This window comes from Vigna unguiculata, chromosome 1 (assembly GCF_037176805.1).
Source record: "Vigna unguiculata cultivar grain cowpea cultivar isolate G323 ecotype 2 chromosome 1, ASM3717680v1, whole genome shotgun sequence".
In the NCBI taxonomy this organism is placed as follows: domain Eukaryota; kingdom Viridiplantae; phylum Streptophyta; class Magnoliopsida; order Fabales; family Fabaceae; genus Vigna; species Vigna unguiculata.
Window position 1 is genome coordinate 5140348 of NC_140792.1, and position 65778 is coordinate 5206125.

The 65778-nt window shown below is 33.7% G+C and overlaps 2 protein-coding genes across 11 annotated transcripts; one reads left to right on the forward strand and one right to left on the reverse strand.

The window, feature by feature from the left end:
- The first annotated feature begins 26084 nt into the window (after nucleotides 1-26084).
- Nucleotides 26085-30603, forward strand: LOC114180307 (Tetratricopeptide repeat (TPR)-like superfamily protein). Of its 10 annotated transcripts, none has more exons than XM_085671875.1 (4): nucleotides 26085-28123; nucleotides 29299-29979; nucleotides 30059-30152; nucleotides 30326-30603. In XM_085671875.1, the coding sequence occupies exon 1, from the start codon at nucleotides 26171-26173 to the stop codon at nucleotides 28052-28054; it is 1884 nt and encodes a 627-aa protein (XP_085528001.1). In that variant the 5' UTR covers nucleotides 26085-26170; the 3' UTR covers nucleotides 28055-28123; nucleotides 29299-29979; nucleotides 30059-30152; nucleotides 30326-30603. The 10 variants fall into 10 exon arrangements, with proteins under 10 accessions (XP_085528001.1, XP_085528004.1, XP_085528006.1 ...); XM_085671878.1 differs by having other exon boundaries at nucleotides 29299-29786; nucleotides 29881-29979; nucleotides 30059-30603; XM_085671880.1 differs by having other exon boundaries at nucleotides 29299-29786; nucleotides 29946-29979; nucleotides 30059-30603.
- Nucleotides 30604-46074: 15471 nt separating this feature from the next.
- On the reverse strand, nucleotides 46075-47616 carry LOC114164305 (uncharacterized). Its single transcript, XM_028048921.2, has one exon. The coding sequence runs from the start codon at nucleotides 47511-47513 to the stop codon at nucleotides 46410-46412; it is 1104 nt and encodes a 367-aa protein (XP_027904722.1). The 5' UTR covers nucleotides 47514-47616; the 3' UTR covers nucleotides 46075-46409.
- Nucleotides 47617-65778: the final 18162 nt, after the last annotated feature.

Here is a 65778-nt window from a genome sequence, read left to right on the forward strand (position 1 = left end):
AAATAATTTTATCATCCTGCTATATTTTAAAAGAGACATAGGTAAAAAATATTCGATATTGTAAGTTTATTTATAGAAAGGGTTAAATATTTTTGTCCCTATACAATTTTGAAATTTTGAAAATGATCTCTTATGAAAATCTTGAACCATTTTGGTTTTATGTTTTTAAAATTGATGATTTCAGTCCTTATTTTTGGACGTCGTCATGTGGTAAATAGTGTTTCAATTAAAACAATGATCTTATGTATTAAAAACATTGCTAACACGTATTTACTTTCATTTAATTTAAAATGGAAGTTGAAAAACTCATGAAGGTCTTCATAAATGTTTTAAAAGGGAAGAATTTGGAAGAAGGCCTTGTTTTCTAATTTCAAGTGAATACAAATTTGGGGAAGAGTGGTGCATAAAAGAGCGAAGTGGTGAGTAGTTGTTCGTCAAAATAAGGTAAGCACATACGGGGATTAGGGTTTTCTACTATTTTAGGGTTTAACAATGAGGAGGAATTCTAGATCGAAGTGTAATGCGTAGTTATTGTTTGTATCTATACAACTGGAATCTTCGCATTTTGGACCAAAACTTTGTGGATGTGGCGAAAGATGACTGCTTCTTAAAGCAACCACCACGAAGAACAATGGAAGATTTTTCAAGAGATGTCGAAATTGGGCAAGTTGTTTGTGTTATTTAGATTTGTTGTTGTTATTTTGCTAAATTAATTATTTTTCTTTGTAGAGTAAAGTAATTGTAGCTACTTCTAATGGGCTGATAGGTGGAACCTCAAGTGAGAGGATAGTCAAAAATTGATGAAGATGTTAGTGGAAGTGATAGAATGGTACAGTTGGTGCAGAAGAATGTCAAGATGAAGAAGAAGTTAATGACATAGAGAAAAATATGACAAATTAAGTTGTTTTTTTGTTCTGTCTTGGGCTTGTACCGTGATACTTTATGTTTTAATTCTCCTAAAGACGAATTGTAAAGAGTAAGGTTGTAGAGCAATTATTCATTTCATTATAATTTAAAGTTCAGAAATTAGTAGTCTTTTGGTTGTGAAGTTTATATGTTATAAGTCCCTGTGTTATAAACTTTACATGTTATTAGTCCGTATGTTGTGAACATGACATGGTTTTAGTCCTTGTCTTTTAAATTTGACATGTTATAAATACTTCTATTATATTGACTGAATTTGATCTGTCATCATTAATTTCAGTTGTCCATTCTTCTGGCGCGACTTCATCTTCGCGTCTCAAATAAATCATTTATCATATCATAACAATTATATCATAATTAATGCAATGTGTGACATACTTGAACTTTCTCTTGTAGACAATGATTCTCTCTTTATCTTGTTCTTATTCACACAGAATCAAACAAAAAAAATATCTTCATGTTTCTATTAAAATTTTATTGTTTTGTTCATTTTTGTCCCAGCCCAAAATAATAATTATTCCCTAACTAAACTTTTTTGTGCTAATATTTACTAAAAAGCTGAAATATCATATCCCCTTACCAGATTTCTTCATGTACTTGCTGTATAAATGTCAGACAATAACGGTGCTCAACTCCGTGCAACAGTTCATCAAATACTTGCATCAGTCCCTATCAACTGTAAAATAACTATTTCTGATTCAATTTAAAACAATTATTGTAAAACAAAAAATTATTCCACCGATTTAAAACTTGTGATATATTTCTGCGTGAGTTATCGTCCATCCCTAAATAATCATCATCATCATCTTTATGTCGTTCATCCTCACTCATATCCAATTGTACACCATCCTCCCTTGAATCAACAATAGTGTAATCACCAGAATGAGCCCCCTCTTTTGCATTTCCCCGTTAAGAACAACATGACCATCCCCCTATTCCTGATTTCCCCCCTTAAGAACAACATTATCATCTCCCTCTTCTTGATTTCCCCCTTCTAGAACAACATCACCACCCCTTTTCTCCAATTCCCCATGAAGAACATCATCATCAACCGCCCTTCTTCATTTGCCCCATCAACATTAAGATCACCATTCTCCCTTTCTTTATTTCCCCCTTCGGGCTGCACATTCGTATCACCAACTCCCCTTTCTTCATTTCCCCCTCAACAATAACATCAACACTCCCCCTTCTTCATTTCCCTAATTAAATCCTTCAATAAGTTCAATAACATGAGCAGAACTAACCAAATGATCAACATATATCTCAACCTCTTCTTTCTTGTTTTGTGCATATTCTACCAATTACAAAGCATGCCTATCTTCACTTAATGCATTTAAATCTCTATCCATTCTCCCTTTTTTAGGCTTCCACCATAAATTCACATGTCCATCATACTTAAAATCCTTCTTCATTATACCCAATGCTTTGAAGTAAGACCACATCACTCCTCACACAACATGCTTTTCTCCACCTTTATAACACAAGAGCCTCCCTCTAAATCTTTCAAACTTGTCATGTGATGGAAGATGATTGAGAAACCCATCTCTACAACAACGAACACAAAACCCTAAACCCATAAAAAACACAATAAAGCCAAACAAAACTAACATAGAGAATGAAAACAAAAAACTAATGTTCCCTCCAATAAACCTCATCAAAACCCTAAATCAAAACAAACCAACAAAAGAAAACCATCACCTCTATTTCCTTGCAATATTATATTCTAACCACGACCAAGACAACACTTAGTTGTTGCTCACCACGTAAAGAATGCCAGTGCAGACTTTCATTTTCACGTTTCATTTTCATCTTTCGCCTTCATCTTTCGTTTTCCAATCTCAAACACCACTTTCTATTAAAATGCACGTTCAAATAGTTAACTAACTATAACTTGTTAAGTTTAGAACAAATATTATTTTTATTTTTAATATTAAATCAATAATAAATAAACTAAATTAAAATGTGTCAGCAACGTCTGTAATACGTGTCATTAGATTAATAGCCTAACTGGAACGTCGTTGGCCACATGGCCACACTGTTAACGAAATTCAAAAATAGGGATTGAAACCATCAGTTAAGCATGAGGACAAAAAACAGTATAGGGACCAAAAACATATTTAGTTCCATTCTTGAAATAGTCTCTACATATTGTTTCTCTCCCATTTGAGACCAAATTTATTATTTATATAAATGTTAGACCGATATCTTTTACTAAAATTAACTTTTTAACATATTACATTTTTCTTGATTTTTAACCAATGTTATATTAATCACAACTTTTACCACTAAATTTTAATATTAAAAAAGTACCTAATTTTGTAAAAATATTTATACTTAATTAGTTTTAATCTTATAAGAAGATATGAATTAACAAAACATGGATTAATAATTAAAATATGTTTTTTTAATACATGTTTTTTATATAAGATGTAAACTAATTAAGTATAAATATTTTTACAAAATTAAGTACTAACATTTATATTAAAATTTAGTAGTAATAGTCATGATTAACAAACCATAGATTAATATTGGTTTAATTATGCCTTTGGTCCCCATTTTGGAGTCAAAATCTCAAAATGGTACCCAAATTTTTAAAAGTCTCAAAATGGTCCTTTTTTGTTGAAACGTCTTACGTTTGCCCTTTCCATTAAGTCAAGATTGACGCCATTAGAGGGAGTGCCACGTGTCAGTTCCTCGATTTTTTAAATTTTTTTATTAATTTTTTGTATTTTTAATTTTTTTTTTGAATTTTTTCAAGAAAATCAAAAAATTGTCACGTGTCAAGTTGTCATCGTGCCACGTGGCAGTGACAGTGTGATGTGGCAGTGACAGTGACACGTGTCAGTATTACGCCACGTGTCATTTTCTTAGTCTCAATTTGGTTCCTTTATTTTAATTTGTCTCAATTTAGTCCAAATTTTTGTAAACATTAGCAATTTTGTCCCTCTCCAAATTGAAATCAAATTTAATTTCTATATAAATATACACAAATATTTCCATCAAAATTGATATTTCAAGTAAATATTTTTAACCAAATTAAGTTCATTTAATTAATATTTTACATTGAACTTTATTTAAAATGGTTTAAAAGTTGTTAATAGAAAATAATGTTAATAGAAAAAAATTCATAAATTAACTAGTTCATGTTACAATAAAACACATATAAATTTAAAATTTGAAAACAATTTTAAGTAAAGTTGAATGTGAAACATAATTTTAAATAAACTTAGCTATGTTAAAAATATATAATAAAAATATCAATTTGAATAAAAATATCAAATTTAATCAAAATATTTGTATAACATTTATATAAAATTAATTTTTGTTTCAATTTGAAGAGGGACAAAATTGCTCATTTTTACAAAAATTGGGACTAAATTGAGACAAATTAAAATAAAGGGACCAAATTGAGACTAAGAAAATGACACCTAGCATAATACTGACACGTGTCACTGTCACTGCCACGTGGCACGATGACAACTTGACACGTGGCAATTTTTTGATTTTTTTTAAAAATTCAAAAAAAAAATCAAAATTCAAAAAAAAATTCAAAAAAAAAAATTAATAAAAAATTCAAAAAATCGAGGAACTGACACGTGACACTCCCTCTAACAGTGTTAACCTTGACTTCATGGAAAGGGCAAACGTGAGACGTTTCAACAAAAAAATAGACTATTTTGAGACTTTTCAAAATTTGGGTACCATTTTGAGATTTTGACTCCAAAATGGGGATTAAAGGCATAATTAAACTGATTAATATTATACAATAATGTAATATGTTAAAAAGTCATGTTTAACAAAAAAATATATCAGTATATAATTTACACAAATAATAAATTTGGTCTCAAAATGGAGAGAGATAATATTATTCTCTCTTGAATAAATTTACAAAAAAAAATTAAAATTTAAAAAATTATGTATTGACGCATGACCTATAACATTGTTAAGAATTTTTTTTAAAGGACCTAATTGAAACATTTTTTCAAAATTTGAGACACAATTAAAAAAATTTTAAAAACGGAGGTCAAATTAATACACTTCTACCAAAACCAGAATCATTCGACTAATTAAAAAACAATTGATTGTATAAAATTTTATGTATGGATGTTTAGGCTAGATTTCCATCAAAACCCCCCCGAAGAGGATTAAACAAGTAAAGTAGTTCTAATCCAATGACCAAACCAAACTGAATAGCTTCTAAAACAGATTAAACCAATCAAGAGAAACAACGACTTCAATTAAAGAGGGATAGTTTTAATTGATTTGTTTAGTCTCTATCCAAATGGAATTAGGGTGAGTTTATTTATAAAAAAATTAATTATAATTCAAAAAATTCAAAAAATATTATTTTATTAAAATATATACATATATTATAACTTATATAGCAAATCATTAAGTATAAAAATTGAAGATAATTTTACTTATATGACTTAATTTTTTGAAATATAGCTTGTATTATTGTTATTATTTTTAAACCTCATGATATAAGGTAAAGTCAAGAAAGACAAATCCATTTTACCAGTTTTACAAAAGGATATTTAAACCAGAAAACATAGAAAGTCGAATGAAAACTAAAGTGTGAACATGGTTCCCAAGCTTCAAACCAAAAATAGAGAAAAACATAAAGTATGAGGTTGATTGTCGAAATAAAACTGCTATTAATTAAAAGCAACACTAGAACCTCCTAAAATTAGGGCTTTTAGTTATATCAACAACTCATATAATATAAAATAAAATCTCTTAATTTTATTTTTGTGATAAATAATGTGTATAAACTAAAAATTAAAATAAAATAGAATAAATGATTGTGTTAAAAAGTGAAGAATAATTATTATTTAGAAGTATGTGGTGGACAAGTTGTGGTGCAATTTGCAGTTGCAACTATCCTGTCTGATAGCAGATAAAAGTTACAACTCACCTCGTAAAGGATGAAACAATTTGATATCATTATCCGAAGACTATGGTTGGTGGTTTATGATGTATAATACACACTACCCAATGCAATACACATTATTTAGTCGCCAAATCAATAATTTCATTTTTCTTTAAATACGTGACATAATTTTTATTAATTCAACGAACAATTTTAAAATTATCATAACATACATTGCTTTTCATTATTCACTTTTATAAAATTATCTTCTTATCATCCCATTTTCCTTTTTCAGAAAAAAAAAAGTTTTGATATTGTGACATTGAAACAAATGCGCATTTGGCTATGACTAAATGCACATTTGGCTATGATTAAAGTAAAATTTATTTCTGTACTTATTAAATTTTTGTCACGTCTCAACTTTCAAGAATAAATATACTTTTACTCACACACAAATAAAATTCATGTAGAATTTTAAATATCAACCAAGATGTGCCTATTAGTGTTATAAGGACACAGGTTAAAAAATAGTTAATTTATATTCAATTTTATAAAAATTTATAGTTAATTATAATTTGAAATAAATTTTCACATAATAATTATTAATACAATTTTATTTTATTTAGAGCAATTTTATTTTATTTATATTTTATTTTATTTAGAAGACAAAAACTGTCTATAAATATTATACAATTCTTTTAGTATTTTATTTAATACACATCGTATAATTAAAATTTGAATTAAGGTTTTATTAAGTTTTATTTTTTTGATTTCTAGATAATTTTTCGCAACTTGTTAATTTAACAAAATCTTCTATATTAAAAAGATAGACAATTTTAATATATAAATTTATTAATTATAAATATATAAATCTAGTAATATAAAAAAATTAATTATCTAAATTTTTAAGTGAAATACAGAAAATATTAGTATAGATCTTAAAAATTTTAAGTATTTATTTTGTACAAGAGAAATATTGTTTAAAATTTTTAAAGAATATTTTCATTTTTATAAAATCGGTTATATGAATTTATATTACATTAATTAATAGAGTTAATTACTTTAGTTTTTAATGTAAAATTGATGAAATGAATGATTAAGTATACTTCAACCCGTGTTAGCATTCTCCATTAACTAAATACTTTTAAAGAAAGTTACAATAAACAAAACATAACGATTATAAAATATTTAATGTCAAAAGATATACATATTTTTTATATTCAAAATCAAATATTTATATAAATATTAAATAAAAATATTAAATAAGTTGAATAAATATTAAGTAATTATAAAGAAGAAAAATATTATTAAATATGTAAAGACTAACATTTTTTTATTACCTAATAAATTAAAAATTATTAAAAATTTAAAACAGAAATAAGTATGAAGACATAAAAAAAAGAATATTAAGACAAAAAAAATATTAAAATAACTATGAGAATAAGTAAATATATACATATTTATGCCTAATTCGGATTCAAATTGAAAATTTGACTATTTTTCATATTGAATTAATATGAGAATTCGTGTCAAAATCAAGATAAATGTGAACATGTTGGTAAATTATTATTGATTGTCAATCATATAAATGCCTTCTATATTTAAGATATATCAATAATATATTTTCTGAAAATTAATCATAGACATTTCACTGGATTAACTATATATGTATTGTTCTTAGATACGAAAAACATAAGGGAAATTTATTTATATTTGTATTTTGTATATATTTAAAAGTAAATTGGAATATTGACTTTATTCTTAATTTTGGGTTATTAAATTTAAATTTCATGTATAAGAATTTAATATAATAATAAATATATATTATAATACATATATTATTTTTAAAAAGTAATATTAATTTAATGTTTTTAAATATAATTATTATTTTATAGAACGAACTCACTACGAATGGATTCAATCTAAACCTATTTGAATCACTAATAAAATAGGTAAAATAGGTCGAACAAAAAACAGTTTGAGTCCATTTCACAAGTAAGTAATTTTTCTTTTTTATTTCAAAACCCTTTTTCTTATGAAGTTTTTGTATCATCATCTTTGTAACTATAACTTACTATTTGGCTATAATCATCATATGTTATCCTTTTTAATTAAATTAATGTTTATTTAATTATATACAAAACCTAACAAATTACTCAGTGAGTAATAATAATCCTTACATTGATATGCATAACTGTAACTAGTTTATTTAATTTTGGTATATTAATTTATACAATGCCTGATTATATATATTGTTAAATCATGTCGAAATTTTCTACTAACATTTTTTTGCAATATTAATATGGTAAAAGGAGTTTAATATTTAAAGTAGCTGAACTTTAAAATTTATATGAATCTTATGTACCTATAATATTGCGTTTTTAACAAAACTTGTTTTCGAAAAAAAAAATAACATTTTTGCAATTAGTTAAAAGAATTAATAAAAAAGGCAATGGGAGACGAATCATATTCAAGTTTTTTTTTATTAATTTTTATGATAGAAAATATATATATTTTTTTAAAAGTGCTTGAAATCAGAACTAATGTTGCACATAAAGAGTTAGCCAGTTTTAATTGATTTTTCATGAAATTTTTCTTTGAATAAATTTTCCTTTGCTAAAACTATAAATTGAGGTATACCATTTTCCTAAAGAAAATTAATTTATGGGAAGAAAAAGAGGGTCATTAAAAGTGGTTTTGTGACTTTAGGTAAATTTATGAAATGAAGGACACCCACTTGGGGCAAGGTATTCTATATTGTCCTTCCATTGCAATCAAAGGTCACCCACCAACCAAATTAAAAACAATAAAGGGTACCCCACGAAAAGGGTGGCCAGATATTGCAACAAAGAATAAGACGTGGAGTGTACTGCAAAATACTAAAAATACCGAAATACGACGTATGCAAGAATATGGAAATCGCATTTTCTTTTTATTATAGAGAGTTTCATTTCATGAAAGATTGAATTAAATGTTTCTTCAATAAAATATTATCATTATAAACTTATATTAGAATGAGTTAAAGAACTCTTTGTTCAGATAAAAATTACACCAAAAGTTCATTAAATCAAATTTAAAATATTTATTGAAAACAATAAATATTTTTATAAGTTTAAATAATCTTTTCATTAATTTTCGATTAATGATACATCAATATTTTAATTTGGATTACGTCACATATTTATATTCGTTACTTTAGTTTATAATACTTTATTGATATTTATCAATAAAATATTTAATATAAAATATTTAATTTATAAAACAAGAATTATAACGAAAATAATTTACAAATTTTTATATTAATAATTTAATATATATGATTTTAATTTAGATTATATATATATATATATATATATATATATATATATATATATATATATATATATATATATATATATATATATATATATATATAATTTTTAAAAATGATCGTACATTTTGCCATATGCGTCGGAAACTGTATCCATTTCCATCAATATATTATTCTTGTGTTTTCATAACAGGAAAAAACCTAGCATATCAGAGAAAATGGTACCTCTTTTTTTCCATTGGCTAAGAAAAAAATAAATAAAAGAAGGGTAACGTAGAAAAAAACCTAATTATTATTTCATTTATAATTAAGAAAATTACATGATAGTAGTAGAGACATCAACAAAGTTATATAAATATAAATAACTTAAACTCTTAGAAGGCAACAATATAAAATGAATAAAAATTTAATAAAGTTAAAAGAGATTAACATGCATAAATGGATCCATTTCAATACTACTTCATTAATTTGGATCTTCCACAAATGTGTCTTCTTCCAACGTCTCAAACTATTTAATAATTTATTGTTAATCTCATTAAAAAAAATATCATAGTACTTTTTATTACTTCGCATGTTAATCATTAGTGTGAAATTATATTTAACAACAACATACTAAATTAGTTAAAAGAAGAGGCAATGATATTTTGACTACTAAATTTTGACAATTTTCTCTTACGATATGAGATGTCATCTTTTAAGTGGTTTTAAAATATTGAGAATGAAAAAAAATGAAAGAATGGAAAACCAATTAAAAGATACCACCTAAGGTTGTAAGAGAAAGTTGTCAAAATTTAGTAGTCAAAAAATCATTTTCCAAAAGAAAAAGATGTTAAAGTGAACACAATGAAAATTTTATAAACAGTGAAACATATATTATATATAAAAATTTAAAAATTACATCAATTATCTAATATAACTAATGTAAATGAATGATTTTTTAAATAATTAATTTTAGTGTACATGTTACATTAGTTGATATTAATAATCGATGTAATACATTTTTTTTTAATCAAAACATTAAGTTAGAAGAGATGAGTGATGCTCGCTTTGATATCCTTGTTCAAGCTTTAGTCCCAGAGTATCTAGGTCGTGTTAGGGCAACAAGATTTAAAGTCAGTCACAAAAAAATATTTCTCGCCCAAAAAACGTTATACAGAGCAAAAACATGATACATTGACTACTCAAATGAAAGACATGGATGAAAGAATGACACAAATGGAGAATGAGATTAATTCACTTAGGAAAAAGGACACATCTAATAATATAGAAGAACCTGGTATTGGTGTCAATAGTAGCCAAGAGAGTTGCACAATTTCATCAAATAGTTTTTCTAAGGTAACTAATTTTTCTACATTAACGTAGTTTGTTTATTTTAAATTTGCAATAGCTTTCTACATTTGCTCACTTTAAACATTTTATCTTATAATTATATTTTATAATGTAGGGGGTCTAAAGTTATAAATTGTTTGTATCATCACCATTACTTTGCGTGGTTGCCCATAGAAAATTGCATAATTTTAAGGTGATACACTACATGGTAGATCTTTACCTAATTGACATGTAAAAGTTAGTGTAGATATTGTTGTGGAGCCAAACATATCCATGTACCTAATGCTGATGATGACATAATGATAATATGACAAGCAATAAGTACATTTGTGGCATGGCCAATCAATCTCTTATAGGTTGTTGATGCGGTATGTTTATACAACTTTATTAATTCATAATTATTTATGAAAATATTTTATCTATTGCCTAACTTGTTTAATTGATGATGTTTTAAGATTCCACTATATCTAAAAAAAAGATCAATAATACAAATGAATCAGTCACACCTAAAATGTCAAGGGAAAATGGTCGTTCAACATACTACTCGTAAAGTGATTCATCCCAATCTTCCTCAATGGTGCAACTACCTCTCTTTATACATGAAATTAAAGCCTATAGGGTCATTTTTCCCAATAGAAATAGATAAATACATATTTGGACTAGATGAACATAAAAAAATCATGGGTTAACTATGTTTTTAGTCCTTAAACTATTAAGCGATTTTGGTTTTGGTCCCTCTTTTAAAGTTTGCTCTATTTAGATCCTCATCTTTTTGAAATCTATGGAATTAGTCCTCAAAAGTTGACGTTGTTAACTTTTTTTAGACGTGTCAAACAGAATACCACATCAACTGCTCATTTATGACACGTAACAAATTATTTAACTTAAAAAATTAAATTAAATTTCTACTTCATCATCTTTCTTCTTCTTTGTTGGTGAACTTCTTCATTCTCCACCTTTATCATCTTCTTCTTTATTAACGAACATCTTCATTATCTAAACAAAGAGCCACAACAACAATCAAAACTCCTTTTCCATTTCCACCTTTAACATCTATTCTCCATTATCAATCTCTTCTCGATCCAACCATTCAATTAGCTTCCACTCAACTTTAACTTCATCTTCCAAGTATAAAAATCCATAAAATCACAGATTATGGGATTTCAAACATCACATTCATAGAAAACATAAAATCACTTTAATTACTTTGTTTTTAACGTTTTGAACTCTTTTGAAGGGTTGATGAAAAATTACAGGGGAAAAGGATAAAAACCCCAATCATTCCATTATTTCCACTCAACTTTAAATTTTTCAACTATCAAAAATCCCAACCTAAAAATTATTTGGAACAAAAAATTACAGAGAACCCAGAGCAATTAACAGAAAATTATAGAGAATCCAAAGAAATTAATCTTCATACATCGTACATAAAGGAACCCCATCATCAAAATTATCTTTTTTTTCCGCTATGCTTAATTTTCTTCACTCGTAGACACAATCAGAGAACCTGTTACCACCTTCATTCTCTTCTGCAAGTCTGATTAAAAAAAAAACATCTTCCAACAGTCACCATTATTAACACACTCAACACTCACAAAACCCAACCAAAACCCTAATCGCATGTGTTGGTGAAGAAAGTGAAAAGCGGCAACGCAGGTGACGTTTATGGTCGATGTCACACTCCGGAAACCTCTCTTAATCGCGTTGATGTTAGAAATGTTACGGCTGGGTGGTGCTTGGCGCAGGGTGAAAAAGGATGGGGAAACCTCTTGCAATTCGCGTCAAAGGAAGAAAATATGGTCGTCAATGACGACCTCGATAAACGATGCAACGGTGAGCAGCATAGCTTCGCTGGCCTCTCATGGTGAATCCAGATCTGAAACACACCAACAAGAAGAAACGAACATCATCAATCCTAGTTGTAGCGAAAAAGCAAACGACACAATTTAGAACTCATCGGAGACGGGAGCATCTGTGGTGGGAGGAAGAACGGATGACATGTAATTTAAACATCGACACATGTCTAAAAGTGAATGGATGACGTGGTACTCTGTTTGTCAAGTATAAAAAATGTTAACGGCGTTAATTTTTGAGGACTAATTCCATAAATTTTAAAATGATAAGGATCTAAATAGAGCAAACTTTAAAAGAGGGACCAAAACCAAAATCGCTTAATAGTTTAGAGACCAAAAACATAATTAACCCAAAAATCATTAATGCAAAAATTATTGGAGAAGTTATTGACTATGCATGGCTTGGTGCAACTACAATTTCTATATATATTGGGTACAATATACTAGTTTTTATCATTGACTTTAATCTTTAATTAGTAGCTCTTATGATTTTACTAACTTTTAATTCTTATATTTTTCTTTGTAAGGTACATATATCAAACTTTCATTAAGCCAAATCATAAGGAGTTCTTATTTTTATCACTCCAAATAACAACACATGAACTACCAATGAAAGAGAGAAAGCAAAAAATAATTTCTTGATAATGGGGTGATTGATAAGTTTGTTTTTGCACCTATCAATACATGGTAATACTTTTTTTCCTAACTTTATCAAATAATGTATTATTTTCAAGTTAGATGCACAAAATCTATTTTTTTTATTCATTTCCAATTTTAGCCAACATTGGGTCTTGCTCGGAATCAATCTTAAAATGGAGATAATTCACCCATTGGCGAAAGACATTAATATGAGACAAGATTTGCAGAAGTTGTTTGACATGTAAGAATTTCCTTGATGTGATTCACACACACACACACACACACACACACACACACACACACACACACACACACACATATATATATATATATATATATATATATGTGTGTGTGTGTGTGTGTGTGTGTGTGTGTATTTTTAGTTGTATATATATTTTTTTACTTATATATGCTTTATTTTTATTTATTAACAAGGGTTATACAAACCTACTAAGCTCAAAGAGGATCTCTAGTTTCAAAGTCTAAGTTAAGCAATATCAAGTGGATACAAATTAAGGTAGATTACAATTTTGTATTTGAAGATCAAATGATGTTGTTTTATTTGAAGGTTAATAATAATTATATTTATATTTTCTACTTTTGGTTTTCTAGTGTCCAAAACAATCCAACGACCATGATTGTAGGTATTACATTTGTTGCTATATGAAGGAAATTGTCACATATTGTGAAGGAGGGACAATTCCAATAGATGTAAGTTATCTTAATTGTATATATAATTCATTTGTAGTAGGATTTTGATTGACTAATTTAATTTATTTGATCTTTGTTGTAGTATTTTTCTAGTTGCAGATATCAACAATATTCTGACAACAATAATTGAAGGGAATATTGGTGTTTTTATCTCATTAGTAAATGCTTATAGGTTAGTTGTATATTTCCTTATATAACTAAATAAGGGAGGTTGGGAACAATGTTTTGTTTGAAGTATTTTGGCCGCATAGTCAGCCAAATATGGGACATGATGGATGAGTACTAGAAATCTTAGCTCTTCCTAATTTTTTTCATGTGACTTTATACTTTCTTTTTAATATATAAACTTTATTACGTTTTAACTATATAAGAATTTCTAGGCCCCTTCATTTTAGTTTTGCTTGATTTCAAGTTCAAAGATGTTATTGGCATGTGATTCAAAGAATAGAATTAGTTAGCATATTTAGAAATGTGATGGTTTGAATTGAAAATCTTTAACATAACACAATACAAGTACAATGAACATGTCCAAACTTGGAAACATTTTAAACATCATTCAAACCATTTATGTCACGATAATTATGTTGTTTGTTTTTGTTGGCAGAGAATTTAGTGAAATTACTCATGTCTTGTTGGTTCCATTAATCACAAATTATTAATTAATTAATCAACATGGTCATCATTGTCCATTGGTGATGCAATACTATCCTTAAAACTACTCACCCTACAATCTGAAACACATTTGGTTAGTTTTTTATTGGTTGTTATAGTTTTTATAAATGTTTTCTACAAGTAACACTAAAATGAGAACGAATGAACAAAAATTAAATAAATTAAAAAAAAAATCGAACCAATAGACATGCTTGTTTCAAAAAACGCTATATATTGATAAATAATAAACAACGATTGTTTGAACAAACGCTATCTATTGGGGAAAAGATCCTCTTATAGTAACACTTGTTTAGCCAAGCGTTGTCTATGATAACACCGGTAGGCAACACTTTTTGTAGAAAGCGTTATCTGTTGGAAAATATATAGATACCACTTGTCTACACAGCGTTGTCTATAATGTGTCATTAGATAACACTTTTTTACAAGCGTTCTTTACTGATAGACATCGCTCCAATAGATAGTGCCTGAAAAGCGTTATCTATTATAAAAAAAAATTGTCTATTGAAAATTTTTGCGTAGTGTGTCTTCGGTTACACTCGTCTATGTATCTACCTTTGGTCTGGTCACAAGAGACCTCGATGGGTGAACCTACAAAGACACTTTAATGCTCAAGTTAGTTGTGTGGTACAAGTAATAAATGATGCAATTAATGGAAATCTACTGACATACCTCGTGAACAATGACTATTTATAGTACCTGCATGGGCCTTGATTCTTATAAGCCTAAGATTTGTAGGCTTGTCCCTTTTTAGGATTTCTTTGTCTGATTGATTATCCTTAATCCTTTATTATCTAACATATGCCATACTTCCTAAGATAATACTGTCAACGTGGATGTTTGGTGTCCTGTATTTTTATGTTGATATGTTGGTTGAGGTATCCCTCCTTGACCCCAAACCAATAGTGTTTTTGATTTATAATGTTAAATTTCTTAATATATATAAATTATTAGGCAGAATTTTGGACCAATATTTTAGGGAGGCTAAATTATATTTTTTATATATAAATTATTTTTTCTACATTAAAAAAAAAATTCATCACATCATTTTCTCTATTCAAAATAAGCACATATGATAATAAAATAAAAAAATGATAATAGTGTATAGGAAAGTGTAACATAAAGTTTATTATCAAAAATCATATATTAAAAAAACAAAAGTTACCTTTAGTCAAAGTGCTTCTCAACGCTCTTTCAATGACTTAAAAACTTCAATAATTGAATGAGAGCTGAAGTTTGTTGCAATATCCATTTCCATATAGATTGTCATAGTGTTTGCTATAAAAACTTTTAAAACATAAAAAAACACTAAAAAAAGTTAAAACATGTTGATAACAATCAACTCAATGCCAATTAGAATTCAATGAAAATTAACTCAATTACTTGTAACAATGAAAACATCTAAGCCAGATTGTTTCACTTGATTTTTTACTAAAAAGATAGCACAGTAAGTAATATGGAGCATCTTTTAATGGCAAATACTATAACCATGAAAGAAATAAGTTAAATCATATGTATTGAAATCTTCTTGGATGATCATTTTTACTGGACAACAGATAATTTTCAAGATGCACTTGATATGGATCCCATTTTAGATAAATCTTTCGTACCTCATCAATTTGATTTGGTGGGTATTGCTAAATTTGAGGACGTTTCCCCAGATCACGTTCTAAAGTATTTTCAAATTCATTGTATGTAACTTTAGGAACTTTAGAGAGTTGTTTTTCATTTTCTTCAATTTTTAAATTATCGTAAAGTTTCTCAAGTTTAGATAACGTAAATGTATTTTTTTCATCTTCATCACAAGCCTTCCTCTTGAAAAAAGAATCAATTCTTCTACTTTTTATCATAATTTTTCTAATATAAATTTGTCACCTCACACCTATTTAGGAAAAGATAAAATTATGAATACCGCAAACTAAATATCAAAATCAAGACTCAATATTTTTAGAAAATTAACACGTTCTAAATGATTAGCTTCCCTTACCTTAAAGTAGAGTCATAATATTGTTCTTCCCTTATACAACTTCAAAGGCTAAAATAGCTTTATCCATATAAAGAGAGTTTGATCAACAATTAGAGCATGATTTTATGGTCTCTAACAGATAGATATATGCCTAGAGCGTAGAAAAGTCACATACAAGAGGAAAACATATTGTTTCGGAAAAAAAGGGTAAAAAATGAACTTACTCAAAAGAAAAAGTTGTTCAGTCCAAAATGTTCCTTAACTTCTTAATTTTGTTGTGGTGCAGTTTGATTTTGAAAATGATAAGAGATTGAGGATGAAAATTAAAATAGAAAGAAGAACAGAGAAAGAGATTGAGGTATCGAAGAGAAAGAAACCAAATAAAAAAAATTACAACAAAAAGAGAAAACATGATTTTTAAATTTAAATAAAATCTTTTAAAACTAAATTATATAAATAATATAATAATAATAATATATAAATTTATTTTTAATATATATATATATATATATATATATATATATAATAAAAGGAATACTCAAGAGTATTACATCACTAATTTTAAAAAGGAAAAATAGTAAAACAAGTAAAAGATCATTCAATAAAATGGTATTAATGATATTATGCTTTTAATTTGTAGTATATACATTTGTAAGGGGTTTCTTAAATTTCGAGACTCATAAAAAATAAATATTTGAAATTATTTACTATAAATACAACATAATCATTTTATTTTTATTCTTATTTTATTGTAAAAAGATGAACATCTCTTGTGGTTTTTATTATATACTGCTTTCTTCGTTGATAAAAGAATAATTTATTAAAACTCATAACTAGAGAGAGACCACAATGTTTTGGTTCGAAGAGTAGAATAAGCAATAATGTTTACAACTAAGTACAACAAGCTATTTTTGATAATAAAAAGAAAATGAGAAGAGAAAAAGTATGGGTATGGAAATTTTGGTGAAAAAGAGAGCTTTTTGTATAGGAAGAGGAGTCATTAATGGTAGACAATGGTAATGTTATTATTCAAAAGTACTAACAAGTAAGTTTGGATGATGGAGAAGAATGAAGTTGTTTTCAGTTAGGAATGCATACAACAATTTTCTTAGAATAAGAATGGGTGGTTAAGTGGACAATGCATTAAAGGAGATATGGAATCTAAAAGTTCCAAATAAGGTTGGTGTCTGGTGTGGAGATTACACATGAATAAATTACCAACAAGAGATAACTTTAATGAGATGCCTTGAGTTTGTAGGTTGTACAGGTAACATCAATTATTCTATGACAGAGACCAAGCAAACCAAGTTACATTAATTTTGACCCTTAAGTTGTTACACTTTTAAGCAGAAAAAGTTACACCCAAGTCATCAACTATAACTTTTGATCTAGTGGTAAGCTCTCAATTCAATCATTAGTAATGGAGTCAAGGTTACAAGCTGTGATGCTCCGACACAGGTTGGTGTCTGGTGTGGAGATTACACATGAATAAATTACCAACAAGAGATAACTTTAATGAGATGCCTTGAGTTTGTAGGTTGTACAGGTAACATCAATTATTCTATGACAGAGACCAAGCAAACCAAGTTACATTAATTTTGACCCTTAAGTTGTTACACTTTTAAGCAGAAAAAGTTACACCCAAGTCATCAACTATAACTTTTGATCTAGTGGTAAGCTCTCAATTCAATCATTAGTAATGGAGTCAAGGTTACAAGCTGTGATGCTCCGACACAGCGCTTGACTGACGCTTCCCGCTCCTGACGCAGATGCGGAGGCGCGGTGGACACCTGCACGACGCGGTGTCGGAAGCTTCTCCATGGATCAGACGCGGCGAGGCTCTGCGACACGTGCAGGCGGACACTGTGGACGCGCGACTCTGAGTCCAAGTAGGAGAATTTGTCGCGTATCCGAGCGATGCATCTGTTCACGTTTTGTCTATTCACGTTTTAGTAATCTCGCTTAGGATTTGATTGGCATGATTAGTATTTTTGTTTTCCATTTTTTAGAGAATAAAGGGAAACCTACCAAATTTAAAATAAAAAAGGAAATAAAAGAATAAAAAATAATCTTTCATACCTTCTATTAAAATAAACCCAAAAAATTTAAAATAAAAAAGGAAATAAAAAGATAAAAAAAAATCTTTCATACCTTCTATTAAAATAAACTCAAAAAATTTAAAATAAAAAGGAAAATAAAAAGATAAAAAAATAATCTTCCATACATTCTATTAAAATAAACCCAAAAAAATTAAAATAAAAATAGAAATAAAAGGGTAAAAAATAATCTTCCATACATTGTATTAAAATAAATCCAAAAAATTTAAAATAAAAAAAAGGAAATAAAAGGATAAAAAATAATCTTTCATACCTTCTATTAAAATAAACCCAAAAACATTTAAATAAAAATGGAAATAAAAGGATAAAAAATAATCTTCCATACCTTCGTCTTCTTTCAAGAAACTCCTCAAAATACAAGGAAAAGGAAACTAGCATGTGGGATATTGTTGGGATGATTTTTCAATGGATGATAATGAAATTTTTGATATTGCTAGCCTATCTCTCAATGAACCAGAATTAGAAGTTGTATTTTTGATGAAGATTAATATATATAAGGCTCAAACATTATGATATTTTAAATGTTTTTTTTATTATGAAATATAATTATTAGATTTTAATATGTATATTGCTATGTCTGTGTCTTATACTTTTTCAATTTTGTCGTATCTCATGTATCTGTGTCCGTGTCGTGTTCGTATCTGTATCCGTATCTGAGCATCATAGGTTACGAGTTTGATTCTCAGTAAGACAATTGTTCATGGAGATATTGTTGTAGGTGGTAGGGGGTGGCAATATGGGCCTGGCCCGTTGGACCAACTCGCAGGCTCGCAAAAATAACACAGGGCGGGCTAGGATAATTAGCCCATAGGCCCGACCCACAGAAGCCTGCTCATGCTGGTCCGCAAGCCTGCATAAAAAAAACTTGCACTTATGTATATCAGTTACTTTTTTTATGGACTCTTGCATTAACGTTTCAAATTCTTGTATGACTGCAAAAAGATAAGCATTATGTATTTTTTAATGTGTTAAAATTTAAATAATATAACGTGTATGTCATAGTACGAATATGAATATGATTAAAATGTTAAATTATCAATTTATCATCCAACTCCCCAAAGTCTTTGCTTAACTTTGTGAACTTCTTAAAGTTTCCCAATATTTTTAACACCGAAAGTTTTATCATAAGAATTTAAAAAAAAATAAAAAAAAAAGCAGACTGGCTCACAGGTTCACAGTTATACGAGACGGGTCAAATGCAAACCAGACCTAAACGGGCGGGGCCAACCGCATTGCTACCCCTAGTAGGTGCATATATCCCATGACAAAGGCTAAGTGTCCTAAAATAGAATTAAATCGTGACACTTTGTTATTTGCAACTCACATTTTGTTGACTTATGCAAAAGTGTACGCAGTATGGATGGTATATTACAAGTGCAAGTGAGTTAGTTGGGATATACTGCTAGTAACACAAATACAATGAATCTTGTTTTAGCAATATGTAATGGGTTTTTTAAGAGAGATGCAAGAAAAGTATAATGGGTTTAAGAGAGAGATGCAAGAAAAGTGCGTATCGTCTCATTCACTCTAAAAATGAATAAATGCAATACAAATCTTTTATACAGCAGAACGTGACTTATTGAAGCGGTTAACAGAAAAGGAAACAACCAGACTTTTAATACAACTATCATAACAAATGGACAGCTGTTTATTTTGGCTTACAACACTAACATACCCCCCTAAGCCAAACACCATCTAGCTAACACTTCTGACACCAATAAGTTGTCTTAGTTGACTGAAACGATCAAGCTTCAAAGGCTTTGTGAATATGTCAGCCAATTGCTTTTCAGAACTGCAATATTCCACCTCCAGGCTTCCCTTGTTGACCTGCTCTCTTATATAGTGAAACTTGGTTTCAATATGTTTGCTCCTCCCATGAGAAGCAGGGTGATGAACCAGATTGATGGCTGATTTATTATCAACCAGCAACTTCACCTTCTCATTTAGCTCAACCTCCAACTCCCTCATTAATGAACACAGCCAAACAGCTTGACATGAAGCTTCACATGCAGCTAAATACTCTGCTTCACAAGAGGATAAAGCAACCACTGATTCCTTCCTTGAGCTCCATGATATTGGTGTTGTTCCTAAGAAAAATATGTATCCCGCTGTACTTCTTATGTCAAATTTATCACCACACCAGTCAACATCTGAATATGCTGTTAACTTTAGATCTTCACCTTGCTTCTCCTTTGCCAGCAGAATACCAGAGTTGATTGTTCCTCGTGCATACCTCAGAACACGCTTGGCTGCATTCATGTGCGAGACTCTAGGATTCTGCATAAACATACTAATCAGGCCAACACTGTAACTCATATCTAGTCGTGTGTTACACAGATACCTCAAACTTCCTATTATACTTCTGTAAGTTGTTGGATCCACAGCTTCCTCTTCTGGCTTTTTTTCTAGTCTCAACCCAACCTCTGTTGGAGTACTTGTAGAGTTGTTGTTGTCCATTCCAAATTTCCACAGCATATCCAACACATACCTTGACTAGTGCATCAAGACTCCATCTTCTGTTTTTGTGAATTCAATTCCAAGGAAGTAGTTCAACTTCCCCAAATCGCTCATTTCAAACTCAGTTAACATCTGCAGCTTAAACTTAGATATAAGTTTTTCACTGCTCCCTGTGACCAAAAGATCATCCACATACAGGCACACTATCAATTTTTCTGGTTTTCCCTCAATCTCACAGCACTGCACGTATACACCGTGTTCAGAAGCACACTTTTCAAATCCAACCTCACTCATAAAAGCATCAATTCTTTGGTTCCAAGCCCTTGGAGCCTGTTTGAGTCCGTAGAGAGCCTTTTTCAGCCTGTACACAAGATCAGGATGCTTGCTGTTAACAAATCCCTGTGGCTGAACTACATAAACTTCTTCTTCCAACTTTCCATTCAAGAATGCCGCCTTAACATCTAGTTGATACATTGACCAATTGTGTTGTATGGCAATTGAAACCACCAATCTTATTGTTTCTGTCCTTGCTACTGGAGCATAGACCTCACCATAATCAATTCCTTCCTTTTGCAAGAAGCTTTTAGCTACTAGCCTCGCCTTGTACCTCACTATATCTCCCTGTGGATTTATTTTGGCTTTATACACCCACTTCAATGCTATCGGTTTCTTATTATCAGGTAGCTTCACCAACTCCCAAGTCTCATTTCTATTAATGGACTTAATCTCTTCTTGCATTACTCTCAACCATTTTTCATCAACTATTGCTTGTGCAAATTCAATAGGCTCGGAATCAGCTATTAGAGCATAGTGAACAAGGTTACCTTCAGTAGTAACTGTAGTATCATAGGATAGCTCATAGTCGCTCAAATGAGGAGGCTGTTGTGAAGTTCTGGAAGACTTGCGCACCCTTGCACTTGGGTCTGCAGTATTTACGTCCGCTTCTGTAACATTCTCTTCCAGCACAATTCTTGGTTCTTCTGGCTCCTTTTTCTCCTAATTCCAGTCAGTTATCTCATCCACTACAACATCTCTACTCACCACTACTTGACCTATTTTAGGTTCAAATAGTATATATCCACCAGTTGTGTGATATCCTACTAGGATCAATGACACTCCTATGTCATCAAGTTTCCTTCTCTGTTGGTCTGGAACATGTTTATAGCAAACTGAACCAAACACTTTCAAATGGCTGACACTGGGTTTCTCATTTGACCACGCTTCCTCAGGTGTGATGGCCTTTAACCTCTTTGTAGGTGTTCTGTTCAGAATATATGTGGCTGTTACAGCTACCTCTCCCCACAAATACTTTGGCAAATTCTTACTCTTCAGCATACATCTCACCATATTTAGCACCATGCGATTTTTCCTCCCCGCTGTGCCATTATGCTCTGGTGTGTAAGGTGGTGTGATCTCCTGCACTATGCCTGTATCCTCACAGTATCTTCTAAACTCACTAGAGGTGTATTCTCCACCACCATCAGACCTTAGCTTCTTTATTTTCTGGCCACACTGCCTTTCCACCATGTTCTTGAATTTTTTGAACACATCCATTACCTCACCCTTGCGTTTAAGTAAGTAAATCCATGCCTTCCTAGTCCAATCATCAATAAACAAAATAAAATATCTACTACCTCCTAGTGTATCAACTTGCATGGGCCCACATACATCTGAGTGGATGACATCTAGCTTTGCTGCAGACTTTTGAGGTAGCACTTCTTGGAAGCTGTTTCTGGTTTGTTTGCACTCCACACACTCTTTACAAACAGTTTCAGGTACTCTAATATGTGGCAAGTCTTTAACCATTGTACACTGACTTAGCCTGGATAAGTCTCTGAAGTTTAAATGCCCAAACCGTAGGTGCCATAGCCATTCTGAATCATTCCTTATCATAGAAAAACATTGATGCTTGACTGCTTCCATTACAACACGAAAAGTCCTATTTTTAGCCAGACTTGCACTCACAACCAGTTGTTTATTCTGGTCAAAGATGCTAAGGCAATTATTCTTCATTGTCACCACAAACCCCTTTTACAAGAGTTGTCCGAGACTTATCAGATTAGTTTTCAGCCCTGGAACATATAATACTTCCTCAATCACCACTTCTCTCCCATCATTTCCTCGCAACACCACTCTGCCTGACCCCTCTGCCACAAGACTCCTATTATCAGCAAATTTGATTCTTCCATTAGCTGCCTCCTTCATCTTGACAAACCACTCCTTCTTGCCTGTCATATGGGTTGAACACCCAGAGTCTAGGTACCAGGCAGTGTTAGCAGCATCTTCACAATTTATTCGAGCCATTAGCATCACTGCCTCCGAATCTGAAGTGTCATCTTGAGCTAGGTGAGCACGATTCTTTGGCTTGTTCTTCGCACCATCTCCACTCCAACACTCTTTTGCAAAATGGCCGAATTTTTGACAATTATAACACCTCACCTTACGCTTATCAAACTTCCATTCCTTCTCTTGGTCAGACTCATCATCATTCTTGTGATCTTTCTTGATCACTGGCCTCTTTCCCTTTCTTTTCTCGAGCCCATTTTTGACCATGTTTCTTCTTACCACCTTTCTTGAAGCCTTTCTTGAAGCCTTTTCCCTTGTCATGAGATTGTAACCGAGCTTGCAGAGCTTGCTCTTGAATCTGTCTACGCTCAACCAACCTATGCTCATGCGAGTCCAAAGAGTGTTGTAACTCTTCTAACTCCATAGACCCTGTATCACGTGTTTCTTCAATAGTCACCACAATGTGATCAAACTTTGGTGGCAATGATCTCAGTATCTTGTCAAATACGTACTGATCAGTGATGGGATCACGGCATGCACGCATTGCACTCACATACAGTATCTAGTTAATATTAAATGTAACACTTCATTTAATTAATAACCCTAATTAAAGGAAATGTCACACAGATGATATAAGAGGCAAGACAAAGTCTTAGAGTATAAACACTACTCCTTACAATTATCCAACAAGAATCAAAATAAAAATTAAGGCACACCACGATGTCAGTAACAAAGTATAGTAAGGATCAATAGTAATTCAAAATAGAGGCCAGAGACAAGACAATACATGGGTCATAGCCCTAAAAGAAAAGTCCAATTAAACGGAATCCAGTCCAAGCTATGTAGCAGAGTCACCATTTCCCTATTGACCATGAGGATTTTTTGCATCTGCTCACATCGATAAATTGATGATCATCGCAAAGAGAGAAGACCACACACATGACAATCAAACAAGCAAAGGATAAGTTAGAGTAGAAAATGATTTATCATACAGTTACATACAATTTCATAGTCCAAGATACATATGTCAACCAATCATGTTATAACTTGCAAACTATACACTAAGACTCAAGACACGACTCATCCGGATACATATAATTAGTTGGATTCAGCGGATGCTTGCACTTGTGGTGGCCTTTACTACTCTACCGAGCTAATTGTTAGTGTCTTATTTCCCCCACACACAAGGTTAGCCCTTAAAGTGTTCCAGGCCTCCTGCTACTCTCACCACTTGAGTCAGTACGCTCTATGTGAGACTAATTAACTCTTTAGAGTGTCAGGATGCAATCCTTACCTTGAATCCTAACTAAATTATATAAATGAGGCACCACCATGAACTCTCACTAATAGGGGTCATGGAATTATGTCCTGACCAACTGAGGCACCACCATGAGATCTCACCTAGAGATTCATGAAATTACGTCCTAACCAATGAGGCACCACCACAAAACTATCATGGAATTACGTCCTAACCATACCAACAACATGTTCCAACAATCAAGTATATCAATCTCATGCCAACATTTATAACCAACCTTCATTCATATTCCATACCAGAACCATACTAGACTCATCATATTCAGCCCATGAACCATTCCATACAAGCAACATCACTCAAATCATGCCTTAGTAATCCAACCAAGCATATGTCATTCATCCAAGAACAAAGGGAAATAATAAAGCAAGACACATTCTCGCCCAGCTTCTCGCTCAGGCAGAAAGGTCTCGCTCAGGTAAGAGGGTTCTCTCGCTCAGGCGAGCTCCTTTCACCTAGGCGAGAACTCGAAAAGGGGAACAATGGCTTCCTGCGATTTCTGGCTTAGGCGAGCCCTCCTCGCCTGAGCGAGACTGCGCCTCACTCAAAACGGAGCCTCTGTTAGTCTCGCCTAGGCGAGACGTGCTTGCTTGGGCGATAAAACCAGTGCTCACCACCGTTCTCTCGTACAACAGTCCAACAAACACAACCCAAACGACTCAATAAGGCATTTCATAAGCTCATAGTAGCATAACAACCATGCAATCATGAAATAACAGCAAAGCAAGCAGAAAACGTTATGAACAAGTGAACCTTAGCTTCCCTTACCTGGAAAGAGGCTAATAACAGACTTTGACCCTTAAGCCAATGAACCCAGTAGCTCCAGGAGCAGATTTACGAACTGGAACAACGACACAGAAAGAAAGCGAGGTCACCACAGTGAACCTCTAGTGGAAGTACGAAAAGTAAGACTTAGAGGAAAACTAATATGAGTTGAGAATCAACTTACATGGAGTCGAAAGTAGTTGAGCTAACTTGAGCACGAGTGAGCTCTAAACCCTACCAGAGCATAGTTTTGGGAGAGAAGAGAGGAACAAGGCGGTTGTTTTCTAAAAGTGCGAAGAATGAGTGAGGTTAGGGCAATTTAGGGTCTTTGGTTCTATTTGGGCCAGCCCAACTGATTTGGGGCAGCCCTTAAACATTAGAGCTAAAATATAAGTGGACCTTACATTAAACAATAGTGACAAGAATGATTGAGCTAAAATATTTTAAAAGTGAATTACAATTTTGGTGCATTATATATTTCTCCAAATTTAAGATGTAATATCCTTTCATTTTGAAAGAATAACTTCGTATAAAAATTCATTAACAAAAAATACATTTTTGAAAAGTATATTGTAATTGAGAATTGAAACTAAAGTAGACACCAATTATTTGTACAATTTCTTCAAACGTCCGGTAAACTATTTTTAACACAAAAGAATATTTTGATGTTCAATATTTTCTATTTTTGACGTTCGTCGAAACTCTAATATCATATTGGGTGATGATAAAATTTTAACAAGATGAAGTTCTTTGAAATTAGAGATTATACTTTAAAACATTAATATATATATATATATATATATATATATATATTAATTATCATTTATTATTTGAAAGATACAAAGCATGTATAATACAGTGAAGGATATATAATTAAAATTGCATAGTGTATGGTACTCCAATAGAAATTTCTGAAAATTTACCACACGTATGCACAAGATTTGCATGAGAGTAACATGTTTAGGTTGTTCCATGCAAAAATCTTGGGTCCTAAGTTACATAGACTAAAACCTATAACGTTCCAAACTTTGTTCCCTCCTTTTCCTGAATGTTGTTCCCTTCTCTTAGAAACCTCTCTTCGGTCCCTTTCCATTTCATCATATTGTTGTGACCCTCTTCTTTCCTCTCTACTCCTTACTCTGAAATCTTCATGTTCTGTCTCCTGTTGCAGGGTCATTCATGCCCGAGTGGTCAAATCTCTGGATTACAGAGATGGGTTCATTGGTGATCAGTTAGTTTCATGTTATCTTAACAAGGGGTCCGTCCCAGATGCACAGAAGCTGTTTGATGAAATGCCCCACAAGGATTCTGTCTCTTGGAACTCTTTGGTTTCTGGATTTTCTAAAAGAGGAGACCTTTGTAATTGTCTGAGTGTGTTTTCTACAATGAGGTCTGAAATGGCACTCGAATTGAATGAGCTTACAATGATATCTATTATCTCGGCTTGTACTTCTTCTAAAGCCCGAGATGAGGGCTGCTATCTTCATTGTTGTGTAATGAAATTGGGTATGGAGTTGGAGGTGAAGGTTGTTAATGCCCTTATTAACATGTATGGGAAGTTTGGCAGTGTTGACTCTGCTTTCAAGCTGTTTTGGGCAATGCCGGAGCAGAGTATGGTGTCATGGAACTCAATGGTGGCTGTTTGGACACAGAATGGAATCCCTAATGAAGCTGTTAATTATTTTAATATGATGAGGGTAAATGGACTGTTTCCCGATGAAGCCACAATGGTGAGCTTGCTTCAAGCCTGTGAAAATTTACATTGGGGAAGATTGGTAGAGGCCATGCATGGTGTAGTATTCACCTGTGGTCTTGATGAAAATATAACAATTGCGACTACTCTTTTGAACTTGTATTCAAAGTTAGGGAAATTGAGTGTTTCTCACAAGGTCTTTGCAGAGATAAGCAAGCCTGATAAAGTGGCATTGACTGCTATGCTTGCAGGGTATGCCGTGCATGGGCGGGGGAAAGAAGCAATAGAATTCTTTGAAAGGTCTATAAGGGAAGGTTTGGAGCCTGATCATGTTACTTTTACTCATCTGTTAAGTGCTTGTAGTCATTCAGGGCTTGTCCGGGAAGGAAAGTACTATTTCCAAATCATGTCTGAGGTTTACAAAGTTCAAACTCAATTGGATCACTATTCATGTATGGTTGATCTTCTAGGTCGCTCTGGTCTAGTCAATGATGCTCATCAGCTGATAAAGAACATGCCATTAGAGCCAAATTGTGAAGTTTGGGGTGCTCTTCTTGGTGCTTGTAGGGTTCATCGTAACACCAGTATTGGGAAGGAAGCTGCAGAGAATTTGATTGCATTAAATCCTTCAGACCCTAGAAACTATATCATGCTTTCCAACATTTATTCTGCTGCAGGTCTGTGGAGTGATGCATCAAAAGTGAGGGCTTTAATGAAGACTAAAGTTCTTACCAGAAACCCTGGATACAGCTTTATTGAGCACGGGAATAAAATTCACCGTTTTTTGGTAGATGATTACTCTCACCCTGATTCAGACAAAATACACAAGAAGCTGGAAGAGACTATGAGAAGAATTCAAGAAGTTGGTTTTGTTTCTGAAACTGAATCCATTCTACATGATGTTGATGTAGAGGTGAAAAAAGATATGATTAACAAACATAGTGAGAAGATAGCACTAGCCTATGGACTTTTGGTTTGTAATGCTGATAAGCCATTAGTTATTATAAAAAATCTCAGAATATGTCGGGATTGCCATAACACTGCAAAATTTGTCTCACTGATAGAGAGGCGTACCATCATTATCCGAGATTCAAAGCGGTTTCACCACTTTTCAGAAGGATTATGCTCTTGTGGTGATTATTGGTAGTGATTGCTGAAGGAGTTTGGCATTTCAGGAATGTGTTGGCATTGATCGAAACTCATAAGAGCCAATATGGTAATAAACTTGATAACCCTACATTAATGAAGCATAATTCCATGCGTGTTCATATTCAATTCTTCCTTCTAACCAAAATTTACTACTATCTACATGCTGCTTACTCAATACTACACGAGAAACCAACTTAAAAGTTTTTAAATCAAATTAATTTTCTATCTGGTAAGTTATAAAATTAGAAACACTCTAATTAATCAGTATGCTCCCTAGTTTTTTATTCTTTATTTATTTCTCTATAACTGTTTCCTGACCTCCCTTTTGTACATTTTTATTCTTTTCATCTATTTATTGGAGACTAACGGAGATAAAGTAGTGAAATCTCAACTTTGTCATCAGTTATCGTTTGTAGACTATTTAAGAGCGCCAACTTTGCCAAAGCTTTGAGGTTTCTGTTTGTTTTGAAAATGAAATAGAAAAGTCAATTTCTTCCCTTTTTCAAAAGATTTATAATATTTTGCTGAGTTACATGGTTTCCAAAGTTTGAAGAAGACATTCATTCTGGCAGCACTGTGAAAATTAATGTATTCACTTAGGCATATTCATTTGTTTTGTTTTTTCAAGATTTGTGTTTCTATCCTGGAGGACAGATGAATGACAAAGTGTGATACCAAGAAGTCTTAGTAGTTAATGACAGCAGTATAGCTTGAAGTTAAAAATAAAGAAACTATTTAGAAAAGTGCAGAAGCCAGTTTATACCACTCTGTATTGACTACTAGAGAAAATTGACGAAGTATTAACCTCAGATATGTTGTTTTAGACAGACATTTCCGCATAAAGATATGATTACTTATCAGTTTTAATATGAAGCTTACTCGTTATTTTATTGATACCAACCAGCTTCCCCAACCATGGAATTAATTTAGAGCTGGCATGCAGGTTGAACTATGTATGAGACATTATCTGTAGAATAGTATATTTGGAATCCTATTTGCCTCAACTTATGCTAGCAGATATACATTCATCTATTATCAGATCTTACTGAATATTTAAAAATACAAGGCACATTAATCAGTAGGATAGTGTATATCTGGAACTTTTCTTATTGCCTCAATTTATGCTAATATATATATATATATATATATATATATATATATATATATATATATATATATATACATTCATCTATTATCAGATCTTACTGAATATTTAAAAATACAAGCCACATTTATATGCAGGTCCAAACAAAATGGGAAGACCCCTTCTGCTGTTTTAGCTAGCCTACTGGACTGAACTTGTTACTGCTTGGAGAACAATAACTTTTTCAATACTCCTGATAATGGTTTCTGCTGGTCCATGGTTGTGAAGCTTGTAATTTATGCAGAATAGATCTTCTCGTATCATGTGAGATTTTCATGACATAGACACTCAAGAGATAGGTACCATGTCACGTGATCTTATTTAAGATTTTTGTATTTACCTTTCTCCTAAATCTTCACATGACCTTGTCATGCGCATGAGAGGATTTATTCCTTTTGTTATGCAAGGTAATTGTTCCATCTACTGTTGACAAATCAGCAATACTAAACAAGCAGAAAAAAATTGACGCATGGTGGTAATTGGATAATTTAGAGTGGAGAGGGCTCTCACTTATCCATGAATTGTTAACAATGTCGACTCATTAAAGCAAAAATTTCTAGCTATTGATTATTATTCTATCCAAAAGGTATGAGAGACTTAAAACTATTCAAGGTGTGTTCTCTGTGAGGTTTATTACAAACTTAGAAATAGTTAACATTCACTCCCTTTGGGTGTAATAGGTTTAAGTGTCAAGACATGTGTATTTGTGGGCTCGGGACAAATATTTTTCTTAATAATTTTGCAGAATGTCAGAGAAGCAGTAGAAGCACAAGCAGAAGGTTTGTGTTGTACTCACAATCATTTTCAGTTTAGAACACTGGAGTATCAACAACAGAATCCATCTTTCAATTATTACAGTGTGATGAAATTTAGCGAGGGTTAGTTTTGAAGGTTTGCATCTAAGAAGAAATTTGGCAACGCATGTGCAAAGCTCATTGTATCACGCAATCAGGTTCGAATGAAAGCTTTCTGAAAATATAGAATATTGAGAGTTTTCTCTTGGATTCTTTAAGAATTTTTCTAAGTTATGGAGGCTTGATCACTCTTGTGACATCTTAAACACTTTGAATTGTCTTTTGTACTCCAGTTTAAGTGGATCACTAAACCTGATTTATGGCTTTGTAGGTTCTAAACCTACTCGATTCATATCAAGCAGCTATTTTTTGAGGCATTAGATGACAGTATTGTGTTTCCTTAATTTTGGATGTATGGTCACTTAACTGTTTTATTTAGAAAACGTGTAAGCAGATTTTTGGGGTTTATGTTTATAATTCTTGTAAAATTGGACAATCAACCTAGAATATTCTATCAATATTTCTGATAGAATATCCCTTAAACTGGAGAAATTTCCAAAAGAAAAATTGTAAAAATAGCATTTACATTAGTCCAATACAGTTTTAAAATCAACCAACACATCCAGAATAAATATTAAGTGAGAAGGAAGCAAGAGTTGTGTAGAGAAATTTAGGTGTGGGCCTATTTATAGACCAGGTCATTTTTATTTATTTTTATTTAATAAATTGAGTGTTTATCTAACTTCCGTAAAACTTATTATTATTATTATTAATAAGAGATAAAATGATAAGTATTATCATTTTGAGTTTCCATTTTTGAAAAAGTATTAAAAATCGTAATTAAAAAAAATTAAAACTTTTGTTTCCATAGTCTAAATCAAAACTTTGATATTTTTTCTTTAAATTTTTTTATTAAAACCATCACACAAATAATTACTATTATAAAATTAAAATTATTGGTATTACATATAAACTCTTATGGCAAATATGAACTTTTATGGGGTAATTTCAACTAGATAGTCATAAATCAAAGAAGTAACCTGATTGGAAAATTTTGGGAGAAGTTTGGGCAATATAGCTCAATAAAGTTATGAATTACATTATAACAATGTTGGATGCTTCTATATTGGTGCATGGTGTGATTCTACTTTGAATGGACAAAGGGTGGGGAAATTATGTCTATGCTTTTCATTGATTTTGTGCCAATCTTATTGTACTTCAGAGAACCTTTGTTTTAATAATCAAATAAACAAATTTGATTTGTACCAAAAATGTGAATTCTATGGTGGAACATCATGTAAGTGGTCCACTGGGTATCACCATTCTTATCTATTAGATATATTAGTAAAATGTTCAATGGATAGGATTAAAAGATAGGATAATTTAGTCTTGAAAAAAAGATTATATACGAAAAAAATTTAAGGATAAATCATCATATTTATCTATGAAAATGTTAAAGAAATTTTTGTTGGTCACTGAGAGCTTTTCATTAACTTCACTTTTGACAACAACCAAAAAAAAAAAAGTTGGTAAAGACGTTAATCACTATTAAATACTAATTATACAATCAATGTGGTTTATTAAGAAACTCTATTCGAGTAACTATATTTTTAAATAATGGAATCAACATAATAATGAATACAATTTACAAATTAATTACTTGAGAATAAACTAACAATTATAAGCTCTCAATCGGGACCTAATTATAAATTTAAGAATAATTATAAATAAAAAGTCTGAAATCAAGCGAAAAAAAAATAAAAATACTAATTACCTTAACTTAAAGATTATCACAAATTTTTACATGAAAAATTAAATTAAAAGGAAACACATTTTACAAACTAATGTCAACTTGGGGAAAAAATTAAGAGAGATAAATATGTTTTTGATCATCGAAGTATTATGTAAAATTTGAAATGGCTCATGGTGAAAACTTTAATATAATTTTATCCTTATACTTTTACAAACATTGATTTTAATTTCTAATTGTCAACATGTTAAACTTTATTCTACGTGGTAAATGGTGTTTAAATTCAAAATTTAAACTACTGAGGGATATCACGTGTTAGCCACATGTTGATTCACTTTTTTTTTAATTAAAATAAAAATTTTGTGAAAAAAATAGAACAATGGTTGATGTAAATCCATTTGCGCAAGAGTTAACTTAGGATCTTTAGGGTAAGAACCTTGTAAGGAATTTAGAAAACTAGTGAGATGGTGGGTTAGAAAGTGGTTGAAACTTTAGGTTGGACAGTATTTTAGAAATGTTGATATCTGGACATATAAAACTCCAATTGAGATGATTACAAAACAAAGTGAAAGTCCACATTCTGAACTTCAATTTAAGCTTAATAATCCCTTAATTTGAATGAGTAGAACGAAAGATATGACCATAAGAAAAATCTAAACAGAAGTGAGTTTTTTTTTTTTAATTCGGGTGAAGGAAGAATAAAAGGTGGAAGAAAATAATTACTCTTTCCAAGGGACACAACACATAAAAGATGGGAAAGTCCTTTAATACAACAAAAGGTTTTTGAATCACTAACTTAAGAGAATCTCTGTCACTAAAATAAAAGAGATAAACTCTAATTTTCTAAATAAAACTCAAACTTGTTTTAACTTTCAGAATTACAATGGATTCATTAATTACAATTACATCCCACTTAAGCTAATAATGATCTCAATTAAGCTAATAATAATCTCACTACTTAATGACTGATTATAGTTAAAATTGTAACAACCAAAACTCACCAAAAAAGCAATAAAACTCACCCCACCACTTATAAAGATAGTTGTCCACATTCTAGGTCCTGTAACATCTCATTCATACAATTATTTTCAACAACAAAAAAAAAAAAACTAAACTAAAATTTGTGCAACAAAAAAAATGCTTAGTGCCCGCTCCAAATCAACAATTGTTATTTCTTTTCTTGAGTTGAAATTATGAAAATTATTAAAAACTATATTACCTCCTTTTTCTTCTATCCGGTTGATTCACGTCAATGGTAGAAGGATAGAAAAATAGGAGGTGTAGAGAGCGGTGAATACAACCCAACTCACTCTTCTTTTCTCAAAAAATAAAAACCCTTTAAGGTTCTTCACCTTGCTCATGAACCCAGAATCTACTGCTTCCAGAACCACCATGGCTACTCTCCATGACTGAACATGATACCACCAACGACGATGACGATGACCAGAGTTGGAGTCGTCGCAGGCAAACACTTGCATGAACCCGTTTTTCGCCTCGCATGACGTCACAGCCGACCACTATTATTAAGATTTTAGACAAAAATATAACTTTTTATAAATTAATTTATATGTAAACTAAACTTAAGTTAATGAAATGGTTAAATATGTTTTTGGTCACTTAACTTTTAGTGAATTTTGGAATTAGTCAATTTCGAAACTTTGAACCAATTTAGTCTTTTATTTATCGAAATACGTAAATTTAGTCTTTTTAATCAAATTTTATTAGGTTTATTTGATGTTTCGTATGTATTTCAGGATCGTATTTGAGTTGTTTATACTGTTTGACACATTTTTACTTTAATGTTAAGTCAAATACTATTATGAAACACGTTTGAAATATCAAATAAACTTAACAAAATTTGATTAAAATGATTAAATTCACGTATTTTGAAAGATAAATGACTAAATTGGTCCAAAATTTTGAAATAGACTAATTCTAAAATTCACTGAAAGTTAAGAGACCAAAACATATTTAACCCTTTATGAAATTGTAGTTGTTATTTTTTCTTTCAAAAATGTTACGGAAAATTGTGTTCAAATAAACTCTTTATATACCATTTCCATTTAACAATGAAATATACCCCCAAGGTCTTTTTTTCTTTTGTGACATAATACACTATACAATATGATTAGTAAACAATTTTATCTTTAAACATGTGGCAAATTGATTACAGATCAATGAATGTGAAAAATTATTTGTCAACAACAGTTATTGGCATAAACATTTTTTGTTAGGTAGAATGAATGAAAAGTACTAAAAGAAATCCCTGTTAAATAAAATCATTAAGAGGGGTTCATTGTGCCTATGTGAAAAGGTGTTTTGTACGACCTACGAGTGTAATTAATAAAGTTTAATTACAATAGCAAAAATGTACTTAAAGGAAAAATAATAATGAATTGCATAATTATTGTGATGTACATAATGATATACATTATTAGGGTTATATTTTATATTGAAAACACATGAGAATATCTTTAATGGATACTTTTTGTTTGTCTAAGAGGAGGAAGGTGAAGAAAACAAAAGTGAAAAAGAAAGTTTTGAAATAAAATTATTCTATCCAATTTTGTTTTTCTTGAGAATATTGATGAAGACAAACATGCAAAACGATATTATTGGCTACATAATGAATATGTCTAAATTGTGAAAAACAGTTTATTTATTTAACTGTTATTCCCTTTCATTTTATTTCATTTTCATTTATCTTAAATCACACCACTTTTATCTTTATTATATTTTTTATACTTTTATCAACCATACAAATACACTTTTTACACAAAACTAAAATTTAGAAAATTTATAGAAGAGATTGATTTTACAAATTAACTTATGTATGACTAATCTCAATTTAAGAAATTTATTTATTTTTCTTATAGAAAAATTTATCTAAACAATTCATTAATCATGTAGTAAAATATTATATTTTATTTTTTTCTTTTTTTTTTAAATTTGTTCGTGTATTGTAAAGGTTTTTTAATTATATAACTTGACTATTACTAAATATTTGTATGGAAATATATATGAATCTAGGGTAATATTCTTTTGAGAATAAAATAAATGTCACGGTGCCCCCAAGTTCCTTTTTTTTTTTAATTCAAGACGTTTTTTTGTCACATTTTACTATTCAGCTAAATACATATCTTATTGTAAATTCATATAAAAATAAGAAACATTTATGTTCTAAGTGTAAAATAATCTTAGACCAAAGACAGAAAGAATTATTTTAACCTTAACTAATGACTCACTTATGCCAAAATAATTCTCCTCTTGTCCGTGAAAGTAATACTCTTATTTATAAGCAAGTCGGGTATAATTTTTGTAGATATACATAATCAAATATTTTCAAATAACCTGATCAAAAGGTAATTAGTAAATAATAACAATAAATCTCCTAATCTAGTTTATATTCATCAAATGTAGATGAGATTTTTCTCCAAGATTCTCCTTTATATTCTCGAATATTCTCCCCTCAATCTTAGCTTCCTATAGGGAGGTCGGTCCTAGGGTGACATCCTCGCAAATCTTGAACCATCAACTAGCTACCCTCAGTGGCGTCGGTCCTAGGGAGACATCCTTTTGGCTTCTTGCAATGACCTTAGCTCTGTGGAGACATCCTTTTGGATTCTTGTAATGACCTCAACTATGTGGAGACGTAATTTATGACTTGAATTTTCACCTGATTCCTTGGCCTATTGACTACCTCGGTTTATTGGAGATCTTCTCCATCCGAGAGGGCACAATTTCATATAAATAACTATCACATTTTTTACATAATTCCTTACTCTAAATCATTTATAAATAATAATATAAATATTTACTCAAAAAATATAAATAATATATATATATATATATATATATAATCTATCTATAACAATCTATAATAGTAATAATATATACAATTGAGAGAGCACAAATGAAAATTTGTGACATATGTTCCAATCACATAATTTTAAAAAATTCAAAAAATAAATAAAATAAATTAAACTAAATTAAACTAAAAACGAAAAGAAAAAAATTAAATGTCTTTCTAAAGTATTAAGATATTTTGACCGTTAGCATTAATTAGGATCACTGCCTAGGTGTAGTGATCAATTCATATCCCTAATTTTCCTCTATTTATTTGTTTCCCTTTTTGTGTTAGGGTTTTCCCACAAATCTTATAAATCTCATCGTACATATGAAAGAGAATATGATATACAAAATAAAAGATTAGCAAAACGTCCTTGCGTTCATTTCTCTTTCCTTTTCTTTTTACAATTACATGCTTTGTCTCTATTTTGTCAAAAATGTAAGGCCCACAATATGGTATCAAGAGTTACTTAGTGGCTATGCACTTCGCTTCTAGTGCAACTCATTCTGATAATCCAATTCAATTTTATTGATCCTTATTCGTGGTGTTCCTTAGCCCAATGGAACAGTCTTCCGACCAGTCCACTCAAACCAACAACACAAATCAATCACTGAATCCATCCAGCCCCTATTATCTTCATCCTAAAGAAAACACATGTATTGTTCTCAACTCTTAACCTCACAACGTGAATCAGGTTCAGAGAAATATTCCTGGAGAAAAATCAGGTAACCTTTCCTTGGATTCTTGATACAAGGGTAACTGATCATGTGACATATGAGAAAATTGTCTTTGTGACATTCTATAAAATAAAGCCTATATCTGTTAAATTACCAAATAATTCCTTAGTTACTGCTAAATTTGCTGGGACGGTTCAATTTTCTGAAAAATTCATAATTTTTAATACATTCCATAATTCTCTTTTAACCTTATATCTGTTCAAAAATTGACTAAAGATTTTAACTTCACACTATTTTTTTTCCTGAGATTTGCTAGATTCAGGATAATGCTACATCGAAGACGATTAGGCATGCTAGTGTCTGCAAAGGCTTATACTACCTCAAGAGTTTTCCTATTTTTAGTCAAACTTTTGTCTCTAGTTCTATCCTTTCCTTAAACGCATTGATATTAGTTTGTGGCATTATAGACTTGGCCATCTATGACACAAAGTTATTGAACAAATATGTAAGAGCTTTCCTTATGTTAAGATGCTTAATCATACTATTTGTGATGTATGCCATTTTTCCAAACAGCATAAACTACCTTTTTCACAAAGTATTTCCTACTCTACTAATTGTTTTGATCTTATACACTGTGATATATTGGGTCCTATGCCAACACATTATGTTCATGGGCATATGTATTTTCTTACTATAGTGGATGATTATAGTAAACACACTTGGATTTTCCTAATGAATGCCAAAAGCCAAACTAGGGAGTTACTACAAAATTTTATTATGAAAATTAAAACACAATTCAACAAGACCATCAAGACGGTTAGATCTGATAATTGCCCTAAATTTAATTTTAATGCTTTATATAATGATCATGGTATTGAACATCAAAAGAGTTATGTTGAAACCCGACAACAAAACTCTGTTGTGGAAAGAAAACATCAAGATACTCTGAACAAAACCCGTAGTTTAATCTTTCAATCTAACATTCCCAAAGCCTATTGGAATTATGCTTCTTCTCATGTTGTCTGTTTGATAAATAGGTTGCCCTCCGTTATTCTTAAAGGGAAAAACCCCTTATGATTTACTCCATAATGTTCTTCCTACATATTTAAACTTAAAGACTTTTTGTTGCCTTTGCTTTTCTTATACTTTTGAAAGTAATAGAAATAAACTCTCTACTAGAGCTAGGAAAGGTGTCTTCTTAGGATATAAACACGATATCAAAGGTTATATTGTTCTTGATATTCATACTAGAGAAATCTTTATAAGCAGAAATGTCATATTCTACGAAGATGTTTTTCCTTATAAGCATCCCGACAACAAAATAGAGATCTATCATGAAGAGGAAAATGAAAGCAACTCCAGCAGGGACTTCCTAAATGAACATATCAGCACTGACATAGGAAGTCAAGCCTTTGATGATTACAACAACAATAATCAAGCACAGACGCCATAGTCTATTCAAAGTGAGGGAGTTTTTAACAACAGAATAGATGTTCCTACCGAAACCCAAAATGACATTAATTAGGATATTTTAACCGTTGGCATTAATTAGGATCATTGCCTAGGTGCAGTGATCAATTCTTATCCCTAATTTCATGTTAATCCCTAATTTCCCTATATTTATTTGTTTCCCTTTATGTGCTAGGATTTTCCCACAAATCCTATAAATCTGATTGTACATCTTCTTCAGGGTGCAAACCCGCAAACCCCCTTCTTTAAGAGAAGAGAAAGCTTCTCTCGTGTTCTCTACGGCTAAGCTCCTTTCTCTTTCCTTCTCTTTTTACAATTACATGCTTTGTGTCTATTTTGTCAAAAGTGTGGGGCCCACAATATAAAGATCAAACTACCTCTAATGTAAACACACTTCTAGTATCTCCTTTTTCTTCCCACTCACACTTTGTTCCCCGTATGTCATTAACCCACTACTCATGCTTTTTTTGTTTCTTATCATTCTCTTCTTTTTCTTGATCTTAGAATGTTGTTCTCTCAATTTGTGTAATATAGTGTCTTCTTTATTCTTTATCCACGATGACAAGTTTACAACACTGATTAAGGAAAATAATCGGTAAGAGTACTAACATTGAAATGTTTTTTAATGGTTAGGTTTGAAATCACTTGATTTTTTTTTTGTTATTTTGTTTTAGATATGACTTTCATTTCATTGCAATTTCACATTTGTCTTTTGTTTTCCAATTTTTTTTTCTTTAAGCAGTTAAATTTTGTGTTTTTTGTCACTAGAGTTTGAAATCGTGTGTTTTTGTGTTGTTATTTTTGTTTAAGATTGAACTGTTTATTTCATTTTCTAGATCTTTTTCTTTAAGTACTTAAAGTTTGTGTCTTTTACGATTTGAAATTGTGTCTATTTGTGTTGTTTTGTTTGTGTTATTTTACATTTCTTTTTGTTTTCCAAATCTTTTTAATATTTTATTATTACCGTTCGAAATCTTTTGTATATGTAGTGTTGTTGTATATTATTTGAATCTAAATCTAAATCTAAAATCGTGTGTATCTATGTTGTTTTTGTCTAAGATCTTAGTCACTATTTCATTTTTGTTTGTCATTGGTTTAAAGTTTGTTGATTTTATGGTAAGTCTTGGTTTGGGTGTTATTGCATAATTAACATTCTTATTCCTTTGTATATGTGATGTTATTTTTGTATAACATTTGAATTTGAATCTGAATGTCTTGCATTCTTTAATTTTTAATTCTTTAATTAAAATTATAGGTTATTATCATTAAATTAATTTACTTTTTTATTCCTTCTACATTTTCAAAACTTATAATTCATTTTCCACCCCTTCAAATTCCTCTAGCTCCCACTTAACAACATCAATGAACAATATACAAAATATTCTTCATTGAAAAATAGAAGTGCACTTTTGAACCTATATAGTCGCATCAAGTTCAAGCAAAAATTCAAAAATTTCCCTAATGTAGTGTTGGATAGACCATCGGTGTCAATCAAGGAAATCCATTCTTGAGTAACTATTTTGTGTAAGTTGGCCAAGAAAACAATACAATGAGTGGGGAATATGTAAACAATAAGAACTTATCTAGAATGATAAAATAAAACTAAGAAAATAAACTAAAAATAGTGAAAGAACATATGCAAATCTGTGGCAATGTTCATTGTGGCAGAATGATGTGAGATGAATGGTGAAGGTGTATAATATCATGGAATAATGAATGAAACATGTTACGATCACTACAATTACCTAAAATGATGTAGAAATATTAAGAATGACATTGTTTGATGAAATGCCTGAGAGATAATATAAATTGCACAAGGTGTTTGACAAAATACCTATATGAGATGAAACTGTGAATTATAAATTGCAAACGAATGGAACGTGTTTGAATGATTAAAGATATACATGTGATAAATTAAAATCTATTAAACAACTCAAAATTAACAAAAATTCACTTGAAACTAGAAACAATACTAATTGAACATTAAAATAAAGAATTATAGAAAATAACAAGTGCAAAACCAAATTCCTAAAGCTAGCAAACTATCAAACTAGAAAACCTAACTAAAGAGGTAAGAACTAAAAACTAAGAATTAAACCTGAAATTGAGTTTAAAGACATGAATTTAATATAGAAACAATAGTATAATAGTAATCAGAACTTGAATTTAGAAGCAGAAATCATAATTCAACATTCAAACCAAACTAAAACTTAAAACTCCAATTAACAATATTAACTAACAAAAATGAATTACCTACTTTGCTTGTCAAATTGGAATTAAGAACTGGAACATAGTTTAATTGAGTAAAATGCCTTGTGTAATGTAAAAACAAATTAAAACTAATTGACAAAAATGAAAATTATTTGCAGAAAAGTAAATCAGTGTAGAACTGTAAATCAATGAAAGTGTGTAAAGGAAGTAACGTAATCATGTAAAAGTTGTCTAAACTGAAAACCAAGTTGAATTCATGTTCACTAGGTCTCACTCTTGCTAGACAAGGTTCATTTATGAATTCTTGGTGTATAGCAATCACTTTAGAATCACTAAAACATCAACATGAATCCATAACTAAGTCTAGTAATTTGCAAAAGTGAAAACCAAGTGTTCATTAATAGTACTTTGAATTTTGATTTAGAAGTAAAGAACCATTTGTAAGACATTGAATTGTAAATGTGCAATGAACAAAAACCAATCAAGTAAAGGCATAAACAATAAATGAATTAGTAAAACAATGTAAGAGATTAAAATTGCATGGAAAACTAACTTGAATTGTTGTAAAGTGTGCATAAGTAATAAAGATTCTAAAGTTCTTGAAACCTAGCTCAATTTGGAGTCTGAGGCAACAAGAAAACTTAAAATTAATGAATAAAACCCTAAACTGCAAAACCTATTTTATAGCTTTTACTATTAATGAAAGTTATACTAAGGAACTTGTATTGTAAATAATGAATTTGTCTATGAACAAGCCTTATATAGGCTAAGCTAGGTTTGGTACGTAGAAACAGAAAAAATCTCCTATAACCAGTTGTAAGAAAAACTAACAACTAGTCAACTCTGTAAACACCCAATTTCGTCCGGGTGAATAAATTTATTTTCAAAAAAAATAAAAAAAGGTTTTTTAGTTAATGGAAAATAAAAAAATGTGAAACAAAATTTTCTTCAAAAAGATTTTCAAACATCAACTTTAGAAAAAAAAAAGAAAAAAAAAAGAGAAAAAAAAAGAAGAAAAAAAAAGGAGGAAGAGCCCAATTTGTTATTAATTTTCATGAGTCCAATAACTCAAATATTTTCTACCTTTGTTCTGATAGAGAAATTAATTATATAATAATAATTAGAAGCAATATCTCTTCAAATGGTAAGAATCAATATTATTAATTGGGATTAATTTTGTGCTCTGATTTGCTGCGATTTGATACTCATAATTTGCTACTATCATGACCACCAATTCCTTCCTTATATTGTTCGTTACAATTAAGGCTGAGATTGCCTTGACATTGCAAGTTGTGAATATAAATACGCACTCTGTCATGACCGAAAACTGAACAAAAGAATTCTCTACACTTCTCTAATTCTTTCTCATCATCACTCTCACATACACACCTCCTTTTTTATCTCTCTTTAAAAAAAACATATTGAAGGAGGTAGAAAAAAAAAAGAAGAAGAAAACATTCTCTACACTCTCTCTTTCTCTCATTACCACCAACATAGACAATGAAACTTTTTTAAGGTACGTCACTCTCAATTCTTTCATCTTTTGATTTAGTTTTTTCAATTTTCATTTTAAATCATAAAAAATATTTTTTTCCCTTTCTTTATTGTCTGCTTGGCCGCTCGCGTTGCATGACATCCAATTTAGACTTTTGATTTTTTTAATATATACAAATGATCTAAAAATAAAATATAACTTTCTTTGTTTACTCTTTTATATCTATTTGGTTGCTCACGTCGTAATGACATCCATAACTACTCTAAAATAACTTTAAAAAATATTAAAAATTTATAAATGATTAAAAAAATAAAAAATAAAAGATTAGAAAAAAAAAAGAATTTATTTGAAGTGTCTATCCGGCCGCTCACGTCGCATGACACCAATTTTAAAATAATACTAAAATTTAAATAAAAATATTTTCAAAATTATAAAACAAATTAAATCATTTTCAAATAATTTTTCAAATAGATTTTTCAAAGAGAACTATGTAACCCTGATTCTCCATGTATGGAGATATGTAGGAGCGAGGATTAATCCTCGTCGGGCCCAAAAAATAAAAAATAAAAAATAGTTTTTTTTTGTACATTCTTTTGTTAACATTTTTTGGAAAAAATAAATATTTAGAAGAACCACATAACTTTTGCACATTTAATTAAAGGTACCGTCTTAGGACGGGCGTTGTGGGGGTGCTAATACCTTCCCCATGCGTAACCGACTCCCGGACCCAAAATCTGATTTTTCGCAGACTTTGCTCTTTTTTATGGTTTTTCATAGTTTCCTATAATAACTATGGTGGTGACTCCAAACTTTGTTTTTACAAATTTTATTTTTTTGGTTCGTCATCTCGTTGCGATTTCGATTGTGACAAACTCCATATTTAAACTAACTAAACTAACCTAACTACCATTACAATTCACCTAAGTATCAAGTAAACTCCTCCAATTATGAACTAGTGTACAAGTCAACACAAGTCATCTTCTTCATGCAAAATTTGTCCAATCAACTTCTAACTGACAACAATAAATTGCTCAAACTCTTCTAGCCAGTCTTTAGTTCCAAATGACATTTCTAGCAGGTGTAGGTTACTTCAACATATTAAACTACATTGGACTGGTTCAACATTATAGCAACTTCCACATCACCAAAATCAACATGCCAAAGTTTATTCTCTCAAGTGCATTGTGCAAGCAAGCTAAGAAAAAGAGCTGCACCTAAAATCACAAGTCGGCACCTTTACAAATTGTCTAGAATTTTCAAAATCAAAATGCAACCCCCAAAAAACACCAAAAAAATATGTGATTACACTCAAATTAAAGATAATTGAATTATAAATGCAATGCAAAGAGAATCAACTCAATTGAATAATTGTGGAAAAAGTTATGCACCAAACAAGCAAGTCAAAGTTATCAAAATTTACTTTTACACTTATTAACTAAAAATATATCTCAAAACTACAAATTAACATATTTTCACAAAAACTGAGATTTTTATGATGACAACTAAATCTGAATTAAAAAGAAAAAATTAAAACAAAACTAACTAAACTAAAAAAGAATGGTTTTAACTTAAAAAATACAACAGAATAGGGGTTCAACATTCACTACCATTCATTTGAAATACAAGTATGTTTTTGTTTACGTCGTTAAAGTTTATACTTTTTATGATAAAGGTTTCAAATCGTGCACATTTGTGTTGCTATACGGAAATAATTAATTAAAACTAAGTGTTTTCTAGGTGGTAATGTTCTCCATAAAAGTATTTATTAGGATCATTTTATAACTAATTAAATAAGATTTTACAATTAATGAAGAGTGTGATTAATTGACTAAATGTTATAATAATCGATATTTTAGAGAGGTGTTGCAAAATATTTTTAAAATTTTGTTAGAATGATCGATGATCATATAATATAATTAATTATATATGTCAGTATTTGTTTTCAAATTGTTTTTTTAAATCTTTATAAAATAGTATCAATCTTAATTTCTTTAAGAACTTTTGCTATCACTAAGGTATAAATATACACTCATTTTCTATTATCAAAACACAATTACCAAGAGCTTTCAAAGATTTCAAGTTTTTCGAAAGGTTATGTTGTGTGAAAAGAGTTCTAAGTGTGCTTTTGTTGTGGTAACTTCTATTCATTTCAAAGATTTAATATGCAAAATTGTTCTCCCATTGATGCATCTATAGTCAAAGGGAAATATTTTGGTTACGTCTTTAAATAACATTTGAATAAGAAGAGATGAAAATAATTTTGTATGCTTCATGAAAGTCTTATATATGCTCAAGTCAATGATATGCTAGGGTTGATATTACTTTTATAGTAGGAATGCTAGAAAGATTTCAAAAGGATCATAACAAGGAACGTTGGAAGGTCTTAAAGTGTGAGTATAAGATATCTCTAGATAACTAAGAATTATAAGTTCAGATACAAGCATTATGATGATTTGGAAATAAGAGAATTCACATATTAAAATATATTAAAATTTTGTTTGATGCATGAACTTTAGAAAGTTTGCTTTAGGTTATGTCTTCCTTTTAACCATGGTGTTATCTCTTGAAGTAGAAAGAAAAACAATTGTTACATTATTCACCATGAAAGCATAACTATTGATTCATAACAACTACATAGCACGTTAAATAGTTGAAGAATTTTACTTAGAATCTTACAGTTATTTTGACATATCATTAAAAGGTTTAGTTAGTAACTTGATCTCTATATTTAGGACTTTGATTCGATTTTGTTTCTTTATTTTTATTTTCTGACCCAATTAAGTCTTTATTTCTTAAAAAAAACTCAATTGATTTCCTATTTTTGTAAAAAATACTTACCCATTCTGCTAAATTGACATTAACTTTATTTGAAAGTGTCACGTATCAAAATTTGGGTTTATCATGTGTCAAAATTTGGGTTGTCTTCTACTTGAAAGTGTCACATGTCAAAATCAGAGGAGTTTTAATTAGAGATGTCAAAATGAGTTTCAACCCGTGAGCCAACTCCACTCACCACGAGCCAGATTGGGTTAAGAAAAATTCAATTTTCTTAAAAGTGGGTTGAATTGAGTCCGACTCACTTAAACCACGGTTTAAATGAATTCGAGCCGAGTTGAAGGTGGGTTGACCCACTTAACCCACCAACATTGTTTTACAATTGTTTTAAATTTTTTTAGTTATAATTATTTAGTACTTATAATTATATAGGTTCACAATTTCATATTTTTAAATGCTAGAATGTTATTTAATAATATTTGAATAGTTTGAATGTTTAATTAATTTGTTTAACATATTATATACGTTGATACTTTAATATTTAACTATTATCTTTATAATAATATTTCAAGAATTATAAGAATACTTTGATTCCACTATTATAAAAAATAAGTTAAGTCAATTAACTCTCATTGTAACTCAATAAATATATAAAATAAATTGAAAAAAAATAACATTTGTAAGTGAACCAACCCACCAACCCATGGTGGATCGGGTCAGGTTGCAAAATTTCTAGCTCATAAAGATTAATATAAGTGGTTTAATATTTTACCTCCATGTATTTATTTAGATTTTTTTTTTCATAATAGGTATAATTTGACTGTATCTCATGAAGTGTAATTTTTATCATGAGTTTAGTGTGATCTTTCATACTTTGTATTCTTTTATTTATTTTTTTAATCAATTTTCATATGATGACAAATGATTAATGGACTTTGGGGTGTCAGTTGAAATATCAAAATTTATAATGATATTTAACATACCTTATTTAAATAAAATATGTAGTTATTGATGCATTAACAAAAGAACTATTTATTAGATAGTATCTAATAATCTAATTTATACAGGTCTTGCTGGTTAATATAATAATAATAATAATAATAATAATAATTATTATTATTATTATTATTATTATTATTATTATTATTATAATTGTCTTTGTATAAGACATTGTACCGTAAGAAATGATTTCATGTTGTAGAATAATGAAGGAAACATTTAATATAAAATATAATCACCATGATGAAGATATAATTATTTTTTAGTAATGACATGGACTCATAATGTTAATTTATAACGGTTATGCGGCTCATAAATAGAATTGAGGGAATTGAAATAAGGTTTTTTATTTTTATCATCACCTCTAATATTTATTTTTATTTTCTGAATGTGCTAAGAGACTCATAATTTTGTTTGTTTAGAATGTGATGATAATGAATTGATTGTGGCATTGGAATTGGAATTGCAAGATGAATGAATTCACATGGAGAGAGGGCCCTTGGAATGTGAATGACAGAGCATGGATGGAAGAGGGGTCCATACCTTCATGTTTTGGTAGTTAATGGTTGGACAAAATTCATGGCATATCTTTGGTAGAGTAAAGGCATGTGCATACATTATTGTATAGTACATTCTCCTTTTAACCCTCTTTTACATTTTAATGCCATCATCACATGCCTTCTAGTTAATGCATAGAACACCACCATGTGCCTCCCTAGTGGTAGTTGAACACCATTAATAATCTTCTCTTCTCACATTTTCATGGATCTACCATCATCACAAAACAAAAACATATAGAATCTAGTTTCTTTGCTGAATTGTTTTGTGTTATCTTCTACACAAAATCAATAGATAAGTAAAAAACAGTAATCAAATCATTATCCATATCTTTTTACATTGTGCAACAAAGTAGCTCACATGCAAAACAAAAAAACAACTTTCAAATTAGTTTCAACTTTTCATCAAAACATGAATTCCTTCGTTCAAACCCTTGTTCTGTAGTGCACGTGATCTCAAAGTGGGTCAACATCACTTCTTTTTCTTTTTGTCCCTTTCATCTTTCTCACTAAGATATTATATTACACCACTTAAAAACAAAGAAAAATTACTATTACACCAAAATTCACACCTTGCTTTCATCATTTCATTACAATCGAATCGGGTACTTATTCGGGTCACCCACGGTAACTAGCATGTCTTCAGCGGGTTCCCACACAAGCAGTCGTTGAACCCAAACGATGACGCTTCAAGGTGATCGAAGGGTGCCCCGACAGGAATGGTCCCGCACAAATGGTTATGACTAAGATCCAAATGCCCGATATACTTCGCGGATGCCAACGATGTGGGTACCCGACCCTTTAAATTGTTGTAAGACAGATCCAAAGCCATGAAATACGAGTGTGACCCGAAAACATCGGGTATGGATCCTTCAAACCCGTTTCGGCTGAGGTTCAAAATACCCATTCCCCCGTTACTCAACAAACTCTCGGGTATTAAACCCTGGAATGAGTTGCTGTCCAGATTAAGCACGGAAAGAACCGGCATTTTTCCGAGCTCAAACGGAACCGAACCGGTCAAGCGGTTCACGGACAGGTCCAAGTCCGCGAGCCGGTAAATCTTGGAAATTGAAACCGGTATGGAACCGGTTAACTGGTTCCGGTTCAGCAGCGCTCGGCTCAGCATTGCAAGGTTGCCGAAATCCTTGGGAATCTCGCCGGTGAGGAGGTTGTTGCTGAGGTCGAGGTGTTTGAGCGAGGTGAGTTGGGTGATTGAAGAAGGAATTTTTCCGGCGAGGGTGTTGTCCGCGAGGTTGAGGACGGTGAGGCGGTTGAGTCTGCCGATATCGGAGGGGATCTCGCCGGAGAGTTTGTTTCCGATGAGGTCGAGAATGCGGAGGGAGGAGAGGGAGGTGACGCAGGCAGGGATCTCGCCGGAGATGTCCTTCCAGTCAGCGACGACGAGGGTGGTGAGGGTGTCGATGCCGCATATTGCCGGCGAGATTTTGCCGGTCATGTAGCCGGAGCGACCGGCTTTCTCGAAGATTGGGTCCTCCGACTCGCCGCGGAGGTTGACGTCGGTGACGCGGCCGGTGGCGGCATCGCAGCTGACGCCGTACCAGTTGACGCAGCAGTTGGAGCCCGTCCACGAGTTGAACAGGCCGAGGTAGGGCTCGTTCAGCGCCTGGCGGAAGCCCAGAAGCGCCTCCCTATCCGACTTCGAGCAACCGCTGGCGGCGGCCACTACGGCGGCGAGAATGGCCGCTGCAAATAGGAGGAGCGAGTGGCGTGCCATCGAGTGTGTGTTTTAGTTGAGTGTATTTGAATAAGGTTTGTTATTATATATAGATGTTGAGTGACGAAATTGCCCATGGTGTAGTGTTGTAATTACAGTCGGTGGTTTTAAGTGTGGATTTTGGGAGTGTTGATATCAAAGTTCCACTGCGATGCACATGCTATTGTTTCGGGGATGACATGGTGGGGTTCGGCTTCATGGTTGGTTTGTTTTGTGTCAAATTATTGGGGTTTTGTACTTTCATTTTAAGTAAAAAGAATTGATGTTTTACAAATGTAATCTGAATTGAGTTATTTTAGAATGGTAATTTAGTTCGTTGCAAGATAACAAAACTTATTTGAATAAAGAATATCACATTAGTAAATAATTTTTTCAATTTGAACTTTTTTTACATAAAATGTGTTGAAGATGGTAAAACTAAAATAGATGTTTACTTTAAGATTTGTGTTTATGTCCATTAGGGTTTTATTTTAAATAAAATATGATTTTAGCAAAAGACATTAAGAGATTTTAAATAAATATGTATGTAAGTCAATTTGGTTTATTACATTGAATTAGATTATGAAATTAATATTTTTATTATAAGTCAAAATAGATTAAACTCACTTAACTCATAAATTATATGAGTTTGAGCATGATTATGATAAGTTGACTGTTATTTCTTTCTTCACCTCAAAATATTTTAAATTCTAAAAATCTTCATATTCAAAAGTTATATCATAACTGAATATGATTAATAGTTAGGGTTTTGGACCAGTGATACTCGTTGTGACTTTGTCATGTATAAACTTATACATTTATCATACTTCGATATAAGTTCATCATGTATAAAGTATTATCAAAATAAAAACTAAATAATCACGTAAAAAATAGTTATTTATATTAAAGTCAACATATATAAATTCCCTTCCTTTTTATGAGATGGGCCAAACTATGTGTTTAAGACCCAAGTCAGCCCATAAGAGAGCCTCCATTACCCTACACTCAGCCACTCACTCTCATCTTGTCACATTTCCAAAAATTGTTCCCATTCTCTCTCCCTGTTCTAAAGCAGAAGCTCTGCTAGAGTTTGAGTCACATTCTTCTACGAATTAGCTAAGCTCATTCTGCCTCCAAGTAAGTTGAGCCCTAAACTTTCATGCTTTTCTTCCCCTTCTCAGTTTGGGTGCGTTGATTTTGTTTAGGGTTCATCTTCATACCGTGTTTTTGTTCTGGTATCCATGTTTTCAGCTCACTAATTGGTTCCTAGAGTTGTGGTGCTCATATGTTAGGTGCAAGTTTTCGTTTGCTAGCATATGTTCAGGTAAGAGAAGTTAGGGTCTTGCATGTTTTAAGTTATTTTGCTTGTTTTGGGTCTGTTTCGAGTTATAGATGCATGAAAAATGTTAGTGATGGTGTGAAAATACTTGTGGCTTGTGTATTTGCTTGATTTTTGGCTTGCATGCGTAAGAACAGGAGGGATCTGCTAGGCTTGCCTAAGCGAGTGGTTTGTCGCCCAAATGAGACGCTCTCGCCTAAGCGAGAGCTCCTTAGCTCGAGCAAGATTGAGAGTAGAGTTGTTCGAATGTTTGTATATTTCTATGATTGATTGATTTACCCTTTTTAAAGCATGAACTATGTGAATATGCATGTATTATGGGATTTTATGAATTGGAATTGATGAGCTTGGTATGAATTAAATCATGAATTATGGTTGGTTTGTTGAGTATTGCCATGAGATTTGGGATATCATGAGATAATATAGTGTGAGAACATGGATGTGGCATGAGTTCAACGTAATTCCATGAATCTCTTGGTGAGATTTCATGGTGGTGTTGTAGTGTATATAATTAGATAAGAATTCAAGTAAGGTTGCATCCCAAAATTCTAAAGAATCAGTTAGTCTCACGTAGAGCGGACTGATTCAAGTGGTAAGAGTAGCAGAAGGTCCTGATTTTTGGCAGGATAATGGCCCTAGATGATTGAAGGCTAACCTTGTGCGTGGTAGGGTGAAACCCATTGGCAATGACTTTGTAGAGCAATAGAGACCACCACAAGTGCAGGCATCCATTAAATATGATCTCTTTGTATGTATCTGGATAATTGAGTCATAGAGTCATGCATTGTTTGCTATCACATGTTTTGCTTGTTTGGAAAACTGATTAATATTGTTTGCTCAATGCCATGTTGAAAATTATTTTTACTCTAGCTTACCCTTTCGCTTGTGTTTGTTTTCTTGTGTGATTTTTCCTTTTGCAATGATCATCAATTTATTGGTGTGAGCAGATGTGGAAACCCCTAGTTGTCATCAAGATGATGGAAACGCTGCAATTTAGTCAGGCTTGGGTTGGATCTTGCTCCTTGGAGTGTAACATCCCGTCAGGATATTACTAATTTATAAATAAATAATTGGAATAATTAAGACAACATGTTTAATAATACCTCATTTTCCCAAAACGCGGGAAAATTTAAAACTTTATTAATTGCTGATAAAAACTTAGAACGTCCATCACATAATTAAAATCCAATGTTATTAAGTCACCCATCCGGGTTTACAAATATTTCCAAAACAAGTAATACAAGTAAAAAGTTTCCCCAACTCAATCCCCTCTCCACGCCTAAGCTGCACCTGAGCCACCTGCATCACCAGCATCTGCTCCCGTGTACCGCGTACACGATCATCGCCACACACACGCAGATAGGGTGAGCTTAGCAGATAAAACACATATATATTCAAAGCTATAAACATATATATATATAAATCAGTATACGTACACATAACATCACTTAAATTTAACTTTCCACATTGCCCTATTTTTTTATTCCCTCGATTCAATCTCCAATACGTTTATTCGTGTTCTACTTCGTCTGTTAATTACTTCAAGGTGACTTGCTGCCATACCTATTGGCCACAACCGATAGAGCACGTGCGGGAATACATGCTACGGATCATACACCGCAACGCCAGGTAGAGTTCCCACATACGAACAAAGTCCGTATCGTCCCAAGACTACCTAACTCGTCAGCCATCAACTGAGGAGGGCAATCTATCTGGACCCATCCGTACTGGCCACAACCAGCACACTCATACCGGCCACACTCGCCAACCCGAGCCACAACTCAAGGGTTCCTCGTGTTCGTCCGCCATCCCGAGCCACAACTCAAGAGATGCTATTCCGAGCCACAACTCAAGGAATACCACGTGCTTAACCCCTATCCCGAGCCACAACTCAAGGGATACGTTCCGAGCCACAACTCAAGGAACTCCAGCAACCTCACCTCTAAAGCACTACCAGAAGCCTTGTAGAACACCCTATGAAGTCCAACAACTGGGACTTACAGCAGCTAAACCGCCTGGCGGGGGACACGTACCGCTAGGTGCCACAGCTTCCAGACCGCTTGGAAGCTATGATGAGTCGAACCTTGGCTCACATTCAATAATTAACTTTTGGGGAATTTAATATTATTTTTGCGCTTACAAATTTGATATTAGTTGCATCAAATTTATTATTAGATATTCTTGAGTTTACTAATGCAAGTGTAATTTAATTTAGGTCCTTAAGGTTGTAAATAATGAATCTTTTAATTCATAGATTAAGTCCCAAAATAGGAATTTTGAAGAGAAATAGTTCAGGTACTAAATGCACCCCCAATTCTCATGTTTACACCCCTTTTTCGAAATGGAATATCTATTATTAAAATAAAATATTTCTAGGGCTAGCTGCACCCCCTGATTTCAGGTTTACACCCCCTTCTGTAATTTAACTTTAAATTTCTGCTTTGCACCCCTCCTTTTTACTAAGCTGCACCCCTAATGTCACTTAAACTCTAGTCCACCAGATTTCGCCATGTGGCAATCCTCCACTTACTAAATTAACCATTCACAGTTTGCCACATCATCAATCTTCCATTAACTCAAATCACCAATCGAAACATGCCACATCATCACTCTCTCTCTCTCTCTCCTTCAAACAACCAAAACCCTAACCCTAACTCTTTCTCTCCTTCCATCTCCATGCTGCAGCCGCCAATCCCGACGCCGGCCGTCACCACTACTCCAACCGTCGTTGCAGCTTGCCGGAACACGGCCACCAGAACTCCGGCAATGCCTGCGCCACTACCCACATCTTCTCGCACCAACTGCCATTCTCGCGCCTCTTCCTCTCCTTCATCCCGATGCAACCACCGTCGCTCAATCGCCGGAAAACATAGCCCTCGTGGCTGAACCAGTTCTGCGCGACATCTGCGTCCTCTTCGCAGTCCTGCAACCACCACCACACCGTGACAGCTTGCGTAGGGACAACGGCCGCCACCTCCTGCAACTCTCGCACCACCGTGAACCACCGTTGCGTCTTCTTCATCACGAAGTCACCACCAACGCGCGCACACCAAAACCGCAGCCCCTTCATCTTCGCATCATGCCAGTATCACCATGCCTGCAGCATTCTCTCACACGTCCAGACCCACCACTGCTGCACCAGGTCTGCTCTTGAGATCTGCAACGACCAACTCAAAGCTCCGCTGCGTTGCCATCGCCACCATCGTCTTCGTTCAGGATACTGTGGGAAACACCATTGCAGCGGCACTCGCGGCTTCTGCAGCAGCCACGGCCACTGACAGAACCACCACCAAACCCTAATTGCGGAAAGGAAATCTGATTTGGGAAGAGAGAGACTGCTCCGACACGTGGCAGCCTCTAGTTGGGTTGTCAAAAAGTCAAGACTGGTCAACCAGTCAACTCTGAGCAAGGATTTGGTCAACAGTGGTCAAATTATCTATTTTATGCTATATCTGGCAGGTGGTTCCTCTATAGGAACCCTAAATTGGCCTAGGAAGGAAAAGATAGTCTGGCGGCAGTTCACCACCAACCAGACTAATTCTGGAAATTTCCCAGAATCACAATCTTTAAAAATGGAATATACAAATCCTACATAATCATACCAAATTCAGCATACCAATCAGAATTAAATTAATCAACGCATGAATTACCCTATTTAGCATGCCATTCAAATTAAAAATAAATTTAACGCGTAAAAGCTCCCCTAACCTGGTTCCTTAGCTTAAATTAGAACAATTGATGAAGCTCTCCCTTGATCACCAATGGCCACCCTTGGTTTCCCTCAATTCTGCCTTCAACTCCCTCACGTCAGCCCCTCTCACTCACCCTTGCCTCTGTTTTTCTAAGTCTAGGTTCAGCCTTGCCAAAACCTTGCCTAAACTCCAACTTTTTCCTTTTAAACTAGTACTTTAGGTTACTTAAAAATATTAAAACGAATTTAATTTCATTTACCTTTTAATAACCCTCCATCTCTCATCATGAATGAGAATGCAGCCCCCCCTTCCCGTACTGCTTCCCATTGCCTTTGTTAACCTTTCCCATTTCCCTCTAAAGTCACCATTAGCAAAATAAAAATAAGCATAATTTCCATTTAGCCTTTCCAAGGTTTGAACCCATGACCCCATTGTTACCACTCAAGTGCATAACCATTTCAACCAATCATGTTTCATGCTAACCATCACAATTCAAGTATCATAACATACAAGAACATGTTTTCATAAATTTAAATAACAAAACCATAACATCAAAAGTTAGCATACATAGGACTCGAACCCAAGTCCTCTCGCACAATCAAAGTGCTCTCAACCATATGAGCTAGCACTTTTCCACGTCTTACCAATCATAATTTAATGTCATAATTATTACCCCTCCAGTATTTATTAATTAATTATTTATTTAATTAATTAAATTCTACGGGTCTTACAATACTCCCCCCTTTTTAAATTTTTCGTCCTCGAAAAAGAGAACTTACCAGTGAAGAGATGAGGATAGGACCGCCTCATGACATCGTCCATCTCCCATGTCATTTCTTGAGTTGCCTCATCCCATAGGACTTTCACGATTTTGATTTCCTTCCCTCTGAGCTGTTTCGTTTGAGAATCCAAGATTCTCACTGGTCCAACTCCCACTATTAGATCCTCACGTACATGAACGTCGTCCTCCTCTTACACAAGTGTAAAACTTGCAATGTACTTCCTTAACTGTAAATCCTATATACAAGTTTGCCAAGTGCGGTGGTAAAGCGATCGCATAGGCTGCTAGACCTATCTTTCGTGTTATCTGCTAAGGTCCACAAGAATTTTTTTTTTTTTTTTTAGTTTGATCGTTCTTTCGTTGCCAGTAATTGGAGAATTCTTGAGAATCTCATTCTCTCCATCCTTAAACTTCCACGACCTTCTCCCCATATTTGCATACAGCTTTTGTCTGCTCTGTGACGCGTTCATCTAGTCTTGGAAATAACAAAGATTTCTCTGTGGTCTGCTACAGCAACTCAGCCTAATAATCGCCAACTCCCAATCCAAGTATTCACACATCTAAATTTTGTCTCTTTTACCACCCACCGCCTCAGATAGTCCGATTCTTATCTTGATTAATACTTCACTTAAGTGGTTTAACTTACTGGTTTCTTCTTAGTGATCTACTAAAACTTGCAATCATTATAGTGTTTACACTAAGTCCTCGTCATCAAGTTTTCAGTATCTATTCCTATGCTCCTCTTTCTTCTCATTCCCCGCGACACCATCCGATTAGAGAGTATTGACACCATCTCTTCCTCAGGTACTAATGCGATAAAGACTTCACCACTCCAAAGTGAAATTCTAGCATCTACTTGAAAACGAGTCTATGACTCTTCCCCCATCTAGATGCTCTACAGCTATTCTTCTTTGGTCTTTGCTAAGTAACTCTAGTTCACACGACATTCTGTCCTCACCTTTCTGCTCCATTTACCATTGATACACCGTCGTCGATTTGTCTCTTTGGTTCATCGAACACTACCTTGTTGAGTACCACACTATTCCAGCATGAGATTGGAAAAATAATCTATCCATTCTCGTGTTGATGTCCCATTCTCACAAAAGAGTCAATTCCAATTAACCTTGAGTATAAATTCTTCGATCATCTCGAGACACCACCAAACCCAAGTATTCCGCACTCAGCCGCAACTGTAGAGTAAACCAACATCTCACTACCAATTCCCTCTTGCCGAAAACTAGAACCTAATTCTCATAATGGCGATACCAAGGAGTATCTAATCTCGATTAAAACCAAAACACATACCCCAAACACCACTTTTATGCCTTGTATCTTTTTAATTATTTACTTTAACCGATCCAACACCAATTAGTAGAGACACTCCTTCAGCTACACAAGAGTTTTCTCTTTTCCTTTCATCCTCCCTTGTGCCATGACCTTACCAACTGCCTCATTCCCATAAGAACAACTTAACGAAGTACTTCTTCTTTCGATACTTGAAACTGTTCATCTCATGCCCCAAGTCAGACCTTTCTCTCTCGTGAGCCACCTTACTTAGGACATCCATTCTACTCCTGACTTAAATTGTGGTTATTGCCGAGAATATTTAACTGCCTCTCATGGAGGTTGACCGGCATAAAACCTTGAACATACGGTATTCTTACCACGTGATTGGTTCTCCCCCTTTCTTAGAACATTTCCTGGTCGACCTAACCTTTCGAGCTCTACCTCAACTTTACCTTCCGCTGGAGATTCTCACTTCCTTGTCTCGACCCTTTTAGTTTAGCCTTAGCCTCCTACGTTTCACTACTTTCCGCTCCTACCTTTAACCCATGTTAGGATGTAGTACCAATTTGACTTCTCAACTTTGCTGCACAAGCATGCATTGAACACCTCTCCTTATTCTAACCTTTGAATTTGATTCCTCTCCCAAAACTTTTGGTATTCGTTCCAAGAACCTATTCTTGCCCTCAGTTTAACGCGATGTTTTTTTTTTTTTTTTTAAACTCCTTTAGTGATTTTCGCCTACAAATCCACAACTTAACTTCACTCGTACACTGATACACAACCTTCTGCATATTCGTATCTTCGGTCAAGAGGCTACCTTAAAGGCCCTACACTAACCCTTGCAAGGCAAGCAGGTCAAGTTTGACCTTGAATCTGCATTCCTTTGCCACCATAAATAACAAACACATACCACATGAGTGCCAACATAAAAGGAAAAGGTATAGGAGAGAAACTCAACCTATAACTTCCCTCTCTTTTACCAAAACCTTTAGAATTAAGAAAGGAAACTATCTCTGATATAGTCATGAGTGTGCACCCTCATCACTTTACCAAGAAATTTTCTGTTCTTAATGCTTCCAGTTTCACAACTTTACGTAGTCCGCAATCAATAGTATGATCGATAGACTGCAAATTCATTCCTACACGGTTTCGCAACCGAAACACGACAAGCTCACTCCCCAAGGCCCAAAAAATCATTTGAAAACCATTGCTCTGATACCAAATGTAACATCCCGTCAGGATATTACTAATTTATAAATAAATAATTGGAATAATTAAGACAACATGTTTAATAATACCTCATTTTCCCAAAACGCGGGAAAATTTAAAACTTTATTAATTGCTGATAAAAACTTAGAACGTCCATCACATAATTAAAATCCAATGCTATTAAGTCACCCATCCGGGTTTACAAATATTTCCAAAACAAGTAATACAAGTAAAAAGTTTCCCCAACTCAATCCCCTCTCCACGCCTAAGCTGCACCTGAGCCACCTGCATCACCAGCATCTGCTCCCGTGTACCGCGTACACGATCATCGCCACACACACGCAGATAGGGTGAGCTTAGCAGATAAAACACATATATATTCAAAGCTATAAACATATATATATAAATCAGTATACGTACACATAACATCACTTAAATTTAACTTTCCACATTGCCCTATTTTTTTATTCCCTCGATTCAATCTCCAATACGTTTATTCGTGTTCTACTTCGTCTGTTAATTACTTCAAGGTGACTTGCTGCCATACCTATTGGCCACAACCGATAGAGCACGTGCGGGAATACATGCTACGGATCATACACCGCAACGCCAGGTAGAGTTCCCACATACGAACAAAGTCCGTATCGTCCCAAGACTACCTAACTCGTCAGCCATCAACTGAGGAGGGCAATCTATCTTGACCCATCCGTACTGGCCACAACCAGCACACTCATACCGGCCACACTCGCCAACCCGAGCCACAACTCAAGGGTTCCTCGTGTTCGTCCGCCATCCCGAGCCACAACTCAAGAGATGTTATTCCGAGCCACAACTCAAGGAATACCACGTGCTTAACCCCTATCCCGAGCCACAACTCAAGGGATACGTTCCGAGCCACAACTCAAGGAACTCCAGCAACCTCACCTCTAAAGCACTACCAGAAGCCTTGTAGAACACCCTATGAAGTCCAACAACCGGGACTTACAGCAGCTAAACCGCCTGGCGGGAGACACGTACCGCTAGGCGCCACAGCTTCCAGACCGCTTGGAAGCTATGATGAGTCGAACCTTGGCTCACATTCAATAATTAACTTTTAGGGAATTTAATATTATTTTTGCGCTTACAAATTTAATATTAGTTGCATCAAATTTATTATTAGATATTCTTGAGTTTACTAATGCAAGTGTAATTTAATTTAGGTCCTTAAGGTTGTAAATAATGAATCTTTTAATTCATAGATTAAGTCCCAAAATAGGAATTTTGGAGAGAAATAGTTCAGGTACTAAATGCACCCCCAATTCTCATGTTTACACCCCTTTTTCGAAATGGAATATCTATTATTAAAATAAAATATTTCTAGGGCTAGCTGCACCCCCTGATTTCAGGTTTACACCCCCTTCTGTAATTTAACTTTAAATTTCTGCTTTGCACCCCTCCTTTTTACTAAGCTGCACCCCTAATGTCACTTAAACTCTAGTCCACCAGATTTCGCCACGTGGCAATCCTCCACTTACTAAATTAACCATTCACAGTTTGCCACATCATCAATCTTCCATTAACTCAAATCACCAATCGAAACATGCCACATCATCACTCTCTCTCTCTCTCTCCTTCAAACAACCAAAACCCTAACCCTAACTCTTTCTCTCCTTCCATCTCCATGCTGCAGCCGCCAATCCCGACGTCGGCCGTCACCACTACTCCAACCGTCGTTGCAGCTTGCCGGAACACGGCCACCAGAACTCCGGCAATGCCTGCGCCACTACCCACATCTTCTCGCACCAACTGCCATTCTCGCGCCTCTTCCTCTCCTTCATCCCGATGCAACCACCGTCGCTCAATCGCCGGAAAACATAGCCCTCGTGGCTGAACCAGTTCTGCGCGACATCTGCGTCCTCTTCGCAGTCCTGCAACCACCACCACACCGTGACAGCTTGCGTAGGGACAACGGCCGCCACCTCCTGCAACTCTCGCACCACCGTGAACCACCGTTGCGTCTTCTTCATCACGAAGTCACCACCAACGCGCGCACACCAAAACCGCAGCCCCTTCATCTTCGCATCATGCCAGTATCACCATGCCTGCAGCATTCTCTCACACGTCCAGACCCACCACTGCTGCACCAGGTCTGCTCTTGAGATCTGCAACGACCAACTCAAAGCTCCGCTGCGTTGCCATCGCCACCATCGTCTTCGTTCAGGATACTGTGGGAAACACCATTGCAGCGGCACTCGCGGCTTCTGCAGCAGCCACGGCCACTGACAGAACCACCACCAAACCCTAATTGCGGAAAGGAAATCTGATTTGGGAAGAGAGAGACTGCTCTGACACGTGGCAGCCTCTAGTTGGGTTGTCAAAAAGTCAAGACTGGTCAACCAGTCAACTCTGAGCAAGGATTTGGTCAACAGTGGTCAAATTATCTATTTTATGCTATATCTGGCAGGTGGTTCCTCTATAGGAACCCTAAATTGGCCTAGGAAGGAAAAGATAGTCTGGCGGCAGTTCACCACCAACCAGACTAATTCTAGAAATTTCCCAGAATCACAATCTTTAAAAATGGAATATACAAATCCTACATAATCATACCAAATTCAGCATACCAATCAGAATTAAATTAATCAACGCATGAATTACCCTATTTAGCATGCCATTCAAATTAAAAATAAATTTAACGCGTAAAAGCTCCCCTAACCTGGTTCCTTAGCTTAAATTAGAACAATTGATGAAGCTCTCCCTTGATCACCAATGGCCACCCTTGGTTTCCCTCAATTCTGCCTTCAACTCCCTCACGTCAGCCCCTCTCACTCACCCTTGCCTCTGTTTTTCTAAGTCTAGGTTCAGCCTTGCCAAAACCTTGCCTAAACTCCAACTTTTTCCTTTTAAACTAGTACTTTAGGTTACTTAAAAATATTAAAACGAATTTAATTTCATCTACCTTTTAATAACCCTCCATCTCTCATCATGAATGAGAATGCAGCCCCCCCTTCCCGTACTGCTTCCCATTGCCTTTGTTAACCTTTCCCATTTCCCTCTAAAGTCACCATTAGCAAAATAAAAATAAGCATAATTTCCATTTAGCCTTTCCAAGGTTTGAACCCATGACCCCATTGTTACCACTCAAGTGCATAACCATTTCAACCAATCATGTTTCATGCTAACCATCACAATTCAAGTATCATAACATACAAGAACATGTTTTCATAAATTTAAATAACAAAACCATAACATCAAAAGTTAGCATACATAGGACTCGAACCCAAGTCCTCTCGCACAATCAAAGTGCTCTCAACCATATGAGCTAGCACTTTTCCACGTCTTACCAATCATAATTTAATGTCATAATTATTACCCCTCCAGTATTTATTAATTAATTATTTATTTAATTAATTAAATTCTACGGGTCTTACAATACTCCCCCCTTTTTAAATTTTTCGTCCTCGAAAAAGAGAACTTACCAGTGAAGAGATGAGGATAGGACCGCCTCATGACATCGTCCATCTCCCATGTCATTTCTTGAGTTGCCTCATCCCATAGGACTTTCACGATTTTGATTTCCTTCCCTCTGAGCTGTTTCGTTTGAGAATCCAAGATTCTCACTGGTCCAACTCCCACTATTAGATCCTCACGTACATGAACGTCGTCCTCCTCTTACACAAGTGTAAAACTTGCAATGTACTTCCTTAACTGTAAATCCTATATACAAGTTTGCCAAGTGCGGTGGTAAAGCGATCGCATAGGCTGCTAGACCTATCTTTCGTGTTATCTGCTAAGGTCCACAAGAATTTTTTTTTTTTTTTTTTAGTTTGATCGTTCTTTCGTTGCCAGTAATTGGAGAATTCTTGAGAATCTCATTCTCTCCATCCTTAAACTTCCACGACCTTCTCCCCATATTTGCATACAGCTTTTGTCTGCTCTGTGACGCGTTCATCTAGTCTTGGAAATAACAAAGATTTCTCTGTGGTCTGCTACAGCAACTCAGCCTAATAATCGCCAACTCCCAATCCAAGTATTCACACATCTAAATTTTGTCTCTTTTACCACCCACCGCCTCAGATAGTCCGATTCTTATCTTGATTAATACTTCACTTAAGTGGTTTAACTTACTGGTTTCTTCTTAGTGATCTACTAAAACTTGCAATCATTATAGTGTTTACACTAAGTCCTCGTCATCAAGTTTTCAGTATCTATTCCTATGCTCCTCTTTCTTCTCATTCCCCGCGACACCATCCGATTAGAGAGTATTGACACCATCTCTTCCTCAGGTACTAATGCGATAAAGACTTCACCACTCCAAAGTGAAATTCTAGCATCTACTTGAAAACGAGTCTATGACTCTTCCCCCATCTAGATGCTCTACAGCTATTCTTCTTTGGTCTTTGCTAAGTAACTCTAGTTCACACGACATTCTGTCCTCACCTTTCTGCTCCATTTACCATTGATACACCGTCGTCGATTTGTCTCTTTGGTTCATCGAACACTACCTTGTTGAGTACCACACTATTCCAGCATGAGATTGGAAAAATAATCTATCCATTCTCGTGTTGATGTCCCATTCTCACAAAAGAGTCAATTCCAATTAACCTTGAGTATAAATTCTTCGATCATCTCGAGACACCACCAAACCCAAGTATTCCGCACTCAGCCGCAACTGTAGAGTAAACCAACATCTCACTACCAATTCCCTCTTGCCGAAAACTAGAACCTAATTCTCATAATGGCGATACCAAGGAGTATCTAATCTCGATTAAAACCAAAACACATACCCCAAACACCACTTTTATGCCTTGTATCTTTTTAATTATTTACTTTAACCGATCCAACACCAATTAGTAGAGACACTCCTTCAGCTACACAAGAGTTTTCTCTTTTCCTTTCATCCTCCCTTGTGCCATGACCTTACCAACTGCCTCATTCCCATAAGAACAACTTAACGAAGTACTTCTTCTTTCGATACTTGAAACTGTTCATCTCATGCCCCAAGTCAGACCTTTCTCTCTCGTGAGCCACCTTACTTAGGACATCCATTCTACTCCTGACTTAAATTGTGGTTATTGCCGAGAATATTTAACTGCCTCTCATGGAGGTTGACCGGCATAAAACCTTGAACATACGGTATTCTTACCACGTGATTGGTTCTCCCCCTTTCTTAGAACATTTCCTGGTCGACCTAACCTTTCGAGCTCTACCTCAACTTTACCTTCCGCTGGAGATTCTCACTTCCTTGTCTCGACCCTTTTAGTTTAGCCTTAGCCTCCTACGTTTCACTACTTTCCGCTCCTACCTTTAACCCATGTTAGGATGTAGTACCAATTTGACTTCTCAACTTTGCTGCACAAGCATGCATTGAACACCTCTCCTTATTCTAACCTTTGAATTTGATTCCTCTCCCAAAACTTTTGGTATTCGTTCCAAGAACCTATTCTTGCCCTCAGTTTAACGCGATGTTTTTTTTTTTTTTTTTAAACTCCTTTAGTGATTTTCGCCTACAAATCCACAACTTAACTTCACTCGTACACTGATACACAACCTTCTGCATATTCGTATCTTCGGTCAAGAGGCTACCTTAAAGGCCCTACACTAACCCTTGCAAGGCAAGCAGGTCAAGTTTGACCTTGAATCTGCATTCCTTTGCCACCATAAATAACAAACACATACCACATGAGTGCCAACATAAAAGGAAAAGGTATAGGAGAGAAACTCAACCTATAACTTCCCTCTCTTTTACCAAAACCTTTAGAATTAAGAAAGGAAACTATCTCTGATATAGTCATGAGTGTGCACCCTCATCACTTTACCAAGAAATTTTCTGTTCTTAATGCTTCCAGTTTCACAACTTTACGTAGTCCGCAATCAATAGTATGATCGATAGACTGCAAATTCATTCCTACACGGTTTCGCAACCGAAACACGACAAGCTCACTCCCCAAGGCCCAAAAAATCATTTGAAAACCATTGCTCTGATACCAAATGTAACATCCCGTCAGGATATTACTAATTTATAAATAAATAATTGGAATAATTAAGACAACATGTTTAATAATACCTCATTTTCCCAAAACGCGGGAAAATTTAAAACTTTATTAATTGCTGATAAAAACTTAGAACGTCCATCACATAATTAAAATCCAATGCTATTAAGTCACCCATCCGGGTTTACAAATATTTCCAAAACAAGTAATACAAGTAAAAAGTTTCCCCAACTCAATCCCCTCTCCACGCCTAAGCTGCACCTGAGCCACCTGCATCACCAGCATCTGCTCCCGTGTACCGCGTACACGATCATCGCCACACACACGCAGATAGGGTGAGCTTAGCAGATAAAACACATATATATTCAAAGCTATAAACATATATATATAAATCAGTATACGTACACATAACATCACTTAAATTTAACTTTCCACATTGCCCTATTTTTTTATTCCCTCGATTCAATCTCCAATACGTTTATTCGTGTTCTACTTCGTCTGTTAATTACTTCAAGGTGACTTGCTGCCATACCTATTGGCCACAACCGATAGAGCACGTGCGGGAATACATGCTACGGATCATACACCGCAACGCCAGGTAGAGTTCCCACATACGAACAAAGTCCGTATCGTCCCAAGACTACCTAACTCGTCAGCCATCAACTGAGGAGGGCAATCTATCTTGACCCATCCGTACTGGCCACAACCAGCACACTCATACCGGCCACACTCGCCAACCCGAGCCACAACTCAAGGGTTCCTCGTGTTCGTCCGCCATCCCGAGCCACAACTCAAGAGATGCTATTCCGAGCCACAACTCAAGGAATACCACGTGCTTAACCCCTATCCCGAGCCACAACTCAAGGGATACGTTCCGAGCCACAACTCAAGGAACTCCAGCAACCTCACCTCTAAAGCACTACCAGAAGCCTTGTAGAACACCCTATGAAGTCCAACAACTGGGACTTACAGCAGCTAAACCGCCTGGCGGGAGACACGTACCGCTAGGCGCCACAGCTTCCAGACCGCTTGGAAGCTATGATGAGTCGAACCTTGGCTCACATTCAATAATTAACTTTTAGGGAATTTAATATTATTTTTGCGCTTACAAATTTGATATTAGTTGCATCAAATTTATTATTAGATATTCTTGAGTTTACTAATGCAAGTGTAATTTAATTTAGGTCCTTAAGGTTGTAAATAATGAATCTTTTAATTCATAGATTAAGTCCCAAAATAGGAATTTTGGAGAGAAATAGTTCAGGTACTAAATGCACCCCCAATTCTCATGTTTACACCCCTTTTTCGAAATGGAATATCTATTATTAAAATAAAATATTTCTAGGGCTAGCTGCACCCCCTGATTTCAGGTTTACACCCCCTTCTGTAATTTAACTTTAAATTTCTGCTTTGCACCCCTCCTTTTTACTAAGCTGCACCCCTAATGTCACTTAAACTCTAGTCCACCAGATTTCGCCACGTGGCAATCCTCCACTTACTAAATTAACCATTCACAGTTTGCCACATCATCAATCTTCCATTAACTCAAATCACCAATCGAAACATGCCACATCATCACTCTCTCTCTCTCTCTCCTTCAAACAACCAAAACCCTAACCCTAACTCTTTCTCTCCTTCCATCTCCATGCTGCAGCCGCCAATCCCGACGCCGGCCGTCACCACTACTCCAACCGTCGTTGCAGCTTGCCGGAACACGGCCACCAGAACTCCGGCAATGCCTGCGCCACTACCCACATCTTCTCGCACCAACTGCCATTCTCGCGCCTCTTCCTCTCCTTCATCCCGATGCAACCACCGTCGCTCAATCGCCGGAAAACATAGCCCTCGTGGCTGAACCAGTTCTGCGCGACATCTGCGTCCTCTTCGCAGTCCTGCAACCACCACCACACCGTGACAGCTTGCGTAGGGACAACGGCCGCCACCTCCTGCAACTCTCGCACCACCGTGAACCACCGTTGCGTCTTCTTCATCACGAAGTCACCACCAACGCGCGCACACCAAAACCGCAGCCCCTTCATCTTCGCATCATGCCAGTATCACCATGCCTGCAGCATTCTCTCACACGTCCAGACCCACCACTGCTGCACCAGGTCTGCTCTTGAGATCTGCAACGACCAACTCAAAGCTCCGCTGCGTTGCCATCGCCACCATCGTCTTCGTTCAGGATACTGTGGGAAACACCATTGCAGCGGCACTCGCGGCTTCTGCAGCAGCCACGGCCACTGACAGAACCACCACCAAACCCTAATTGCGGAAAGGAAATCTGATTTGGGAAGAGAGAGACTGCTCCGACACGTGGCAGCCTCTAGTTGGGTTGTCAAAAAGTCAAGACTGGTCAACCAGTCAACTCTGAGCAAGGATTTGGTCAACAGTGGTCAAATTATCTATTTTATGCTATATCTGGCAGGTGGTTCCTCTATAGGAACCCTAAATTGGCCTAGGAAGGAAAAGATAGTCTGGCGGCAGTTCACCACCAACCAGACTAATTCTAGAAATTTCCCAGAATCACAATCTTTAAAAATGGAATATACAAATCCTACATAATCATACCAAATTCAGCATACCAATCAGAATTAAATTAATCAACGCATGAATTACCCTATTTAGCATGCCATTCAAATTAAAAATAAATTTAACGCGTAAAAGCTCCCCTAACCTGGTTCCTTAGCTTAAATTAGAACAATTGATGAAGCTCTCCCTTGATCACCAATGGCCACCCTTGGTTTCCCTCAATTCTGCCTTCAACTCCCTCACGTCAGCCCCTCTCACTCACCCTTGCCTCTGTTTTTCTAAGTCTAGGTTCAGCCTTGCCAAAACCTTGCCTAAACTCCAACTTTTTCCTTTTAAACTAGTACTTTAGGTTACTTAAAAATATTAAAACGAATTTAATTTCATTTACCTTTTAATAACCCTCCATCTCTCATCATGAATGAGAATGCAGCCCCCCCTTCCCGTACTGCTTCCCATTGCCTTTGTTAACCTTTCCCATTTCCCTCTAAAGTCACCATTAGCAAAATAAAAATAAGCATAATTCCCATTTAGCCTTTCCAAGGTTTGAACCCATGACCCCATTGTTACCACTCAAGTGCATAACCATTTCAACCAATCATGTTTCATGCTAACCATCACAATTCAAGTATCATAACATACAAGAACATGTTTTCATAAATTTAAATAACAAAACCATAACATCAAAAGTTAGCATACATAGGACTCGAACCCAAGTCCTCTCGCACAATCAAAGTGCTCTCAACCATATGAGCTAGCACTTTTCCACGTCTTACTAATCATAATTTAATGTCATAATTATTACCCCTCCAGTATTTATTAATTAATTATTTATTTAATTAATTAAATTCTACGGGTCTTACATGGAGCACCTTTTGAGGGCAATGTTGCCTTGTTGTGTTATTTGCTTTGTGAGAAATTTTAAATTAAATTTAAATTAATCTCTGTTTTGAACCTTGTTTATGGCATGGGTGTGGTGCCTTTGACTTCTATCTAAGTATATTTATGGATAACTGTAATAATTAGTACCTATATACTTCATATCAAGTGCTCATATATATTATATCCATGTGATATTTTATTTAGTAGTTTTATTTTATTTAAATGGGATGTCACAACATATAGTCATATTCATTATGAATGGAAGCAATTTTATTTACATTAAGGATTAGAAAACACATCTCTTGAACAACCACAAGAGATGAACAAAACTCCCCCTGAATCACACAGAGGATGACCAGCTTTCCTAGCAATAACGCAGCACTCAATCTTCTAAGAACTCACTTAGAAAAAGTTATAACTCACTCACACTAGGTTTTTCAAAGCTATCTTTAAGAATCTCACAGAGCAACACTTTGCAGTCACAACACAGGAACTCTGAATCTTAAAAAGTTATTTTTCGAAGTTGAATTGCAATTCCTTAAATAGGGTTTTCGAAAATTAGGTTAAAAACTGAAACGTCATGTTCCAAATGCCAAGG

Bases quoted from the DNA above. Each gene is read 5' to 3' on its own strand.
- LOC114180307 (XM_028066601.2), top strand. From the start codon at position 26,171: ATGTTTAGGTTGTTCCATGCAAAAATCTTGGGTCCTAAGTTACATAGA.
- LOC114164305 (XM_028048921.2), bottom strand. From the start codon at position 47,513: ATGGCACGCCACTCGCTCCTCCTATTTGCAGCGGCCATTCTCGCCGCC.